The sequence below is a fragment of the Panicum virgatum genome, chromosome 2N (genome assembly GCF_016808335.1).
Source record: "Panicum virgatum strain AP13 chromosome 2N, P.virgatum_v5, whole genome shotgun sequence".
NCBI classification, from domain to species: Eukaryota; Viridiplantae; Streptophyta; class Magnoliopsida; order Poales; family Poaceae; genus Panicum; species Panicum virgatum.
Genome location: NC_053146.1, coordinates 48,474,064 through 48,538,877, shown reverse-complemented (window position 1 = coordinate 48,538,877; position 64,814 = coordinate 48,474,064). Strand labels below are relative to the sequence as shown.

General features: G+C 47.3%; 3 protein-coding genes across 9 annotated transcripts; 1 reads left to right on the top strand and 2 right to left on the bottom strand.

Moving 5' to 3' along the window:
• The first annotated feature begins 19,884 nt into the window (after positions 1 to 19,884).
• LOC120660874 (probable CCR4-associated factor 1 homolog 11) lies at positions 19,885 to 21,174 on the top strand. The gene has a single exon (XM_039939527.1). The coding sequence runs from the start codon at positions 20,115 to 20,117 to the stop codon at positions 21,015 to 21,017; it is 903 nt and encodes a 300-aa protein (XP_039795461.1). The 5' UTR covers positions 19,885 to 20,114; the 3' UTR covers positions 21,018 to 21,174.
• Positions 21,175 to 40,735: 19,561 nt separating this feature from the next.
• Positions 40,736 to 44,035, bottom strand: LOC120660873 (bZIP transcription factor TRAB1-like). Of its 2 annotated transcripts, none has more exons than XR_005669757.1 (4): positions 42,928 to 44,014; positions 42,549 to 42,665; positions 42,051 to 42,080; positions 40,736 to 41,279 (listed from the first exon to the last, which is right to left on the bottom strand). XR_005669757.1 is itself a non-coding variant. In XM_039939526.1 (4 exons), the coding sequence occupies exons 1-4, from the start codon at positions 43,813 to 43,815 to the stop codon at positions 41,202 to 41,204; spliced, it is 1,068 nt and encodes a 355-aa protein (XP_039795460.1). In that variant the 5' UTR covers positions 43,816 to 44,035; the 3' UTR covers positions 40,754 to 41,201. The 2 variants fall into 2 exon arrangements, 1 of the variants encoding a protein (XP_039795460.1); XM_039939526.1 differs by having other exon boundaries at positions 40,754 to 41,279; positions 42,594 to 42,665; positions 42,928 to 44,035.
• A 2,836-nt stretch (positions 44,036 to 46,871) lies between these two features.
• LOC120660872 lies at positions 46,872 to 64,375 on the bottom strand. Of its 6 annotated transcripts, none has more exons than XM_039939522.1 (8): positions 63,946 to 64,375; positions 57,714 to 57,795; positions 57,494 to 57,610; positions 56,624 to 57,412; positions 55,938 to 56,295; positions 55,584 to 55,665; positions 55,200 to 55,438; positions 46,872 to 47,012 (listed from the first exon to the last, which is right to left on the bottom strand). In XM_039939522.1, the coding sequence occupies exons 1-7, from the start codon at positions 64,141 to 64,143 to the stop codon at positions 55,226 to 55,228; spliced, it is 1,839 nt and encodes a 612-aa protein (XP_039795456.1). In that variant the 5' UTR covers positions 64,144 to 64,375; the 3' UTR covers positions 46,872 to 47,012; positions 55,200 to 55,225. The 6 variants fall into 6 exon arrangements, with proteins under 6 accessions (XP_039795456.1, XP_039795453.1, XP_039795458.1 ...); XM_039939519.1 differs by having other exon boundaries at positions 46,884 to 48,056; XM_039939524.1 differs by lacking the exon at positions 46,872 to 47,012 and adding an exon at positions 47,758 to 48,056 and having other exon boundaries at positions 57,494 to 57,601; positions 63,946 to 64,317.
• Between the last annotated feature and the right edge of the window lie 439 nt (positions 64,376 to 64,814).

The window sequence follows — 64,814 nt, the reverse complement described above, 5'->3', positions numbered from 1 at the left end:
CACTATGAAATGTTACAGAACTTCTTTCAGTAATTTGGAACATTAGCACATGTTTGAAACGCTAAGAAATTCAGAACTTGCTTTGCTGCACGAGTGCAGTTTCAGCCCGATGACGAAGTAACGGGCCTCGAGTTCTGGGCCATGAGTTCTCGTCCGCACGCGCCCAACGCTCAGATACTGATCAGCTTCTGCGATAGGTCAGCTGTAATTCACGCGCGTTAGGAATAGACGACGTCCCCCAGGCGGGCAGGGCAAGCAGGCCGGTGCGCGGGGCAGCCGGCGCGTCAGCCCGCCCACCAGCAGGCCATGCGCGACAGCCCAGGCAGGGCAAGCCAGCACGGCCTGCTCGGCACACGCGGCGCTCGCAGCAGCTGCGTGGTGAGGCTCGGCTCGGGTGGCTACCAGCCCAAGCGCGTGGGAGGTTCGGCCAGCAGGCCGGTGCAGGGGTGCAGCGGTGGGTGGGTGGGTGCTGCCAAGGCACGCGGCCTGGAGAGAAGGTGGACCAGGAAGGCCCAAACGTGAGCAGCCTCTGCTCAGTTCGTTTGGAGGTCGCGGCCCACGAGGAGGCATCAAGCACAGGCGCATCAGTAAGCTCTTTTTGGCTTGTTACTTTCTGCACTCATGAATTGATCCATGCTCCACTGTATAGATAAGATGATGATTAGTACTTGCTTCTACAAATATCTCTAAAGTAACTACATATTTAGTCAACTTTTTTCTCGCTAATTATTGCTAGATCTTTGCATGTTTAATTGACTGAGTTTGATTGGTTCTGGTCTTTTTGTGTGAGACTCTTGATCAGCCTTTTTATTAAGCTTTACTTCCGTTTGGTTTTGAGATTTGCTAATCATTGTTAAATCGTTGCATACTTGCTTAAGAGAAGTTTTGCTGATAGCTTTGTTCGAGTGAATCACTTCACTTTTGCTGTTGTATCGTGTCGAGCTTTCTACGTTTTAGTTAATCGTTGCTTCCGCTTTGCGTCAAACTTTTCCAATGTAGGGTGACTTATGTCATCTTGGTAGTGTGGTATTAGGGTGGCAATCGGGGTATAGATTTTGTCCTCGTTGAGAAGAATTTTTTAAATTTACTTTCTCTCTGGTCGTCTATTCTGATTCTTCACCCTATTACCCTGTCACGCTACTGAACTAAATTGGATGTGAGCTCTTGGCTTAATGCATGAAGAAACGCACCAAATCTAGTGTCTACCTGCAACCAACGCTGCAACGAGCGCGCACACACCTGCCTTGTGCACCTAGTACAGTATAATGAAACCAACAAGTAGCCTTGGAGGCTACTATCTCAAAGTCCACCGGGGACACATATTCTGCTGTATTCCGTTCTTCGGCACGATTCGACAAAATTCCTGCTCGGACAGTTCACGCCTCGCCCCCAGCGATGTCTCGAAACAGTTCGCTGTAAAATATGCTCCAGTTTGGCTCATTTGCTCCGCGAGGGAACCGGGGTTTTTATTTCCGACCGGACCGGCCAAAACGCCGGCCTCCGGTACCGGTATACCGGTCCGGTTACCGGTCGGAACCGGTGGAATTCAAATTTCGCCGTTCAACCGGTTCGTACCGGTATACCGGCCGGTTAGACCGGTATACCGGCCGGTTTGGCTGGTATACCGATGATTCGAGAATACCGGTATACCGGCCGGTTTACCGGTGATTTAAAGAAATTTTCCGACGGTTACAAAATAGATCCCCGGTGTGAAATAAAATGAAATTTCGGCATGAGCAATGCAAATATTAATATAAATGACCACACCAAATCAATAATTTATACAATAGTAATAAGCGTGCATATAAATACGGAGTCATACACTTATACACATGAAATAAAAGTTCAACGTAGGTATGGGAAGACCCCCATTTGTGACGCGGTTTGGTATTCGGCGGTGGACATCAAAGCGTTACCTCGCACTCTAAGCAGGTCAGCCTTATAGTGTTGCCAAGTTTGGCCCGTCCATGCCGATGTTGTCTGCCATTCCTGAACTAACATAGTGTAAAAATGAGGGTCTTCTCATTCGTACACCCATCTCGTCGGTGACTGCATCCTAATTCCTACACCTAAATCTTACCTAAAACCTAAAACATACCAGCCATACACCTAACTCTAACCTAAATCCTAAAACAAATCATCTAATATTCTAAATCATACACCTAACCAATCATTCTATTAAAAAAATTTCACTTCTTACCTTCTCTCCCGGTCGCACCGGCTTATCGGCGATACCGGCCGGCTAACCGCCCCTGAGCGCCGATCGGAGACCAGATCCGAGCCCGGACTGGCTTACCGGCCTAACCGGCCGGCTAGCCGGGCTCGGAGGACCGGCTGCGGGCGGCGGACAGGGAGCGGGTGGGGGGCGGACAGGGTTCGGGGGGTCGCGCGACCCCCCCTCAGGCTGTCCAGAACCCTATCTATGCATGCAGCGTGCTGTGGGTCTTAATGGGCCGTCGCTTTTTTTCTTTTTCTTTTTTTTTGATTTAACTTCTAAATTCCGCCAACTATACTAAATGAACGATTTTTTTGAGAAAATTTGACACCATTAGATTCGTCGCACCTTGAAGTATTTTTAGGATTTTTTTATTTTTTGAATTCAAATTTGAATTTTGAATTTGGGCCGGTTTGGTACCGGCCCAAACCGGAACCGGTCCGGACCGGTTTGACCGGTAACCGGTCAAACCGGACCGGTTCCCACCGGTTTTGCAAACCCTGGAGGGAACACGCGCCGAACAGAGAACAGTTGGTTATCACACCGGGCAGCGTCTCAAGCTGATAGTATTTAACCTCAATTGTTCAGGACTTCAGCTCTACTCGGTCACACGGATCGCGATTTAATCTCTCCTTCCGCAATATTTAATCTCTCCCCTTTTCAAAATGAAAAATCTCTCCCGCAAATCCGTTAAGCGGGTGCTGCTTTTATTCGAGGTGAGCTGAATGTGGTCGGCTGCCGGGTAGATCAGTTTGGTGAGGAAATTGCATGGAGCTTTCTTTCATTCTTTCATGTGGACGTTGGCGCGGCTTGGGCGCATGCATGTCCAGCTTGAGGAATTTGTGCACGCGCGGGCTGCGGCGGCTAGCCTGAGCCCAGCCGCCGGACTATTGATTGGAAGCGGAACATCGACGGCACGGCAACCTTTCTTATAGGGCCTAGTCGCTTTCTTGGTGAACACAACCGGACCAGCCGGCACCTTCGATCCGAGCTGCCCCAGTAGGCAGCGCCCCCGCCGCCCCACCTTGATGCCATCTCGACTAGCTCCATTGTCGATCCTCTTCAAAGCCAATAACCTCAAATCCGAACCACCCTAACCAGCGGCGGCGGCACGTATGCTATATCGCTGATAATAGTCGCATATGCAATGAATAGATTCCCTGACCTATGTTTGTGCCATGCCGCCACCGGACGATCAGATTTTATGTCGGAATAAGGAAAAAAAATTTGTAGTCGAAATTGTCGGAATAAGGAAAAAAAATTGTAGTCGAAATTTTGATCCGACTTTCCCTATGGTTGCCTGCCGTTGCTGCCTGGCTCACGTACCACACGGAGGAGAGGCAGGACCGGACCTGCTCTGCTCTGCTGAGGAGAGTGGCGGAGGAGACTCATCCAGTCGACGCTGACCGTCATCCGGGAGTGGAGTTGAGTACTCTCTCCGTTCTTTTTTTATATGACATTATTGATTTTTTTTAAGTTTGATCAATAATATTTAATTAATTAGTTAGTTAAATGAAGTGAAATGAGTGTCTTTACGTTTATTATCAATAGTCTCTTGAATCTAATTTGAAGATTTGGCTATTTGCATAAATATTTGTAGAAAAGATGAATAGTCAAATGAAGAAAAAAAATCAATAGTGTCATGTATCTAAAAACGGAGAGTAATTTTACTGGGTCAATTGCGGTGGCCTGCAGACTGCAGTGCGGCCCCGAGGAAGGTCTCGCTTCTCTACTCCCGCTTGTTCGTTCCGTTCCACTGACGTTGACACATACAGTAGTAGAGTTGCCGTGTTCCAAATTTCCTTGCACGTGCGACCAGACAGCAGATGGAGCTGAGGTGAGTGATAGAGATGACGAGAGAGAGAAAGAGAGAGTGAAGACTGAACGGCTGCCGACCGGGTCGTCGCCGACGACGAGTCCGCCGCGGTCTGGTCTTGCTCTGGTTTCTTTCCGTTTGCGCGTGCCGCGTTCGCCCCCCTAGGCTAAAAAATAGCTCTAGAAAATCTTGTTATCCAGAAGTGCTAAACGTAAATTACTAATAAAATCTATTCCATAATCTCTAGACTATTTTACGAGACGAATGTAATGACTCTAATTAATTCATAATTTGCTATAATAATACTACTATGGTACATAATAATTCATAATTTTCATTAGTTTCATCTTGCAAAATAACCTAAAAACTCTGCAAGTAGTTTTGAGAATAGAGTTTATTTAATATTTCTATAAATAATAAGATTTTCTAGGACTAAGAAATAACCCTCCGGATCCCAACACTGATGCACACCTTGCCCGGACCTCTTGGGGTCTTATTGGTTCGCGTATGAGGTAGCCTGCATCGCACCCGGCGAGACAGGCCCTAGCTGGCCAGGCTGCTGCCATGCAAAGGCCCAGCAATTGGTTGCCTGCGCGCGAGCAACATGGCCGAGCAGAGAAATTGATTGGTTGCCTGGGCATATGAGGGGACCTTGCACCGCTGCTCTCTACTCTCATGCAGCGTGGGCGCTCGCGCCAGCCTGGCTCGCTAGAAACGCTCGATTCCTACGTTTCTCGCGAGCCTGGCTCACTGCCTCATTTTGCATCCGAGCAGCCAGGCTCGAGACCCCGTGCAACCGTTTGGGCTCATGCAACCAACCAATCACGGCCTTGGTGTCTCGTCCAGTGCTGATGCCCACACCGCGGAGTGTCCTCTTCTTGTCGGCGGTGGGCCGTGGAACCAGACCAACTCATAAATTGCTACTCCCTCCGTTCCAAATTGTATGTCCTTTTGGCAAATCTAGATACATAATTTTTACTATGCATATAGATAGACACTATGTCTAGATACATGACAAAAATTATGTATCTAGATTTGCCAAAACGACCTATAATTTGGAACGGAGGGAGTACTACTCATATAAGCTAGCGCACCTACGATGCATACCAAGTTCCACAAAGAAGAGGCTAACAGTATCCAGAGATAACGAGCAAGTGCCTTGGCTTCGCTTTCGCTCTTTCCCCTCGCTACAGTATCCAGAGAGGCGAACAGAGGCGATTGGCTTCGTCGGCGTCGATCCAGTTCGATTAACTCCTCCGGTGGCCGCTCCGGCGGCTGAGCGGGGAGGGAATCTGGCGGATCGACATTTGGTGTAGGTTTAGCTACTAGTATTAGGCTAGGTTAGGCTAGGGTTTGCCGGTGGCGTTGGGCGTCGGCAGGTCGATTCGTCCGCGACAGCGGTGGCGGCGGCGCCGATGTTCGATCCATGGCGGCTTCTTCTCCTCCTGATGGTCTTAGTTGTTGTCGCCGGCGACGTCCGGTACGACAGCCCGTCGGTGAGGTATGTCTACCTCAACTCGATGCGTTCGGGTTGGTGGTGTTGCATCCCGTTTTGGGGTTTTGTTTCTTCCGCGTTGGTGGACTTGGGTCTCAAGACGGCGGAGCTCTTCTTCTTCTTCACCGGTGTGGACGTCGCCGATGGTCTTTCATCGAGCTCAGGTGCGTCGATCCGAGCTTCGGCGCACTGTCTCTTGCGGCACTTCCATGGGTTGGGGCCTCCTCATCGGTTGGGAAGGAGTCTTCTCTCGCTTTCTTCTGCGCTCTCTGCTTCAGGCCTCCAAGGCGGCGGCGGAAGATCGGAGCTACGGGAGACGAGGCGGAGAAGAAGAACAGGGGATTCCCCTTGTGGACCTGGTTGTAATTTCTTATATTTGCGGAGGTCTCTTTGTAAGTTGGGATGTAATATCCTGTTAATATAATCCAACCCGTTTCGCAAAAAAAAAAAGAAGAGAGTCAAAAAAAAAAAGTTCCCCAAAGAGTAGAAGCGGCTCCCATCCTTTCCCGCCGTCGGCAACGGCAAGAAACGTATCCTGCCTGCAGATTCCGCATGTCCATATTCACTCCATCTGTGTTTTTTTTGGGCACACCATGCGTGGGTTTGCACTAGACCCGGGCATCCTCCGGGTCGGGTCGGGTTCGGGTCGGGCCAAAAAAAGCCTGGTGTTTTTTCTAGCGGCCCGTGCCCGACCTGACCCGGTGGCCGGGCCGTAAAATTGAGCCCGCACCCGACCCGACAGCCAGTCGGGTCGGGTCGGGTTCGGGTCGGGCCGGGCCGGGCCTATGTAAAATGTCAGGTTCCTTCGGGTTTTTCGTGTTTCGGGTCAAAATTTTTAGCCCGTGCCCGGCCCGTCAGTCATACCGGGTCAAAAATTTTGACCCGAGCCCGCCCATCAAACTCTTCGGGTCGGGTCGGGTCGGGTCGGGCTATTTTCGGGCGGGTTGGGTCGGGTCCGTCGGGTCGGGCAGCCCATGCCCAGGTCTAATTTGCACTTGGTTTTTTTTCTCCCAATAGCTTGGTTCTCGATTGGCAGCACTATTGGCCAATATCTAGAGCAAAATTTTAGCTAATTAATCTTTGGATCAAAACAGTTCCTATATTATATGGAATCCATCCACATCAAATAGATCCTACTCCCCCATCCTAAAAAAATAAGTCATTTTATAAAATATAGGACAAATTAACAAGAAGGTATCCCTCTTTTGTTTACTACATATCTGTAACATCCCAGTTTTCATCATGATTAAGGGGGAGTGTTGAAATTTATAATGCAAACTTCTAGAAGGTTCTATAAAAATAAAGATAAACCATGGCGTAATTTTGTTCACCATGACAAGGTTCTAGAATGTTCCACAAAAATCATAAGAAGACAAGAAGCTTGGATATTTTCTTGCCATGGTAAAATTTAGAATTTTCTAGAATTAGATATTTGTAGGGAACTTAGATATTTGTAGGGAACCTCCTAGAGTGTGACATGTGTCACTCATCCAAGAGGGTATGAGTGCCTATATAAGGAGGGTGTCACCCCTTGCCATGCCATACTACTCCACTCCATCCCACACACATCCAAGGGCATGGTAGAAGTGAGCATAGGTAGAGTGTGCTAGGTGTGTGTTCCTTTGTTGCTTCATTAAGGTAAGCGTCTTTATAAGTGTTAGTCTCCCGGTTAAATTTAAGTACTTAGTGTATAAGTTGTGATCCATCGAAGGTTGGCTCTGCCACCCGGGATCACAAAAGGGTCTGGGCTTCATCGAAGGTTGGCTCTGCCACCCGGAAGCCAGCTTCATCTGTTGGTAGGCTCTGCCTCCCGGAAGCAAAAGGCGGCTCTGCCGTCAAAAGGACCCGGTACACTAATTAACTAGAAGCTGACCGACTCCGAATTGAGTTGGTGTAGGTCCTCAACTTAGTAGGGCTGCCTCAATCACTAAAATAAAACTTATGTTGCAATTAAACTAGTAACGTAAAATAATACTAACATTATACGAGGTATTACATAACTACTAGGTAAACTATTTTATACTCTTGCCTTGCGTTAGTACATTCGTTCCCTCCAGTAACCAGCATACGCATGCTTGCACCCACGACAAAAATCATCTCGTCTCTTTCCATAAAAGCCTCTCAAGTCACCGTACCATGCCATAATTCCCAGACAATCATGACAGCGCCTACCTCCTTTGCCATAACTTCATCATTCCCTGGAAGCCATAGAGTACCCACACCATTGACCTTGAAAAGACCCGTCATGGCAGCACCCACCTCGCTAAAAAAATCGGGGTCGCCACGAACAGTGCCGGCCGAGATCTTTTTTCCGCCGAACCGCCTCACCCGCTCGCCCTCGCTCGCGCACGTGCGACACGCCGGCCCCACGACGGGACCGCGCACTGCCGCCGGCACCATGCCGTGCCGCCCACCCCCACGTCCCCACCTCGCCCACGCCGCTGCAGCGCCCTCGCCGGCTTTGCCGCCTCGGCGCTCGCGCCTTCAGTGCTGCCACTGTTCACGTTGACGGCGAGCTACCGCAGCCCACGCCGTCGCCGTCCTTGCGCGACGCCGCTGCTGCTCTCCTCGCCTATAAAAGGAGCAAGGCCGTGACGAGCCCCGTCACCAGCCCAAGCGCACCGAGCCGCTTCACTCCACCAGCTGAACCACTCCTCCCGAGCCCAGCTCACTCACGAAACGAAGCTCCAATAATTGATCCTCTTCCTCGAGCTGTTCCACGCCAAGGTGAGATGGCAGGCAGCTCCCCCGACCATTAACTCCACTAATAAAGGCCCAAAACACCCCCAGGCCGTGAGCACTTAATCCAAATCATTCTACCAATCAATACTGTAAACTCAAAATCTCCTTCATATCAACTCCTTTTCACGTAACTCTTTTTCCTCCTATTTTCATCTCCATTTGAGCTTATTGCTTGCTTGTGTTTGTTTGCCGGTTGTGCCGTTCTCGCCCGTAGATCACGGAGTGACCGAGGAGGAGCCCGCCAAGGAGCCAGAAGACCCGTACCACGAGCAGGAAGCCGCCGCCGACGACGCGTACGCAAGCGAAGGCAAGTTTCATCGACCCCTACGTGAGCGGTTGCATCCATGTGAGGACGTTTAGCTGTAGCCTGGGTCTAGGATCGATTACATATACCAGTACTTGAGTGATTGAGTGTGCTCATACATGCATATGAGTAGTTATGCATATCCAGAGTTGAGACTAGGATATGAAGAGTTTTGGATGAGGCTAGGGCAGCTGGGTATGCTGGAGCCGGTGCTACCGTGGTGGTAGACTGGCAGGTGAGTGCTACCGTGGTGGTAGGCTCGAGTTGATATGTTGAGGGATGATTGCTGCCCTGGTGAACCATAAGGACCGAGTTGTTTTGACATCTCACCTAGCTTACTTTCAGTACGACCACATGAGTTTGTATGGGCAAACCCTAGCCTAATCCCACTGGCTAACCTGGTAGTCGTCCGAGGTGGATATGTTTTGGGGTGAGACCTGGATTGGTCCAGACCCGAGGGTTTGGGGGCGACTAGTCGGGGTTGAGCCACGGCTGGGTGTCGGCTATGTCGGTTGTCCGTTCGGGCAGCCGAGCGTGTGGGTACAGTGTACGACCTCTGCAGAGTGTATAATCCATTCGAATGGTCCGTGTCCACGGTATGGACAGGCTATGGTGTGGTCCTGACAACTAGTGAGCTACCTATTGTGAGTTGTGTCGGGAAGAGTTGCATACCATTAGTTGCATTGTTAGTAGAATGTGCTTATTATGTGTCGTGCATGTCAGTCCCCTCCCGTAGGGTGAGGTGGAGCTTGCTGAGTACTTTTGTACTCACCCCTGTTGATTTTTCTCCAGAGGATCCTGACTTTGTGCCAGAAGACTACGAGTAGATTGTGTCCGCACCCAAGCTGATCGAGTGGAGCCGTGATGGATGAAGAGCTAGTCCTACATGTCGCTATGCTAGTTGTTATCCTATGGTTGTTCTGTGTAGCTTTGTGTTGCCACTTTACTCCTCATGTACGTGTTAATTAAAGCTCTGTATGACTCTGGACTCCACTTGATGTAACATGTATTATGCCGGAGACTTTATTCGGTAGTTAATACATGGTTTAGCCTTGATCTTCGGGTCGGGGCGCTTCAGGTGGTATCAGAGCCATGCTTGGCTGTAGGACGCGAACCGGTAGTAAACGATGACCGTAGGAGCCGTAGGATGGTCAATCCTTGAAAATATATTACTCCTTAAACTTTGTCCTTGTTATGCTAACCCTACCCTTGAAAATCAGATGGCGGATGACTGGACCACCACCTACTGCATCAACGAAGATGGATTCCCCAGAGTGCTTTATGCTGCCACAGTGCGACTTGGTATTCCGGAACGACCGGAGTACATGGGTCGCGAGTTCATGGAGCATGGCACCGAAAGCTGTGAGGTCACCATCCATATTGGCGCCAGTGATAAGTACTTAGAGATGCAACCCTGGAGCGTCACCGCCACTGGAGCCCGTATGCCTGACACCATTCAACTTGCAGCTCGCAAGGCGCTGCGGTACCTGTGCCAGATGTTTGAATGGCACTTGGGTTCCACTCCCATGAAGTACTTTCCACCGCTGGACCGTAGCCGTCCTGCTTGGGCGGCGAGGATCCGCAATCTGGAGAGCCCCGCAGGGACAGAGAAGAACCCCACAGTTGTCGCTATGTCTGGCTATTTGCTTAGCCTCGATGATTTGTGCGACCAACTGCATCAGCGTGTGAGAGATTTAATCCAGCGTGCTGAGGAAGCGGAGTCCCGTTGGCGTAAGGCTAAACTGGCCGTAGCCCAGGCAGAAGCCCGAGCAGCCGAAGTTGAAAGCCGCTTTGCCATGGCCGAAGAGAACCTTAGGGAGCAGGCAGATCGCCACAGTCAGCTCCTTAGGGGTGTCTACCTAGTGGACCGTGCCAAGCGCAAGGAACGCCATCCCAGGACTGCCGCGGAGCTGCCAATTCTAGAGGGAATTCCGCTATGTTCCTCGTCCCAACCACGCAGGAGGATTTGTGAATCAGTGCCGCCCACGCCTCCCGCATCTCCCCGAGATCCCGGAAACAGTGACCCCGAAGACCGTGTTTTAGGGTTCAGTAGTCGAGTCGTCCCGGCCGACCCTTAAAAGTCGAGCCGCATTATTATAATCCGTCGTGTCATGTACCCCTGCTTGTTTGAATGAATGCTTGTTTGGTGCTTGAATGATTTGTTTGTGTGCATTGTGCGGTACAAAATATTTTATATATACAAATTTACCCCAGCATTATACTAGGGGAGTCACCTAATCTTGCCCTCCTTGACCGTAGATGTCTTGTCGCTTGAGCCGAGTCCAGGGACTCCATGCTCAGGAAGACGGTGATGAGGTCAACCCGAGAAACCAAGCCCCTCTGAATGTAGCCCCAGAAGCACCAGAAAATGGACAACTACCGCCGCTACCTCCCCGTGCCCCGGCACCCATTGACTTGGTAGCCATACTGCAGCAGCAGAACCAACTCCTTCAAGTTCTTGTGACCACTCTCACAGCACAAGCTCAAGGCAATCCTGGCAACAATAGACCTGCAATGCATCATAATGGCAATGGCAGTGGAATTGCAGATTTCAACCGCCTGCAGCCACCTAAGTTTGGAGGATCTGATAACCCTATTGAGGCAGATGATTGGCTGCGAGAAATTGAAATGAAGCTTGAAGTGGTCCATGCAGATGATAGAGACAAGGTTTTGCTCGCAGTACAGCAGTTAAAGGGACCAGCCCTTGCTTGGTGGCAGAGTTACCGGGAAATAAATGAAAATGCTAACGAGATGGTATGGACTGACTTTGTCAAGATCTTCAGAGAACATCACATTCCCAGTAGTGTTATGAAGCTCAAGAGGGATGAGTTCAGAAAGCTTCGTCAAGGTGGTATGACTGTGACAGAGTATCTTCATAAGTTCACAGAGTTGTCTCGTTATGCACCAGAGGATATCAATGATGACGGGAAGAAGCAAGAAGCCTTTCTTGGTGGGCTTAACCCTGAAATCAGGACCTTGGTTGAAGTCACCACCCATAGTGACTTTAATGCTATGGTCAACAGGGCCATCACCATTGAGAGAAACAGGAAGGCAGAGCTCAGTGAGCGCAAACGTCGGTTTGAAAGTAAGAAGCCCCAGCAGTTGGAGAAGTTCCAAAGGACCCAGTATCCGGCTCACTCGGGCCCAAGGAGCCAGGGTGCCTTTTCATTCAAAGCGCAGCCCGGTTCTTTCCAGAAGCCCACTCAGTCAGCTCCTGTTATGAAGACCCAGAATACCCTCCGTAACCAACCGTCTGGTGGAAGTCAAGTGACCGATGCGAAGACCTGTTTCCACTGCCGCGAAGCCGGACACTACAAGGCCAACTGTCCGTATCTTAATCAGCCCGCCCCTTCTGTTTTCTCCAACTCTGTTCAAGGACCAAAGCAGCCGACTGGAGCCAACCGTGCAACACCAGCTAAGAGCCAGCAACAGTCCTTCGGCAAGGCAAAAGTGAATCATGTGAATGCTGAAGAAGCAGAGGATGCACCAGGAGTGATTCTCGGTGAGTTTCTGGTCTAATCAGCTCTAGCCTCAGTGCTTTTTGATTCTGGAGCATCGCATTCCTTTATATCCTCCCACTTTGTGGAAAAGCATGATATACCTACTATAGCCCTTAAGAGGCCACTAATAACCCGTTCCCCTGGAGGTCATATACCTTGCCACTTAGGTGTCTTAGATATCCCGATAAACCTAAGTGGGGTAGTATTCCTTGCCGACCTAGTAGTCCTTACTTCCAAAGGGATATATGTCATACTCGGTATGGACTGACTCACCAAGCACCGCGGAAACATAGCCTGTGCTGAGAGAGCAGTGACAGTCACCAACCGCCAAGGGTTAACAGTCACATGCCAAATCCAGCCTAGCCTGTTAGACTCCATGGTGAACCACATCCAAGCAGAATCCCCCGAAGATGTGCCAGTAGTTCGGGAGTTCGCAGATGTGTTCCCAGATGAATTACCCGGTATGCCTCCAGAAAGAGATGTAGAGTTCACTATTGACTTAGTCCCTGGAACCAAGCCTATAGCAAAGAATGCCTATCGGTTAGCAGCCCCAGAGCTTGCCGAGTTGAAGAAGCAGCTTGAAGAGCTTCAACAAAAGGGATTTATTAGACCTGCTGCTTCTCCGTGGGGAGCCCCAGTGCTCTTCGTGAAGAAGAAAGATGGAAGCATGAGACTTTGTGTGGACTACCGTGACCTGAATGCAGTCACCATCAAGAACAAGTACCCTTTGCCTCGGATTGATGACCTGTTTGATCATTTGAAGGGAGCTAAGTTCTTCTCCAAGATAGATCTAAGGTCAGGTTATCATCAGCTCAGATTGCGACAAGAGGACATCTCCAAGACAGCCTTCAGGACCCGTTATGGCCAGTATGAGTTCACAGTGATGCCTTTTGGTCTGACTAATGCCCCTGCCTTTTTCATGACCCTCATGAATAAGGTGTTTATGGAAGAGTTAGATCGGTTTGTCGTGGTATTCATAGATGACATACTGGTCTACTCTAAGAGTGCTGAGGAGCATGGACAACATCTTAGAATTGTGCTGGGAAAGCTCAGAAAACACCAGTTGTATGCCAAGTTTAGCAAGTGTGAATTCTGGCTGCAGAGAGTCAGTTTTCTGGGTCATGTCTTAACAGCTGAAGGTGTTGAAGTGGACCCAGAAAAGGTCAAGGCAGTATCAGAATGGAAGCAACCAACCTCAGCCTCGGAGATTAGGAGTTTCTTGGGATTAGCCGGCTATTACCGGAGATTCATCGAAGGTTTCTCTAAGATAGCCCGGCCTATGACTGAGTTACTCCGGAAGGACACGAAGTTTGTTTGGTCTGAAGCTTGCGAGAGAAGCTTTCAAGAGTTGAAGAGGCGACTAACTTCTGCCCCAGTGCTAGTTTTGCCAGATAATCAGAAGAGCTTTGTCGTTTATTGCGACGCATCCCGACAAGGATTGGGTTGTGTGCTTATGCAAGAAGGAAGAGTTGTAGCTTATGCCTCAAGACAGTTGAGAACACATGAGCAGAACTACCCCACCCATGACTTGGAATTAGCCGCAGTTGTGCATGCCCTCAAGATTTGGAGACATTATCTGATCGGGAACAAGTGTGAAATCTACACGGATCACAAGAGCCTGAAGTACATTTTCACCCAGTCAGACCTCAACCTTAGACAGAGAAGATGGTTGGAGTTGATCAAAGACTATGATTTGAAAATTCATTACCACCCTGGAAAGGCTAATGTGGTGGCTGATGCGCTCAGTCGTAAAGCATATTGCCATCACTTAGTCACACAAGCCCCAGAGCTGAGTGAAGAAATGAGGAAGTTGAACCTAAGGGTTGTACGCCGCTCTTGCAACTATAACCTTAGTGTCCATCCCGTCCTGGATGACCAGATAAAGGAGGCTCAGATGGAGGATAAAAGATTGGTATGGATTAAAGGTCGCAATAGTGAAGGCAAAGCCCCAGATTTCAGAGTAGATAAAGACGGAGTCTTGTGGTTCAAGAAGAGATTATGTGTGCCTAAGCAAGGCCATTTCCGCAGGACCATCTTGGATGAAGCCCATAACTCAGCCTATTCCATTCACCCTGGCACTACGAAAATGTACCTGGACCTTAAGGAGAAGTATTGGTGGAATGGAATGAAGGGGGATATCGCTCGATTCGTCGCTCATTGTGATGTGTGCAAAAGAGTTAAGGCAGAGCATCAGAAGCCCAGTGGATTACTCCAGCCATTGCCGATCCCAGTATGGAAGTGGGATGAAGTTAGTATGGATTTTATCACCGGTCTACCAAGAACCCAGAGCGGTCATGACTCAGTTTGGGTGATTGTTGACCGACTCACTAAAGTGGCACACTTCATCCCAGTGCGTACCACTTATGGAGGTGATAGATTAGCCAAATTATATATTGAGCGTATTGTGAAGCTGCATGGAGTACCTAAGAGGATTGTGTCAGATAGAGGCACCCAGTTCACTTCGAGATTCTGGAGCAGGTTACATGAAGCACTTGGTACAACGTTGGACTTCAGTTCAGCCTATCATCCTCAGACTGATGGCCAGACCGAAAGAGTTAATCAGATCCTTGAAGACATGCTAAGAGCCTGTGTTCTTACTTATGGCAAAAATTGGGAAGACAGTTTGCCATATGCAGAGTTCTCTTACAACAACAGCTACTAGTCAAGCTTAAAGATGTCGCCGTTTGAAGCCCTCTACGGGAGGAAGTGTCGCACACCTCTCATGTGGACCGAAGTCGGTGACCGCATTATTGAGGGCCCAGATTTTATTAAAGAAGCAGAAGACAAGATAGCAGAAATCAGAGAGAATCTAAAGGCAGCTCAATCCCGCCAGAAAAGTTATGCCGATAAAAGAAGACGTACTCTCAGCTTCGAAGTTGGAGACTATGTGTACCTTAAAGTTTCCCCAATTCGCGGCACACGCAGATTCCAGGTACGAGGAAAGTTGGCCCCACGTTACATTGGACCTTTCCCAATTATCAAGAAAGTGGGAGCGGTAGCCTATAAACTTTAGTTGCCAGCAGAGATGTCAGATGTACACGATGTATTTCATGTGTCCCAACTCAGAAAGTGCCTTCGAGTACCAGAAGAACAAGTGGCCTCAGAGACAATCGACCTGCAGGATGATCTCAGATATCAAGAAGTACCAGTAAAAATTCTGGACACTGTGACGCGAAGGACCCGCAACTCAGAAGTCAGGATTTGTCGAGTTCAGTGGAGCAGGCATTCGGAAGCAGAAGCAACCTGGGAGAGAGAAGACGCGCTCCGAGCTGAGTTTCCCAGTCTCTTTAGTGGTGAAGCTGAATCTCGGGGACGAGATTCAACCTAAGTGGGGTAGGTTTGTAACATCCCAGTTTTCATCATGATTAAGGGGGAGTGTTGAAATTTATAATGCAAACTTCTAGAAGGTTCTATAAAAATAAGGATAAACCATGGCGTAATTTTGTTCACCATGACAAGGTTCTAGAATGTTCCACAAAAATCATAAGAAGACAAGAAGCTTGGATATTTTCTTGCCATGGTAAAATTTAGAATTTTCTAGAATTAGATATTTGTAGGGAACTTAGATATTTGTAGGGAACCTCCTAGAGTGTGACATGTGTCACTCATCCAAGAGGGTATGAGTGCCTATATAAGGAGGGTGTCACCCCTTGCCATGCCATACTACTCCACTCCATCCCACACACATCCAAGGGCATGGTAGAAGTGAGCATAGGTAGAGTGTGCTAGGTGTGTGTTCCTTTGTTGCTTCATTAAGGTAAGCGTCTTTATAAGTGTTAGTCTCCCGGTTAAATTTAAGTACTTAGTGTATAAGTTGTGATCCATCGAAGGTTGGCTCTGCCACCCGGGATCACAAAAGGGTCTGGGCTTCATCGAAGGTTGGCTCTGCCACCCGGAAGCCAGCTTCATCTGTTGGTAGGCTCTGCCTCCCGGAAGCAAAAGGCGGCTCTGCCGTCAAAAGGACCCGGTACACTAATTAACTAGAAGCTGACCGACTCCGAATTGAGTTGGTGTAGGTCCTCAACTTAGTAGGGCTGCCTCAATCACTAAAATAAAACTTATGTTGCAATTAAACTAGTAACGTAAAATAATACTAACGTTATACGAGGTATTACATAACTACTAGGTAAACTATTTTATACTCTTGCCTTGCGTTAGTACATTCGTTCCCTCCAGTAACCAGCATACGCATGCTTGCACCCACGACAAAAATCATCTCGTCTCTTTCCATAAAAGCCTCTCAAGTCACCGTACCATGCCATAATTCCCAGACAATCATGACAGCGCCTACCTCCTTTGCCATAACTTCATCATTCCCTGGAAGCCATAGAGTACCCACACCATTGACCTTGAAAAGACCCGTCATGGCAGCACCCACCTCGCTAAAAAAATCGGGGTCGCCACAAACAGTGCCGGCCGAGATCTTTTTTCCGCCGAACCGCCTCACCCGCTCGCCCTCGCTCGCGCACGTGCGACACGCCGGCCCCACGATGGGACCGCGCACTGCCGCCGGCACCATGCCGTGCCGCCCACCCCCACGTCCCCACCTCGCCCACGCCGCTGCAGCGCCCTCGCCGGCTTTGCCGCCTCGGCGCTCGCGCCTTCAGTGCTGCCACTGTTCGCGTTGACGGCGAGCTACCGCAGCCCACGCCGTCGCCGTCCTTGCGCGACGCCGCTGCTGCTCTCCTCGCCTATAAAAGGAGCAAGGCCGTGACGAGCCCCGTCACCAGCCCAAGCGCACCGAGCCGCTTCGCTCCACCAGCTGAACCACTCCTCCCGAGCCCAGCTCACTCACGAAACGAAGCTCCAATAATTGATCCTCTTCCTCGAGCTGTTCCACGCCAAGGTGAGATGGCAGGCAGCTCCCCCGACCATTAACTCCACTAATAAAGTCCCAAAACACCCCCAGGCCGTGAGCACTTAATCCAAATCATTCTACCAATCAATACTGTAAACTCAAAATCTCCTTCATATCAACTCCTTTTCACGTAACTCTTTTTCCTCCTATTTTCATCTCCATTTGAGCTTATTGCTTGCTTGTGTTTGTTTGCCGGTTGTGCCGTTCTCGCCCGTAGATCACGGAGTGACCGAGGAGGAGCCCGCCGAGGAGCCAGAAGACCCGTACCACGAGTAGGAAGCCGCCGCCGCCGACGCGTACGCAAGCGAAGGCAAGTTTCATCGACCCCTACGTGAGCGGTTGCATCCATGTGAGGACGTTTAGCTGTAGCCTGGGTCTAGGATCGATTACATATACCAGTACTTGAGTGATTGAGTGTGCTCATACATGCATATGAGTAGTTATGCATATCCAGAGTTGAGACTAGGATATGAAGGGTTTTGGATGAGGCTAGGGCAGCTGGGTATGCTGGAGCCGGCGCTACCGTGGTGGTAGACTGGCAGGTGAGTGCTACCGTGGTGGTAGGCTCGAGTTGATATGTTGAGGGATAATTGCTGCCCTGGTGAACGATAAGGACCGAGTTGTTTTGACATCTCACCTAGCTTACTTTCAGTACGCCCACATGAGTTTGTATGGGCAAACCCTAGCCTAATCCCACTGGCTAACCTGGTAGTCGTCCGAGGTGGATATGTTTTGGGGTGAGACCTGGATTGGTCCAGACCCGAGGGTTTGGGGGCGACTAGTCGGGGTTGAGCCACGGCTGGGTGTCGGCTATGTCGGTTGTCCGTTCGGGCAGCCGAGCGTGTGGGTACAGTGTACGACCTCTGCAGAGTGTATAATCCATTCGAATGGTCCGTGTCCACGGTATGGACAGGCTACGGTGTGGTCCTGATAACTAGTGAGCTACCTATTGTGAGTTGTGTCGGGAAGAGTTGCATACCATTAGTTGCATTGTTTGTAGAATGTGCTTATTATGTGTCGTGCATGTCAGTCCCCTCCCGTAGGGTGAGGTGGAGCTTGCTGAGTACTTTTGTACTCACCCCTGTTGATTTTTCTCCAGAGGATCCTGACTTTGTGCCAGAAGACTACGAGTAGATTGTGTCCGCACCCAAGCTGATCGAGTGGAGCCGTGATGGATGAAGAGCTAGTCCTACATGTCGCTATGCTAGTTGTTATCCTATGGTTGTTCTGTGTAGCTTTGTGTTGCCACTTTACTCCTCATGTACGTGTTAATTAAAGCTCTGTATGACTCTGGACTCCACTTGATGTAACATGTATTATGCCGGAGACTTTATTCGGTAGTTAATACATGGTTTAGCCTTGATCTTCGGGTCGGGGCGCTTCAATATCATATTATATTTTTCCTAAGTTAAACTTGATAAACTTCATTAAATTTATAGAAAGAAATAATAATATTTACAATATCAAACTTGTTTCATTGAATCCACCATGCATGAAGTATATGTTGATAGTGCATATGTTGGATACTATAATTGTTGCTATATATTTTCTATAGACTTAACTAAACTTAGTCAAGTTTAACTTAGAACAAACCTAATGCGACATGTAAATAAAAACAGAGAGACAAGCAACTCCAATAGTTCCCTATTTCTCTTCCCCATTCTTGTTTTTTGGGAAAAAGAAAAAAAACCTCTCTAATAGTTTTCTATTCTAATTCTCCATCTCCTAACAATTGCCTATTTCTCATCTTTGTGCTAAAAAATAGGCATCCCATTGTGACTCCCAATTCCTTTTCCAAGTGAAGTACATGAAACTCTTGGAGATGATCTATTTTCCCCCTCCCCATACTATTTTGGAAGTTGGTAAAAACCATGATTTGGGGAATAAAAAATGGGTAACTTTTGGAGATGCTCTAAAATAACCATGTTTACCCTTATTTGTTACCAATATTTAATATCAATTGAATCTTGCATGCACATACACTTTCTAAATAGGGTAAGATGTCTTATCTTTTGGACAAAATTTGAATTTTAGAGTACTCGTTTTTTTTGTTACGGAGGGAGTATATTATATGAAATCCATCCTCAGCGGCCTTGTTTAGTTGCAAAATTCAAAATTCCAAAACCATCACATCGAAAGAGAATCTTACATGCATGGAGTATTAAATCTAGATGAAATAAAAAACGAATTGCACAGTTTGCTTGTAAATTGCAAGACGAATCTAATTAACCTAATTAGACTATGATTAGACACTAAATTGCTACAGTAATTGTCACAGTAAATATGTGCTAATGATGAATTAATTAGTCTAAATTCGTCTCGTAGTTTACAGACGAGTTCTATAATTAGTTTTATGATTAGGCTATGTTAAATACTTAAAATGTGCAAAGATTCTATTTCAAAAACTTTACCGCTGCAACTAAACGAGACCTTAGAATTAGTTAGATCGCTTGCTTCTCCAAGATTCGTATGTTTTGCGTCAAAATTAAATTAATCCGAAGTTCAAACACTTTTCCAGGCGCACCTTCTTGTTGGGACGGGGAAGAAACAATAGGGTTCTAGAGCACTACTACTTGCCTCCAAAAGCAGCAACGGTCGTACTAAAAACATTGCCAAATTCCAGGGAGGGCGCACCTTTGCCTTGACAACAAATAAAATAACGGAACCCACACAAACTTGAATACAGTATTTTTTTAATGCTGACCCAGTCGACCTCCCTTGAACTCTCTCCGTTCGAGTCCACAGTCCAGGTTACGTGCTGTCCAACTAAAAGAAAAGAAGGAAATGCTAAAAAAATAAAAAGGAGACCACTTGGATTGCAAGAGGTTGGGTTTCCTGTTCGGCCGTTCTGCTGCCCCTGCTCTGCTATGCTTTGCTGAGGTCGGGTCGGTCAATCCCCCCAATCATTTAACAATCCTTCCTGGTTGCCCGCACGCCGTAAACGCGTCCTGCCCGCCGCCTTCCTTATACAATTCCCCGCACCCTCCTGCCCCGTTCCCTCCTCCCCTGCCCTCGCCGTGCATCCTATAAAACCCCGGCGACCCTGGGTACTCGCAAGTCCCTACCTCACCCAGCATCTCGAATTCTCAAGAGTTTGCAGCAGCGGAAGGAATTCAAATCTCTTTCTTTCTATATTCTATTCGGCGGCAATTGACAATTGGATCCTCCAATCAGAATTAAGAAAATGCCTTCCGAGAATTTGGCCGGCGCCGGCTGGAGGCAGAAGCAGAAGCAGAAGCGCCGCCGCCAGCAGCAGCAGCAGCAGCACCAGCACCAGCAGCAGCAGCCTGGCCTGCAGATCCGGGAGGTTTGGGCGGACAACGTGGATCGCGAGTTCAAGCTCATCCGCGCCGCCATCGAGCACTTCCCCTACGTGTCCATGGACACCGAGTTCCCGGGCGTCATCCACCGCCCCGCCAAGCACCCTGCCGCCATGACCCCCACCGAGCGCTACGCCCTCATCAAGGCCAACGTCGACGCGCTCCACCTCATCCAGGTCGGCCTCACCTTCGCCGCCTCCCCCTCCGCGCCGCCCGCGGTCGCCTTCCAGGTCAACCTCCGCGAGTTCGACCCGCGCCTCCACCGCCACGCCCCGGACTCGATCGCCCTCCTCGCCGCCAGCGGCCTCGACTTCGCCGCGCACCGCGCTAGGGGCGTCAGCGCGCGCGCCTTCGCCGCGCTGCTCATGTCCTCGGGACTCGTCTGCAACCCGGAGGTGGCGTGGGTCACCTTCCACTCCGCCTACGACTTCGCCTACCTCGTCCGGATCCTCATGGGCCGCAAGCTGCCGAGGTCGCTGCCCGAGTTCCTCAAGTACGTGCGCGTCTACTTCGGGCCCGAGGTCTACGACGTCAAGCACATGATGCGCTCCTGCGGCCTCTTCGGCGGGCTCGAGCGCGCCGCCGCCGCGCTCCAGGTGCAGCGCGCGGCGGGGCGGTGCCACCAGGCCGCCTCCGACAGCGTGCTCACCTGGGACACGTTCAGGCAGATGAAGAGACTCTACTTCGCAAAGGAAGGCAGCCTCCAGCTCTGCGCCGGCGTGCTCTTCGGACTAGAGCTCCAAGAGGACGCCTGCAACCTCAGATGATCGATCACACATTCTTGTTGTACAGAGCAGCTCATCAATTGCTCCTCTCCCGAAATGGATTCGATCGGGACAATAATTAAATTAATACGAACAGATAGAAAAAAGAATGGTTCTTTGATTGGTTATAAAAATTTGGTTGCGTCTCCGATCCGATTTATGTATGATCGATCCCTGGACCGACGGACGATTCCTCTGTTTCGCCGAAAACAGGTCCTGCACCTGCAGTAGAGACATGAAGTTGCACATGCACATGCTTTTGAAAATGGGTTTGAATTGTGAAACGATCTCCGGCGGTGATGTGACACTGAGATCTTGTTTAGATGCCAAAACACAAAATACAAAAGTTTTGTAAATCGCTTGCATAGTGTACTAAATGTAGTCAAAAAATAAATCTCATTACACAAATAGATTGTAAATCGCGAGACGAATCTAATGAGTCTAATTAGGATGTAATTAGATACTAAATTGCTACAATAATACTACAATAAGCATGCTCTAATGATGAATTAATTAGACACATTAGATTCGTCTCGTAATTTACAGACGAGATCTGTAATTAGTTTTATGATTAGTCTATATTTAATACTTCAAATATTGAAGATTACTTTTCAAAAATACAAAAATACAAAATATAAAATGAACTAAATAAGACCTAAAGCATGCAGCACTTGTTGGACTTGGACTGACAGACAGAAGACAGTGCCGTTGGCGTTTGACCGGCACGGCAGCCAGACCAGGCCAGGCCCCAGTGGAATGTTTGAACGAACCAACGCGTGGGGTGGGGGAAAAAGGCGATGCCGACGCTGATGACCAAATTCCCTTGACTGGTCTGGACTCTGGAGCGCGTACACCACCACCACTCCAGCAGCAGCAGCGTCACTTGGGGCCTGATTGGATGACCGCATAGGGCACCACTGGGCTTGGCTCCGCAGATACAGCAAAATCAACCTTTTCCGACGGGCCAGGCTCGCGAGATGCAAAACGAGCGCGCTTGGGCAAACGTGGTGAGAGAAAAAAGCAAGCAGAGAAAAAAAGCAAGCTGGCAGCTACGAGCTAGGCAACCAAATGCAGGCCCCTGTTTAGTTCCACCCTATAAATTCCGTAAACACAAAAAAATCGTCACATCAAATATTTCGACAGCATAGAGTACTAAATGAAGTTTATTTACAATTTTTTTTGCATAGATGGGCTGTAGATCGCGAGACGAATCTAATGAGCCTACTTAATCCATGATTTGCAACAGTGATGCTACAGTAACCATCCGCTAATTATTGATTAACCATGGATTAATTAGCATCATTAGATTCGTCTCGCGATTTACAACCCATCTGTGCAAAAAGTTTTATAAATAGACTTTATTTAGTACTTCAAATTAATAAGATTCCAACACAAAAAATTTTTGCGCTCCAACTAAACGTTGCCTGGATCTTTATCCGTAAACCCGTAAATGCAAAAAAAACATCACATCGAATATTTTATCACATGCATGGAGTACTAAATGAAGTCTATTTACAAAACTTTTTACATGGATGAGCTGTAAAATGCGAGACGAATTTAATGAGCCTACTTAATTCATGATTTGCAACAGTGATGCTACAGTAACCATCCGCTAATCATGGATTAATTAGCATCATTAGATTTGTTTCGCGATTTACAACCCATCTGTATAAAATTTTTTATAAATAGACTTCATTTAGTACTTCAAATTAGTAAGATTCCATCGCAAATTTTTTTTTGCGTTAGAACTAAACACGGCCTGGTACTTGCTAATCTGTCTCCGTTCAGATGCAAACCACTGTTGCATGTGGCAGACCTGGCCGACGTGAGCCTGTATGAGTGGTGCGAGCCTGGCTGAGTTCATCCGAGAACCAATCAGGCCCTTGGCCTTCCTCCGAGTCAATGGAGAAAAACCTCGCCTGCAACAGCTGTTAAACCCCGCATCCGACTGCTTTTTTTTTTTTGAACGAACGGCACTCGACGAGTGCGTTTCTATTGATATAGCAGCAAATACAAGACTACGGCCCTGGGAGGCCATAGGCAGGAAACCAAAAAAGAAAAGAAAAACAACAAAAACTCGCCCGGTTGGATTGGGACGTCAACACGGGTAACCGCTCAAATATACTCACTGGCCGGTTGGATTGGGACATCAACACAGCCCAACTCTACCCACAAGACGACAGAGAGACAAGGCTCAACCGCAGTTTCCACCCATCATCACAATCATGTGGTTATCGAACCACTGAAATGTTCCGGCATTGATAGAGGAGCAGAAGGGGCAGACACCATCGCACCAAGAGGCCACTGCCATGCAGGACCCAACGCCGCAGTGCTGCTGCACCCAACTCAGCCGCCCGACGACAAGAAAAACACCAAGTCCGGAGCAACTCAACGCGCGGGGGCCTCGCCACTTCCGCCGTTGGACGCCTCTCTCGCGTGCGCGGGGACCCGACCCGCCACTCAGCACGCCTCTCCCATGTGCGGGGACCTCCAACCCGCCACACGGCACCATGCACCGGACTCGTCTTAGGAATTGCCGTCGAGGCAGCAAGAAGAAGTGCCCCGCCCCCGGGACCTGGACCAAGCCGCCAGACCACCGCCGTGGTTCGAAATCATCTCGTTTCTTTCCCCCTCGCACGAAGACGCCGCCCGCAAGCCAGAAGACCGAAAAAGTCACCCACGCCGTCTTCCGACGTTGTACCGCACCGGTAGGCTCAGCTGCGCTGAACAAACCGCCACGATCCGCTGCGGGCCAAGCCATCACCGGCTGTAGTCGCCACAAGCGCCGTCCTTCAACGCTGTCCCACACCGCACTGAGGTTGCCACGCAACACTAGGCGCCGCGGAACGCTGCAAGCAGCCGAACAACTGCCAGAGATGACATTCGGCCACCAACAGGGGAGCAGACATCTTGGCGTGAGGTAGACAACCCCCATTTCGCACGTCCAGCGACAAAATTGTCACCGCCGATCGAGGTAGCCGCGAGCAGCAGGCCAGCCATGCCGCCGAACGAACAGTGTCTCTAGAGACGACGCCTCCAAGGAGGTCACGACGCCCGCAGGCGCCGCCGTCGCTCGTCCAGGAGCTGGACCGGGTTTTCACCCAGAGACTTGTGCAACAGGAATCTTGCTCCAGAATGACGCCCTCAACAGGGAGAGCGACGCCCGAAGGCGCCGCCGCCATTCCACCAGAAAGGATCTGGCGAGGGCTTTCGCCCGGAGCTCCGAAACCCCGCTGCACACGTTCGCCGTAGCGAGCCGACACCATTGCCACGGCCTTCCCAACCGGGGGACGCAACTGTCGCAGCACCAAACCAAGCCGCCGCCGAGCTTCGTCTCCATGCCGCTGTCCTCCGCACCCAAGGGATGCCGCACCGCCCACACCGGTGCGCCCTGACCGCGAGCCGCCCTGCCGGCGCGCGCAGCCGGCCCGGTCTCACGCCGGCCGCAGCCACCCGGCCGCAGCAGAGCACCGGCGGCGGATGCCGCACCGCCCGCACAGGCGCACTCGCGGGCGTGGGCACCGGCCACCATCACGCGCGTTCCCGCGGCCCCGACCGCCGTTGAGGAGATTCACGCGCAGGCCTTCTCCGCGCGCCGCCCGCGTCGGACTTCTCCGCATCCGCGCAGCCCCGAGCACCAGCTCCACCCCGACGGTAGATCCGCCGGCGCAGTCGCCGGATCCGGCCATTGGGGGCCCGGATCCGGCCATTGGGGGCCCGGATCCGGCCTCCCCGGCGGCGACGACGCGCAGCCCGGCGACGAGCCCCTCCGCCCTCCATGGGCGTCCGTGTCCGCCACGAGAGGGAAGGAAGGAGTCGGGGAAGCCACGCCGCCGCCATCCCGGCGGGCCGCACGGGCTTCCGGCGGCCGGCTCCGGCGGCGGCGCGGCGGGGGAGAAGGGGGGAGGGGTGGCGGCGGCGGCCGGGGTCGGAACCGCCCGAGTCGCCCTACGCGGGGGCGACGCGGGGGGCTTAGGAATGGCCCCTCGATGAATCACACATGCTTCCGCATCCGACTGCTGGTGAACACCAAACATGTCCTGTTTAATTCCCACAAGTTTTTGGAAACTAAACGCGCGGCAAGCGGGGAGTGCAAAGGGACAGATACTTCGTCCCCGCCATCACTCTAATTCCCTCGGTCAACATGACTTTGACTCCGGTTATTCACCATTTTATTCTTGCTCCGCAGCACTCGTTTTTTGTACACAAAAGAAAAATCTAACATTAATATTTGTATTATTTGCTTCGTTCAAGAAAATTGATATTATTTACTCCAACAGCCCACGGTCTTGGGCAGGCAAGCATTCCACGGAAAACAACAGGCCACGGTCAACAACCAAATAATTCTGCACTGCTTTACTACTACTAGAGTACTAGTACACGCTATCGAGCATTCGAGCTGTGAATTTCCATTTCATTCTCTCCGAGGAAAGGACTGTCGCACCGCAGCCGCCACTAGTTTTTCTCAGAACAACTGAAAACTAGTATTCTAACAAAATAAACAAAAATAAACACTAGCACCTAGCAGCAGGGTTCACCTAACCGGTGGACCTTTGACCGGTTCCGGTTTGGGCCGGTACCAAACCGGTCCAAATTTAAAATTCAAATTTGAATTCGAAAAAATGAAAAATTTCCAAAAAACTCCTAAAAATACTTCAAGGTGCGACGAACCTAATGGTGTCAAATTTTCTCAAAAATTCGTTCGTTTAACATACTTTTAGGGCATTTAAAGTTAAAACAAAAAAGAAAAGGAAAAAATGAGACAGCCCATTAAGGTCCACTTGGTAAACCGATCAAACCGGCCGGTAAACCGGTCCAAACCGGTTACACATGCGATTTTAAATTTGGATTTGACCGGTTTCTACCGGTAACCGGTCCAACCGGTCCGGTAAACCGGAACCGGAGTGCTCCGGTTTGGGGTGTCCGGTTGGGAAAAAAACCCTGACTAGCAGTGCCGGTTCCTTGAATTTTTTATTTACATGTATCTCTGCAGTCGTTCATGATTTCCACTCTTGTTCATCACATCATTGTTAATCAGTTCGTATGTGACATGATGGAGATAGGGTCAAGATGGGCGCCGGTTCAAAAACATTATAAAGGCCCTGTTTAGTCCTAAAAAATTTTGTACAGTACCCGTCACATCGAATTTTCGTACACATGCAGGGAGCATTAAATGCAGTTGAAGAAAATAAATAATTACATGTGCTCCTCACCGTCGAGGTAGGCACCGCCGACCTCTGCGCTCTGCCGGCTCGTCTACCGGCTCAAAGCCCGCTCGCGCTTTGTTGACCTGTGCGAGACCGCGGAGGAGGGGAGCGGGATCCTTCGCACGGTGTCACTGGTGCGGAGCTTGGAGGGGGATCGCGCGGGTGACCGTCCATCGCGGGAAGATCTAGGCGTGGATCGATCGTGAGACCATCCAGGGGGGTCCATACATCGCATCTGCGGTTTGGAGCCACCCCATCGCAGAAGGCAGGGTCCTTCTTCTTCCTGCCTCTGCTCCCCCGCCGCTCCCGCCTCCGCCGCCGCCCTCCACCGCCGACATCCCTAACCACTCCCGCCGCCGCGTCACCACCTTCTCCTCGCCCCCGCCGCCGCCCACCGCCCACCGTTGTCCGGCCCCGCCCGGCCGGTGGCGCTACCTCGCCGCCTCGCCCTCCGCTGGCCGAACTGCCGCCACCGCCGGGCCGCCGCCGCCCCCGAACCCCTCCTCTAGGTCCGGTGGCCATTGGAGCCCCCGGCAACCCGAAAACTAAAGACCGCCGCCGCCCTCCACCACCGACTGCTGGCGACCTCGCCGTCGGTCGCTCAATCCACCTACCACCCCTACCCGGCCCCCCTCCCCTCACCCCGCCCCGAGCACGCTGGCTGCAGCGCCACCTCCCCTGCCTCGAGGTTGAAGATGAACAGGAGCGTGGGCGAGCGCCGGCGATTGCGATGTGTCAATCAAAAATTGCGCGCGCAATGAATAGAATTAGCGCCATCATGCGCCTAGTGGCCGCGCTGCGGCGGTCCAACGGTCGCGGGGCAGATGCCGCCCGCCCGCTTCTCGGTGAGCTCTAGGCGGCCAATTCGACCCGCGCACTCCTCAAAGTGCTCGAGGCGCATGTTCTCCATTTTGGAGGCAAAGCTCGGGACCTAGACGTAGGCGCTCATGATATTTGTTTTTTATTATTTATTCTATATACTCAAATGTTCGTGATGTGTAGTATAGTATTAAAAAATATTTTAGAAAATATCATGCAAATATAGGTAAGTGTGGTCTTATTTGAAACAAGGATAAAAAAACATGGTGTATTGAACCCATCTCGGAGGATCTGTGACGTACGCGCAAATCGCAATCGGGCCTAAGGCCGCAGCAGGCAGAGCTAGCTAGCTTAGCTTTTCGGTCGCCGCCTCGTCGGAGCCTCTGCTTCGGGACAGAAAGGTGAGGTTAGCCGATGAAGATGTATCGGGGCTCCGCGGGTGTCAGCGCTCAGGCGCCGCCTCCCCCGCCACCGCGCCGGCAGGGTGCCTCTCCGGTGAGTGCTCCTCCTCCTTCTCCCTCCTCTACGGCAGACTTCCCTCCTTTGCGTGGTTGCTCTACTCCCCTGGGGAACCGCCCCCTCCCTCTATGGCATGGAGCCGTCGATTGAAACGGGAGAGCCTAGCAGGGGAGATTAAATCCCACCTGTTCTGCTCCCCGGACAGATATTGTAGGGATTTGGAGGCTGCTGCTCTAGATTTGGAGCATGCTCTCTCGAGAATTCCTAGAGAAGACGATGGTGATCAATCACGGAGGGAAAGCGCGATTCAAACCGAGAAAGCGGTGGAAGTGGATGCGATTCGGCCCGCCTGCTACAGTGTTGGGTTAATTCACGAAGGAATCCACGCCCACTCCTGGAGGCCTCCTGGACCAAACTGGTTGTGGATCTCCAAGGCTAGTGCTGCGCAAGGGCTCGGCTACCCTGCTCGTCGTTCTGAGATCCTGCGATTCGGGTGGCAGGCCAGGAGAGTTCGCCACGTGGTGGCGGCGCCGCTCACCCATTCATTTTCCCAAGCAGTTCGAGACAACAGTAGCATGGTGCGTCGGCCGCCGCCTCCCCCCTGCAAACCCGGCTAAGCGGCGGATGGAGCGGGAAGACTGGATGGATGAAGATGATTTGCTTGAGTCGGAGCAGAACTCAGAGCGGGATCTGCGATTCAAGTTGCAGCGCGGGTATGGAAACAAATCCGGTGAGTATCGCTCTGCTTCATGGGATCACCAGAGAGATGGGTTTCAATTCCGTGGGAACTTGGAACGCAGGGAGCGATTTCGTGATGATGGTGGCAGGGGTGCTACCCATCAGCGTCCCCAGGAGAAACCGAAATCCTTTCCCCCTCAGAAGAAATTCAGTGCTGGATCTGATCCCCGATTCAGTGAAGATAGGAAGGATCAGGAGAAATCTAAGGGGGTTGCGAATCCCATGCCAAGCCAGCCCAAGTCTGATGAATCTTCCAAATGTTTCAGATGAACAGAAATTGGCCACCACCAGCTTGATTGCACAAATGATCCGGTATGCTACAAATATAAACAGGTTGGGCACATGGCTACTGAGTGTGCCAGCTTTCACAAACGGGAGATCATGATGTATGGGTTCGGCATCCCTGGACAAGGATTCTACTCGATGGAGATTCCATACAAAGGAGATAAAGCTCAGCATGGCAAGCTACTAGAGTAGAATTCAGAGCTATATTCCCAAACCAAGAATCCTTAGAAACCCTCTCAAAATTATCAAAAGTTGTGCTGGCAATCCATGGCTTGAGGGTTAAGATTTCCAAATCTATTATTGACCCTGCTGCTTCTTCTGTGCTCCAGTCTGCTTGGGTTAAGATAATTGGTGTACCTAGTTTTGCCAGAGAAGAGGAGATAATTAAGGAGATCACTGCCTTAGTTGCTGAGCCAGTTAAAGTGGATGAGTTTAGCTTACTGAGAGATGAGACAGTGAGAGTTAGGGTTAACTGTAGAGATCCTTCTAAATTGAGAGGGTTTGTTGAGATCTTCTTCAATGGAGTGGGCTATGAGATAAAATTTCAGGTGGAAGGCAATCAAGGTAATATCCCCAAACTTAATGACAGTCATCTAAACCAAGGGAGGTCTGATGATAGAGAAAGGAAAAATGGTGGTCACAATCTGGGCAGGGATAGGAACATGTTCAAAGGTAGAGACTCTAACAACCATGGGAAGTCCTTGGATAGGAATGGTGATGCCAGCCAGGGAGATTCTCAAGATGATAGTATGGAAGACTTGATTAAGGATGGTTCCCCTGAGGTGGACCTAGAACCCCAGGCCTCTCTTGAGCCCATTACTGCTGATATTAGCATGGACAATGACATTCTTAACACAAGTAGTACCTAGGAACAGGGGATTGAGGGAAGTCTTCATGTTGAGGTCACTCCATCTCCTATTGTGGATACTTCTCAGGAAACTCATGAGCAGGATAGTAGAAATGGAATTGAGGAGTCATCTCAGAATGTGTTGGAGGTCCCAGTAGAATCAAATCCATCTGCCACTCCTGCTGGGAAAATCAAGGTTCATAATGAACAAGGGTCCTATCTTATGGATGCTACCAAATGGCCCAATCTCACTATAGAAGTTTCTGATGAGGAACTTGCACAGCTTACACAGGAAGAGGACCTTATGGACAGACAGGTTGTAATGTCTTATGATGAGGAGAGTTCTCAGGGTTGGGCTTCTCCTGTTAAGCAGAAGAAAAAAAGAATTGTTCAAAGAAAGAAAGTCACTGGGGCTACGAGGGCTAGCTCCAGAATCCCAAGGGATGGGATCCCCATTGCAACAAAGGCCATGCACAGAGCAAGGGACCGGGACAATGTATCTACGGGTATGTTCCCCACAAATCCTTTTGCAATACTTAATTCTGTCCCTAATGATGAACTCAGGAATGTCTTAGTTGACTTAGACATTGATGTAGAGAACTTAGATGAATAGATTAATCTGTTTAAAGCTGAGGAATTAGTCAGAGCTAATTTGGCTCAAGCCAACTATAAGGATTACTTAGACATAATTAATAAGAAGACAGCTCCCCAGGATGATGATACCATGCACGATCTGGCCATGGAGGCCATTGATAATACTTGCAGGGGGCATTTCAGGGGATGAAAATACAGTTTGTAGTAAGAACTCTAAGCCTACCCAGACTAAGCTGTTGGCTTCAGGCCCAACTACTAAAAATAAAAAGAAATAAAGATTCTTATTTGGAATGTGAGGGGGTTGGGGAAGCTGGCTAGAAGACGACAGGTTAGGGAATACATTTTTCAAGAAAAAGTAGATATTGTTGGGCTGCAAGAGACTGTCAAAGAGGAGTTTACCTCTGGCTTTCTACAAGAGCTTTCTGGGGGGTCTGAACTTCTCTTGGAATTGGCTACCTGCTAAAGGTAAGTCTGGAGGCATTCTCTTAGGAATCAAGGGGGATTTCCTGGAGATGGAAGCCTGCTCCTTGGGGGGATACTGCATTCAGATGACAGTTAGAGATAGAGCTTCCAACTTTAGGTGGGAAATGGTTTGTGTATATGGTCCTGCTCAGCATGACAAATCAGGATTTTTCATTGATGAACTGAGTGGCATCTGTCAGTGCTATGTTTTACCTTTGGTGATTGCTGGAGACTTCAATCTCATCAGAGAGCCAAGTGACAAAAGCTCCCCCATCTATAATCAGTCTCTGATAGATCTCTTCAACAACTTCATTGGGAATCATAATTTGAGAGAAATTAAAAGATCTGGCCCCAAGTTTTCTTGGACCAACAAACAAAGCCTTCCAACCTTAGTAAATCTAGATAGATTTTTGGTTTCTACTGATTGGGAGTTGAGATTCCCTCTCTGCTCAGCCTGGAGCCTTACTAGGGTAGGTTCAGACCACTCTCCTATTGTTCTTGATTCTGGTGAGCATGGAGCACCCAGATCAAATTATTTTTTCTTTGAGAACAAATGGCTGTTAGAACCAAATTTTACTAGCCTTGACTCTGAGAAATGGCAGGAAGCTAAGGGGAGGAGGCCAGAGTCTTGTTATTTAATGGATGGTTGGCATGGTAATCTCTGTATGACTAGACAGTTCCTCAAGGGCTGGGGGATTAAACAAGCTGGGGAGAAGAAAAAGTTAAGATCTAGCCTCCTTGCTCAGCTTGAGTCCATTAATAGAGAGGCTGAGGTTGGAGTGATTTCAGCTAGCTGTTGGGAAGAGAGATATGGGTTGGAAAATGCTTTGGAATAGATTTATCAGCAAGAGAAAATCCACTGGAAGCAAAGAAGTGACTTGACTTGGTTAGTAGAAGGAGACTCCAACACAAGATTTTTTCACCAATTTGCAAATGGGAGAAGAAAGAATACCATTATTTCTCTGGATACTGACCAAGGGGAGGTCAAAACCCAGGAGGAAATTATGGCTCATGCCACCAATTTCTACAAATCTCCCCTCCTCAAATTCATCTGAAACTATCTCCCAATTTTTGGAATGGAAGGGGACAACTCCTTGACTCAGACAAGTTGGAGCTGATTAAACCTTTTAGTGAGGAAGAAGTAAAATTTGCTATCTTTGATATGAGATCTGATTCTGCCCCTGGCCCAAATGGGTTTGGTGTCAAGTTCTTTCAGACTTTTTGGGGGGGCCTTAAGGATGACTATCTATCTCTTTTCCCGGACCTTTATCTAGACAAGCTGGATATTCAAAGGTTAAACTATGGGGTCATAACTTTAGTGCAAAAAGTTGTGGATGCAAATACCATCAAAAACTTTAAGCCTATCTGTTTACTCAATGTGGATTACAAGGGCATCACCAAAGTGCTCACGAATAGATTTACTCCTGTGGCTCCTAAGTTGATTGGGGGTAATCAAACTGGCTTTATTAAAGGAAGAAATATCCTGGAGGGTGTCCTCATTTTACATGAAGTTGTACATGAGCTCAGAACCAAAGGCAAGAGAGGCCTTATTCTCAAGATTGACTTTGAAAAAGCCTATGACAAGGTCAGCTGGAGGTTTTTGGAGAAAGTCATGAAGGGCAAAGGGCTGCCTGACACCTGGATAAACTGGGTTATGCAAACTGTCCAAGGTGGCAGAGTCTGTGTCAACATTAATGGACAGAGAGGTGGATATTTCAGAACCTACCAAGGGCTGCGTCAAGGGGACCCTCCCTCTCCCCTCTTGTTCAACATTGTGGCTGATGCTTTAAGTGCTCTCCTGGACAAGGCTGTCTTCAAGCACCACATTATTGGCGTTCTAGCTGATCTAATTCTAGGGGGAATCTCCCATATACAATATGCAGACGATACCGTGATCATGATAGATGGTTCAATACAATCGGTGGTGAATCTCAAATTAATCCTGTACTGTTTTGAATGGTTGTCGGGCCTCAAAATTAACTATCACAAGAGTGATGTTTATGGTTTTGGCATGGATCAAGGGGAGGAGTGCCTGGCAAACATGCTAAACTACAAGTTAGGGGCCTGGCCTCTGAAATACTTAGGCATTCCTATTGCTGAGTCCAGGTTGGGCTCCTCAGCCTTCAACCACATCAAGCAAAAAATGGTCAAGAAGCTTGATCCTTGGAAGGGTAAACACTTATCAGCTGGTGGCAAACTAGTTCTTACCAATTTTTGTTTATCCAGCTTGCCAATCTATACCATGGGTTTCTATCTTTTACCAAAAGGCTTTCACCATGAGATGGACTCAGTGAGAGGCAACTTTTTCTGGCAAGGTGCCCAAGATGTCTTCAAGTACCATATGGCCAGCTAGATTACTTTAAGCAGACCAAAGGACCAAGGAGGTCTGGGAATCATCAATACCCAAATCATGAATGAGTGTCTGTTGACTAAGTGGATTTGGAAGATCCACCAACAGCCTGATGAAGTATGGTACAAACTCCTGAAAGCAAAATATATGAGACATAAATCCTTCTTTAAGTCACACTCTCGTGGTGCTTCCCAGTTTTGCCAGGGCTTACACAAGGTGAAGCATCGCTTCAAATGGGGTGCCATCCACAAAGTCAAGGATGGGTCCCAGACTCTTTTTTGGATTGACACCTGGTTGGGCGACTCACCTCTCAAAATTCAATACCCTACCTTGTTCTCCATGTGCAGAGACCCCAATGCCTTGGTGGCTGACCTCCACTCTGCTGGAGACTGGATGATTGAGTTTAGAAGAAGCCTGTCGGGTGATGAAGCTCTGGAGTTGGATCATTTGATGTCCCTCTTACATTCTTTCCATCTCAACAATTTTGAATGTGACAAGGTTGAGTGGGTCCTTGATAGTTGAAAATGCTTTTCTACTAGGAACCTCTATAGATTCATCACACACAGGGGTGTTTGTGAGAGGAATTTTGAAAATTTCTGGCGAACTAAATTACATCTCAAGATAAAAGTCTTCATTTGGCAGCTTTCTCATAATAAGTTGCAATCGGGCGTGGCTCTTAAGCATAGGGGTTGGAAAGGTGACCCTGCGTGTAGTTGGTGTGGTCGGCATGAAACTACCACGCACATCTTTTTTTCCTGTTCGCTGGCTCGTTTCATTTTGTCGGGGCTGGGTAATGCTTTCGGCTGGGACAAGATCCCGTCTTCTATGGGCGACTTGCAAGGGAGCAGGCTCTCCCAAATGTTTGGCACAAATATGCGCCTCAGCTTCTTCTTTTTTGCAGGCTTCGCATGGGCCATCTGGAAAGCTCGCAATAAAATGGCGATCGAGAAGTCCTTCCCCAATAATCCAAGTGATATTGTTTGCTCTGGACTCTCTTTCGTGCAGAGCTAGTGCCGTTTGCTGAAGCCAACTGATCAAGACAAGTTGATGAAGAGTGTGGAAGTTCTGAAGCGCTGGTTGAATAGCTACCTCCCTACTGCAACGACAATCTCAGACATTTCCTATCTTTGATTTAGCTTTCTTATTCCTTGTGGTCGCTTTGTTTTGGTTAAACTGGAGTCCCCAGTATGATGTACCAGACTTTATGGCTTTCAATATAAGCAGAGTTTTTCTCCGAAAAAAAGTGTGGTCTTATTTTGAAGATCTTACTCAAATTTTATTTAGATATTTGGTTTAATAGTTATAGTTTTTTTGTTGGTATTTGAATGCATGTGGGTGATATCATTATCATTGTCCTCTTCTGCATGTATGCAGATTTCTCCTCTTTCGAAATGCAACGTGCTCATTAGCTAGCCTCTTTCCATTAACAAAAGCATGTGTGTTATTCATTGATTTGTGTTGGGGATCGCTACCTCCGGAGATGTCGTACCCGAAGGTTACAGGCAGAATAGTAATCGCTACTAATCCTCTACCGTAAGCTTCGGTGCATTCGCCGCTTTTCCTTTCTTGTAGATCGGAGGATTTTTCGGTGCTTCGCTCCCGTGCAGGACCAACGATGCCAGACCTTCGGAGGCAATCAAAGATTCCCTCGCCATCTATGAGCAGATGCCAAGGACGCTGAAGACCTTCGATATCGAATCGGAGGGGGCGTAAGCCTAAGGACGGAACGCCCCCGGGTCTCCAGGAACCTCCGAAGACGCGGCGGAAGCGTGAAGATCACGACTTGAGCGGGCTTGCGTGCCGTAACCGGCACTTCAATTGATAAGCAAGTACATGGACCAAACAAGACCCTCGAAAGTGCTGACATAAGGGGAATTGGCGTGGGCAAAGGTGTAATTGTACCGGTGGTCGTCGAGGAAAGACTGATTAGGGGCTTCGATAATGCTGATGTAAGGTGAAAATGTATGGGCAAGAGTATAAATGTACCTCGGAACCTGGGAGTATAAATACCCCTAGGTTTCTCCACTGTAATAACTTTTTAATCATTGGAAAAAGCTCGCTCTGAGTGATTATCCGAAGGTCTTTGAGTGCCTTGTTTTTCCTTGCCTGTTTGGTATCCCTAATGCGAAGGATCCAACAATTTGTAATATTCAAAATTAATTGATTCATATTAAAAATATTTATAAAAAATTATCAAAATATAATTAAATGAGATCTCAATGTAAGAAACTCAAATGGTTTTGTTAAAATTTAATTTTGATTATCAATTTAGAATCTATTATGTTTTTTATGTTCATATGTATGTATGTATGTATGTATGTATGTATGTATGTATGTATGTATGTATGTATGTATGTATGATGATATCATCAATTATGTCTTTATCTTCCATGCAATCTCTCTTCTTTCCGTTAAAAAATTAGTTGCGCAAAAAAAGCACACGATTCGTCCTACTAATCCTTCCAATAATTATTAGAGGAACCAAGTACGTCTTATATACATACAAACAATCTTCAAAGTAGAAATAGTTAATTAGGCTGAAAAACAGCCTATTACCCCGCTCCTTCAAGCGATAGCGACGGAATCTAGCGATCGGTGCTGTTTGGGATCACGCGCGGAACTCTAAGTGGACCTGTCACAAGCAGCCCACCTTCAAAGATTTCATATTTTGGACCTAAAATCGGCCCAAGAAATCGGCCCACATGTGATTCTGTTAAATTTGTTGCTGCAACAATATTTTTTTTATGGAAATTGTTTCAGCTATAAAAAATTATTTCGCAACAAAAAAGTTTATTTTGTAATAAACAATTGTTCTACCTTATGTGATGATTTGAATGTCAATTACATGTGTAACTTCTAATATTTGCCATCCCTAACCATGTCCGTGTAGCGTAGCGTGTAGGGTTAATTGGGCTGAGATAAGATGGTCCGCACGAGAGCGGGAGAGGACAAAACAATCGCGCTTTTTTCTTTTTTATATTTAAAAAAATCAAAATTTAAAAAATATATGTCCGTTTTGAAAAATTTCAAAAATACCCCCCGGTCGCCCCCCCATAGGGCGACAGGCCCTAAGTGTAATTTTTTTTCTTCAAATTTGCAACGAGGTCCCTGGCCAAAAAAAGGGGCATGTCGCCCCCCCAACGGGCGACAGGGGCCCTCCCCCCTATATATATGCGCTGGCCGCCATTCTCTTGTCATTTGAGCCTAAAAATTCAGGAAAAAAGAGAGAGGCGAGGAGAAGAAAAGCGGTGAAGCTCTACCGAATTCCGCACTTGTGATCTACCGGTAACTTCCGTATGAATCCGTTGATATTGTATAACAATTTTATTTAATTAGCAGATTAGCTGAATTAGATTTGGTGCTTTAGAACACTCGTTTAGTATTACAATTTGAGTACTATTACAGACTTGTTTTTAAATTAATTATGCATTAGAATAGAATTATGACAGTACCTTATTGATATTACAGCATAAGACAATAGAAATATGACAGTACCTATATTTTCACGCATCGATTTGGTATACGATATGTGCATTATTTAAATCATTGTTCGTTATTTGGCGCACCACACTATAGCGCCAATGTCTTCGTCAGGATCAACCTACATTCCGTGGAGCAAGTGTGTAGCCACCGTACCTGAAGGAATTGATGTGCCAATGTGCTTCTGCGGTTCGTTATGCAAGTTCATGCAATCTGAGGTTTTAGGAGATGGCTACGGCATGAGGTTCTTTATGTGTGAGAACTACGAATATGATCCACCTAAGCGATACGGCAAAGACTGGGCCAAGGTAGCAGGACAAGATACACTATTTTTCTTTGTGACCTAACAATGAGTTATGATTCTAATTTTTGTTGGACAAAGTCTCCTCCGCCTCTTTGTGATTTTATGCAGTGGTTCGACACCGTGAAGTCGCAGCAGGCAAATGACTTTGTGGAACAACAAGCAAGGTGGGCTGCAGAATGTTGGCGCCGAATGAAGCACGAGGAACAGCAAGAGGAGAAGCGCAAGAAAGAGCAAGAAGATATCCGCAAGAGGATGGAGGAGGTGGATCGTAAGGCGGCGGCCGAACGTGAAGCTGACAGGGAGAGAAAGCGAGAGAGGGCACGCCGTGCGAAGGAAGCCGGCCCCGAAGCAATTAGGAAGGGCAAATATCCTCGGTGCACTCAGTAGAGTAGTACCATGTAATCCCGGCATTTTACATTCCATAAGGCATGGTAGGTTTAGATGCAACAAGAAATTACCTTGTCGCGTGCACATGCCACTGCAATTAGTTGTTTATGTTTTCAGTTGAGAGCTTGACTCTGTGTGTTGTAACTTGTACCATTAATTTGCAGTTGTAGCCGGGAATCTATGAAATGTTTGAACTTGTCCTTAATATTTTCGGAGCTTTTCATGTCACTAGAATACTAAAAAGCACACATTTAATTAATATAATGATAAGAAATAAGAACTAAGAACTAAGAAATACATTACATAATGTGAACCATCAAATTTTACATCATAATACAACGATAATGAAACACACATCACACATGCAGTGGCATGGCAGAACCCGTTGCAAACTACGGTAAACAGAAGTTCTTGAAGTGGTCATAGATGTTTGCACCGCCTAATGCACCACCTATTTTGGACATCGGGCCACAATGGAGGCGTTGTCGCAGTTCCACGTTGCAATTTCAGAATTGATTGCAGCAGACCTGCATGCCTATCACTAATAAGGCACACATCTGGACGTGCAGCAACAACATGAACCTTCACTCGTTCAAGGAACCAATACCAACTGTCTAAGTTTTCATTCTCAACAAATGCAAATGCGAGCGGAACTATTTGGTTGTTGCAATCTACCCCGATTGCGGTGAGTATCTGACCTTTATACCTTCCAGTCAGAAATGTGCCATCAATGCAGATCACCGGAAGACAACACTGAAATGCTCTAACACAAACACCTATGCAAAAGAAGGCTCGTTGCATAATTCTTTGCCCCCTAGTCACGGCTGGTACGAGGTATGTGTCATAAAAGCTTCCAGGATTTCTAGCAGCAACCTGGGATAACATACGAGGTAGGTTATCATATGATGTCTCGTATGTGCCGAACCGCATCTCGAACACCATTTGTTAAGCTCGCCATGCCTTCAAATAACTAATGGTGTACTGGTAAGTCTGCTCAATGTGTCGAACAATCATTTTTGGCTCATAATTTAGGTTGTCCATAATCAACCCATACATTTGCTTTGCAACAAAGTCGCATGATATATTGCGATGCGAGGGAAGAACTTCTGACATCAAACAAGTGTGCTCTGTCACAATGGAACATTTCCAGTTCGACTTCCATTTTCCCTTGAATGCATGTACTCGACATGGACATCCATCATTCACACACTTCACCTCATATTCTTTACTGCCAGACTTTACGACTCTGAATTCTCGTTTCAATGATATTGCCCATAGTCTCACAGTATCTTTTACGGCTTCAATGTTTGGATATGTTGCACCTTGCACTACCTCATTCCCTCTGTACTCCCACTCCTGATTTCGTACGTCTTCTGCGACATGACTGCCAAAACCATGCTCCTTCCACTCTTTTGGCAATGAGTACTGCTCGTCATCAGATGAGCCCTCATATTCTTCCATCTCTATTGTGTTTTGGTCTTCTGCCTCCATCTCGTCCACAATGCTATGTATCCTCTCTCCCTCATCAGCAAGGCCCTGTGGTCTCATGTTTTGGTTCTCTATCTCTTCTGACTCATCTTGCTCAACATAATTGGTCTCTCTTCGAATACTCGGAGTTGATTGATCTGCACCATGTTGGATTTAATTTTGTGTCTTCTCCCGGATTTGAACAAGAATGGCCAGAGGCCACCCACGCTCTAGAGCTGCTTGCATGTACTTCTGCCAGTCATCAGTGCTGTATATCATCATCAATTCCCATAAATCACTTTCTACCTCCCAATTAACAAGAGATTGGACAGTCATCACATGTGTCAACGGATCAACACGGAACCCACGCTGCAGCCACTTACATATGGAACCAAAACTCCTTTCCAGAGGTTTATCTATGGCGCTAGATGTGCACTTAAAGGCAGAAAGATCTACTCCATTTGGCTCATACAAAATATTGTAGTCATCATAAAATACTTGAAACTGCATCTTGCTCGACATATCTGTATATCATAGAATACTTATCGAGTTATACTCTTTACTTCACTACCTTATTCAATAATCCGTAAAAACTAAGTATGGAATTCAACTACAACGTATAAGTATTCATAACTACGTGATGACACTCAAATTCTATACTGCATATGCTAAATTCTATTCTAAATCATAATTAATTTATAAACACATCTCTAATAGTACTGCAATTGTAATAATAAATGCGTAGTACTAATTTTCTAAACTAATTTACTACTACATAACTACAAACTAAAGTATCATTAAACTCCTACTTAAATAGTTCTACTATAGCATTAATTAAATTAAATTACTCTACAATACCAATGGAAAAATACATAAACTAAATGTAATAACCTGCAGATCACAAGTGCTGAATCCGGCAGGGCTTCGCCGCTTCCCTTCTCCTCACCCCTCTCTTTTTTTCTAGATTTTTGGTGGAATTTTCGGACTCAAATGAGAAGGGAATGGGGTCGGATGCTTATATAGGGGAGGGTACCCCGGTCGCCCAAGGGGTGGGGGCGATAGGCCCCCCGTCGCCGGGGGGCGACAGGCCTCTTTTTTTGCCAGGGACCTCGTTGCAAATTTGAAGAAAAAAAATTACATTTAGGGCCTGTCGCCCTATGGGGGGCGACCGGGGGTATTTTTGAAATTTTTCAAAATGGACATATATTTTTGAAATTTTGATTTTTTTTAAATATAAAAAAGAAAAAAGCGCCAAAACAATCTGTCGAATCAGCTTATCAGCCCAATGAAGTGCATGTGGCCATTGCTTCCCGAACAGAGGGGTTAGCTGTGGGTGGTCATGCAGTTGGTTGGACTCGACTATGGGCTCAACCCATCTCGACTATGGGCTTTCAGAAGCTTGCGGTCCGAGAGTCTCCGACCTGGAGGGTCCAAGTCGCGGACGGACGCGCGCCGAATTTGCACATCTATATTACTACCGTCAAATGAAATGACTGCAGCCGTATCTGGCGGAATTTTCTTGATCTGGACAACTCATTTTGAAAAAAAAATCATAACTAATTTATATAAATTTGTATGGAGATAAATTTTATATGAAAGTTGAAGATCTCAATGAGGTCTACAATTTTGTTGTTCAAACTTTTTTCATTCGGAGCCATCTTGAGATGAAAAGAGTTTGAACTACAAACTCGTAGATCATATCAAGATATACAATTTTTACATAAACATTATCTCCATTCGAGTTTATATAAATTAGTTAGCACTTTTGAAAGTGAACTGTTCAGACCAGGAAAATTCCGCTGGATAAATTGGCTGTAAAGGTTGCTATAGTGTACCTACTGCCGATTCATCCGGTTGCCATTTCATTCAACAGTGGCATAGATTTATAATTTTGTAATTGGATGTGTTTTATAAAAAAATTCGTAAAACAAAAATAAAAAATTCGACGCACACCTGTCAGATTGGTCCAGTTCATCGCCGGCCCATACTCATGAGTTTCAACATGTCTAACAGGATATAACATTCCAAAAACAGATCACGGTGTAGAGAGGCTGCTACTGATACAATTACGCACATCCTAATAAACTTCTACTATTCTCACTCAACATGCAATCGACACCGGTAACATCAAGAGGGTAGGGAAAGAGGATTGGGATCGGAGGTGAGCTTTGGGGGTCAGGAATTGTTGCTGGGTTTGGGGAGGTGGCCGGACCGGACAGGAGGAGGAGGCAGTGGAGCGGCAACGCCGGCGATGTCGGTTCGTCGCCTGCTGGATGGTAAGAGGACAGCCGGAGCCACGGGGAGGCAAAATACAGACGACTGTACATCAAGCATCACCAATACAATTAGCGCCATCTGATTCTGTTATACACACGCAAGCAGCAACAGATAGTTCATACTAAATCCATCAGATATACATACAGATAATCATCGAGACGGCTGCTCTCCCTAGTTGGATCCCACTAACCTACTTCTACTTGCATCGATCTTTCGAAATCATCCACATCTCTTCTACAACGACGAACCGGCAAGACGCAAACCTAGGCAAATCTACACAAGCTCTGACGGATGGCTGCAGCCGGTTCCTACTGCCGGCTTCACTCCACTTGCTTCTCTACCAAGTACCACATAATCTACAGGGAGGGAGCAAGCAGTACAACCGATTCTGACAATGCTCATCCCTAGCTAGTCTAATGGAGAGAGATTATGTACAGATCGCAATGCAAGCACCACTACTGTCGGTATGCAGCTAGTCATCATCTACTGTTCGAGGCAAGGCAACCACGCATCACCAGGGGCCTGTCAGTGTTCTTCGCAAGCACGCCCGTTTCTTCCGTCCGAATGGATCCTTCAACATTTCCGGTACCTGTCAGCAGGATTTGCGACCACCATTAGCAAATATCAATATGTGCCATTCGTATTCTTAGAAGAATTAGCAGAGGAACTTGCGTTTGCGTCGTCCTTCATATTGTACAATACAGGTGGTTCATTTATGAAATTAAAATTACACGTACTGGTACAGTGGCGTGTATTTGTAAGCTGCTCCAAATATCTGACAGTTAAATGTTGAGAGAGGAAATAAAGGAAGACTCCAAAAACCAAATAGTAAGGTTAATCTGACTGATCGGTTGGTTACTCGAGCTAGCCAATCATATTGTCATGGAGCCCTCATAATAGTGCGATGAAATATGAAATATCATGCATCAGAATATTTAGATCTACATTGATGCGCATGTACCAAAGCAGCTGATCTTCAAAGCGTAATGTTTTTATTTAGACTATGAAAAGTGTAATTTGGTGAGTAATGCACAATCCTCATAATCAGTATGAATTCAAAGGCTGAGCAGCCTAGAAGGACAATGCCACAATGGAGCATATATATTTCAAGTTATGTTGGTGCTGGAAAGAAAGAAACTCTGCAAGAGTAAAAGGTTTGAGTCCCTAAGTAAATTCTACAACCAATTCTGCAACAGGTTGCTCAACTAGCCACTCACAGGGTGAAAAGTAATAGAATGATTATAGGCTGAATAATGTCGATATCTTTTCTGAAGTTTTATCAAATTAGAAAGAACACCAAGATAATATATAGGTCAAACATAGGAAAGTTTGGCATTCACAATTGAAAAAAAGCAATTACCTCGTTCTTCTGCATTTCCATAATCTCTGCCTGCATGATAAAGAAGTGAATTATCAGTACACTGAGCACATGCAAAGAACACTATTCGATGCATGCATGTGTGCCTATTCTTTAAAATGTTTAGCATAACCCATCAATACAGTATCACTAGAACTACAGGAAATGTGATTCGGATGTCAAGCATGTTTATACGCTGATATACTGTTCCGTCTTTGGCAATGTTCACTTAAAAAATGGTCCATGATGGACAGGCACATGCTCAGATTAGTGATACCCAGAAATACACAGGGTGCAACTTTCTGTTTTTGGAGAAGCAAAGGTTGGTACGCTATAACACATGAATACTCTGTACTTGTAGCACCACCCTGCAGAATAGATACTCATTCACCGGAACTATAGAGATGCCAGCAACATAGACATGAAACTGAAACCACCAATTCCATTATGAAAGAATAAATCATAAATGCTCTCAAGAGTCAATGCACTAAAGTAGCACATCTAACACCTGCAGTTGCAGCGTTTTTAGAGAACTAGAGAAGACACCTGTTTCCTTTCCAGTTCCTGATTTAGCTCCTTGAGTTTCTGAACTTCAGCTTCCAACTCCATTGTATATGCCTGTGCAATAAATAAGAAACTTTTAACGAAACAGGAAAGTCCAAAAACCGTCTGCTTTAAAGAAGCAGCACAGTAGCAAGGAAGCTCATGTTGCACTGGACCCATGACACTGATTACACTCACAATTGTCAAAATTCACCATGTCACAATTTTCGAATATTTTATTTTCAGCTCAATAACAATAAGATTGCAGTCTTGCACGCAAATGAATTCAGTACAAAGTTTTTTTTATGAAATAATTCACCAGTACAAAGGTTGCAACCTGTTTGCGCGCCCGAGACCTCGCCGCAGACTCCCTGTTCTTGATCATCCTCCTCTGCCTCCTCTCCACCACTTTCTCCACTCCGGCGCCATTCCTTCTCCCCCGGATCATCCCCTCAAACGAATAGGGCAGAGGCTCCGTCGGCGACGACAGGTCGCTGTACCCCTTCCCGCCAGAATCGATCTGGTTCACCGCTGTTTGAACAGCCATGGCGGCGCTGCCTCCCATGCCGCCCGTCGCCCTCGGCGGCATCAGCCCATTGCCAAGGGCCAGATCCCCCATGCGGACCGGCGCAAACCCCAGAGCTGCCGCAGTGGCGGCATCGTCGGCACCCTGGAAATTCCCGAAAAGGGCGGAGCTTGTAGGGGCAACAGGGACCGGCCGCGGCGGCAGCATAGGCGGTGGCGCTGGGGCGGGGGCGGGGTTCTCCCTGACCACGCCGGCTCTGACCAAGAACTCCTCCAGAGTCATCTCCCCGAGCGTCGACTGGCGGTGGGCCTGCTCCTGTCCGTTGCCGTCCGCCCCCTGCGGCGGCTCGTCGCGCACGAGGTTGCGCCACACCTCGTCGACCGTCTTGGCGCTGAGCGTGCGGGGAAGCGTGAGCGACGAGCCCTGGCGCTGCAGCATCGTGGGCGGCACCCCCGCGCCGGAGGCGGAGGCCATGGCCTGGGTCTCCTCCGCGTTCCAGATGTTCCGGAGCAGCTCGTCCATGTTCATAGAGCCGAAGTCCTTCCCGGTGCCGCCGCCGCCTCCGGCGGCGGCCCGGCCGAGCGCGCTCTGGAACTCGTCGAACGTCAGCGAGTAGACCGACCCCTGCCTCGGCAGCGGCGCCCCCTCCTCCCTCGCCGGGCGGCGCTGCTTCGACGACCCGCCGTTCATGAACTCCATCCTTCTCTCCCTCCTCCTCACCAGCCTCTCAGCTCAGCATCGAACTGGCACGGACGCCAGGAGAGCTCGGAGCAAAGGAGCTCAAAGCCTCGCCGCGAGTCACATGCGCCTCTCGGAAAGGCTCGAGCTGCTGCTCTTGGTGGCGACGAGTGAGTAGAGTGCCGTGACTGCCCTGAGATTGCGAATGATGCAGCAGAGCAGAGAAAGGCAGCGCAGGGGATCCAGGTCTTGGGGGCGCAGCGCAGCGGAGCGGGGGACGTGTCGCGCTCGCAGGTAGTGGTCTCCGAGCAGCCAACCAGCGGCGGGCACGTGGAGGACCTGCCTCCGTCAGTTGTTGGGATGGCGGCATACTGACAAAAAATATCCTCGACGCCGGGAGGCCTGCAGCGGGTGCTGGGTGGTTGCCATGTGGGGCCTCTGTCGGCTTATCCGATTGTAGGACCTCGGTGTCAGTTCCCCTGGCGCCTGACGGGAGCAGGGGTGGTAGGTTTCCCCGTCCATGATGGGTACTGCAAAAAGGAAATGCAGGGCCTTTTATCAGCGGATTGTTATAATTTTTTTTTTGAAGAAGGTCATGAACAATTGACCATCAGTTGCAAGCCAGGTGGAGGAGAAAGAAAAGGACCCATGTTGGATCACCATCGTCAAATAAAATACTGAATTCCCTCGGTACCACTAAAATTTATAGCAATTCTTTTATTGCCATCTAAATTTTAAAGCTCCGTTCATTGCCACACTTCCAAATTTTCTTTCTTGATTGCCGTTTCCGTCAGTAGACCATTAAACTGCTGTTATTTTGTTAGGAAAATACGATTATAACCCTCCAAATAGAATGGAGTGAATTTTAGCACACATCGCACCGTATAGTTCAATATTAATTTTCTGTGCCCGGTGGCATGGCAGGCAGTCGGACGCAATCAACTGTGACAAAACCACTCATCCCGTATCTTCAGTATCAGTAACACTCATCGTCGGCAGAAGACCCGACCGGGGTGGGTGGGTGGGGGTCTCCATAAAACCTGCAACCCATCCGGCCATCCCAACGGCCTCCCACCACCCTCTCACTACTCTCTCCAATCCCCCCGGCTTCTCTACAGCCTGCACTGCCCCCGCTGTTCGTTCGCTCACCAGATTGGATCAGGCTGGCTGCTTGGCTTGGCTTGGTCGACCATTGTTTAGTCGCCGGTTACCTGACCAGGTGTTGAATATTGCTGGCAGCACGGATTCCGGTTCCGGCGCGGCCCCCCGGAGGAGCTGCTGCTGCTGCTGGTCCTGCAGCGGAGGTTATCTAATGGAGCAGCGAGGCTGGTATTATGTCATACCATTTAAGTTGGACATGATTTGATTTGATTTGATTTGATCAATCTAATCTTTGTGAGTCCATGATGGTGTAGGTGGCCAAAATAGTTAGTTACGGTAACACTTAAGGTTTCGCGTGCACCGGGTTGTTAATTGTGGTTGACGCAATGCCCCATGTTGCAGCCATGGTGGTTGTTGATTGCATGACATCGCCGTTGGGCCCTTTGTGTTTTTCAGGTGAAACAAAATCTGAATCGCATATTTGCATCCTATTCTGATGTATATGTCTACGGATGATTGGGCTTACACGATACAGCAAAAATGACAAACCTTACGCCCGCCTCCTCTTAATGAAACGAAAAAAACATGCTCGGGCATGGTCGCCAGAAAGAAGACAACCCTTACATCTGCACCTTCAATTTTAAGTGTACAGGTTAATCGCCAAAAGAATAATTCTAAAAGTAATAAATTATGTAAGAAGACAATAAGATATAGCTCAGTTTTATTCATTGAACCATTGCTCCACGTAGGAATGATGCCATTTTAACTATTCTTAACAATTCACTTTCTCTAATTGAATTCACATAAAAGTTTCAACTGCTTTGCTCCCCTCTAACTAATTAACCTAGCCAAATTCACCCGTCATGAATTCCTATGTTTTGTTTCTCTCCGTACCAATTGGATTTTAGGTTCCAAAATTGTGGGTGATAGATGACATCATAACCTATGATAGCAACAAACCTTTAAGAATTTTCATGATCATTATTCATGCATCTAATATCTTGAAAGTGAAATTAGTATTAGATACTCTGTTGTAGGAACGAAAATAAAAAGTTTTGACACTTTTTTATATAGTGCAGGCAGCTGTTAACCCTCACAAAAATTGAACCTATCGTGCAATGTGCACAAGAAGATATATGATATAAAGTGTTATTAAGGGATGGATAGACCCATCTAATGATTAATTAAGTAAAACGAGTTGAATAGTTTGTATTCGGCCAAGCCGACAAAGTAAATTGTCTCTTCCTTCCATAAAATAACAAAAAAATTATTACCTTATTAAAACATTATATTGTTTAAGTCTTAAAGATTTAGTGCATCTCAAACCGAACGTTGACTGTAATGCATCACCCAAATAGCTGAAAAACTGACATGTTTCCAAATATAAGTTATTTTAGTTTTATCCAAGTCAAAACTTTGTTTAAGTTCAACCAAGTCGCTAACATCTACAACATCAAAATCAGTTTCGTTAAATTCACCATGGTATGTCTTAGTGTATTTATTTAGTACTATATATGTTAATATACTTTTCTACAAACTTATCGAGTTAGAGAAATATACTTAGAAAAATTTAAAAGTCCTACGTTTTAGAACAAAGAGTGTAATTGTTAAAAACTCCACCTGAGATTTCCTAGACAAGGATATTACATGGCTGTGATTGCTCCGGGTTTGTTAGTTAAGACGAAGTTGGCTTGGGTTTCTAAAGCCGTATTTTCTCGGTCTCCATGTTTTTTCAGACTGCCACGTCTCATTCAGGCCAGTAAGTTTCCCTCAAAAGTCTGTCAATGTTGATTATGGGACTTGCGTCCGGTCTAGAACTCTAGATGCGTCAGGTGACATGGATTGTTGCGATCATATCACAGTCCGGCAGCAGTGAACAAAAGAAACACACATTAGTGATTCTATATATGCACACATCAAGGGAGGGAACACCAGCAGTCAACCACGGACTGACGGACAGATGCAATCACCACAAGTGCACAACAAACTAGCCTGTCAAAAGTTATCTTATCCTGTCCGACCAAATGGCCCACTGAAAGATGATGTAAAATATGCCACCCAAGCGTGTGAAGAATATGCTGAAGAAACCGCTACCATTCCAGATGAATGTAGTGCTGCTGTAAAACGACACCCACAACAAATCAGCATACAAGAAAATGAAAATTGCTGTAACGCAAAGGCATATATGTACATGTACAAAGATATTCCATAGTAGGCCAAGCCAATATCTCAGATTCCCAAAAGAGCATACACATCGACGCTGCAGAAAAGCAGATGCAAGAAGCCACCACCATCGCATGCTCGTAAAGCACTGTTCCAAACAAAAGCAGCAAAGCAGCTTGGTTCCGTTCCAACACCCAGCAGGGTACTCTACTCACCACCAGCACAAGCAGGCCCTGCTTTCTCCTCATACCTGAAGATTCTGTTGTCTGTTGATCTGGAATTGCACTTCCTATTATCCATATCGGCTTTGGCAAGCACATCTCCATCACAGGCTCACAGTGCCTAGCTACAGCACACAAGGCTGGCTAGGTAATGGAACAATGATAAAGGCGGCCTTTATCGTTATGCCGAGGCATCAACCAGGCACATGGGGTGTTTGCAGAACCCTTCCCCCTTTCGTTCGTGGCACCATTTTCTTTTGTCCCCTTGGCAGAACCAAAACTAAGGGTGTGTTTAGATCACTTTGCATTTTGCATTTTTACATTTTTAGAAGGGAATCTTCAACATTTGAAGTATTAAATGTAGTCTAATCACATATCTCGCCTAATTAATCCATCATTAGAGTATGTTTACTGTAGCATTACTGTATCAATTTAGTGTCTAATCACATCCTAATTAGGCTCATTAGATTCGTCTCGCGATTTACAATCCATTTGTATCATGCGATTTATTTTTCGACTACATTTAGCACCATGCAAGCGATTTACAAAAAAATTGCATTTTCCGTTTTGGATCTAAATAGGGGCCTAACACAGAGCAGAACTGTAGATATTGCCTGGTCCCTATCATAGCAGCTGCAGCTAGCATCTTCTGAAGATTTGAGTACGTAAGCTCCACATGCAGATATATCGCTATTTTGTACTGAAATGTGATGGATCTATGAACTTCACCCTGGTTTTGTTGGAGAGAATAGGAAGGAATTCCTCAGGTTCCAACTCCTGAGCATAACAAGTCCTGATGTTAAAAGCATATAGATTTGTAGTTGTAGGAAAAGGAAATTGGTGCTGAAAATACTTGGCATCCGACAAAGATGATCATAGCAGACTTAATAATCTGTCTTTGTATCTATGGAGAAGTTACTATAATAAATAAATTACCGAATTATTATTTGGGGCGATTTTACAACCTGAAGAACTGAACTTGCCTCAAGACTGTTAATCACAAGACTTGCATTACAAAGACTCTCAACAATTTATATGTATATATATCCTGAAACGAACCTATAAATCTGAAGGAGGTGATCAATGGAATGTCTAATAAAGGAAGTTCTGTGAATGTGAAATTTAGGGTGATTTATTTGGGTAAACATTAGGATGTCTCTTTTAGCACAATCTGCCAGAGAAGTGAAAATAACTATAATGATTTGGCTGGTACGATTTTGCAAACATCAAGTCAACTAAAGTGGTCGCCATACTATAGGCACACGGTTGGCTAGCGATTTCCTTGTTGTCAACAAACTACTGTCTTGCCTGATGCAATAGAAAGTTCAGAACAGATGCTTTTGCAAGGGCAGCTAATACTCTTCACTGAGAAACAGAACATCAAGCTACTTGAAAATTCAATACCCAAACAAGATGCACAGTAATAGTTGAAAGTGATCGGGTGCTCTAGCCTAAGAGGGGGAGGGGGTGAATTAGGCACTAATAAAAACTTAGACCTATGGCTCCAACTAGTTTGCACAAAGCTTAAACTAAAACAAGCTATCTAGATGTGCAACTAGGTTGTTCTAGTGTAAAACCCCTATCCCAAAAGAGTTTAGCAACCTATAGCCTTTTCTATCAAGAAACTATTCTATAAAAGTAAAGGCATACAAATTACTAGAAAGAAATGCGGAAGCTTAAAGAGCGGGATAGGAGATAGCAAACTCTTGACGCGGGTGTTTATCCCGTGGTTCGGTTAGCCACAAAGGCACACCTACATCCACGTTGTTGTAGCACTCACTAAGAGTATTGCTACTCGGCCACCAAGTCTCTTCCGTGAACACAATCACGGTCACCTTGGCCCCGGGTTCCACTAAGGAGCTTCTCCACAAAGGATGGGGGTCTCCACGTCCCCCGCACAAAGGTGTCGTCGCCGCTCCACACCAAGTCGGAGGGTCGATGACGTTGCCGGCGAGCTCCACGCTCCAAGGTGCCGGCGCACCAAGCTCTTGTTTTGGTTCACGAATGAACCACAGCACAAAGGCTCTAAGCCTTGCAAACTCACTCACTAAGAGCTAATCCTTTACACAACACTCTCAAAGTGTGCTAAGGGCTAAGGATATGATCTTGATGCTTTTGTATGGCTTGGAGATGTTCTTGGGTGTGTGTGGGATGTCCAGCAACTCCAGCAATCTTCAAATGGCCGGGGTGAGGCGTATATATAGGCCACCAAGTCTTGTAGCCGTTGCTCCAACGGTTAGCTGAAAATCTGCGTACCACCGGAAGAACCGATGCCTCTTGGCAGGGTAGCGTCGGTTCATCCGGTCACTCATAACACGAAGTAGCCGTTGGACTCCTGATGGCTGTCGCAGAGACCACCGGTTGAACCGATGCTTTGCACCGATGCCTCACCGGTTCAACCGGTGCTGAAGGAATCTTCTCCTGGACGCTGACGTCATTACACCGGTGGTATGCACCGATGCCCCATCGGTTGAACCGGTGCTGAAGACACTTCTTCTGGGCACTTGACATCGTCTCTGGTACAAAGGACGGCCATTGCACCGATGCCCTATTTTAGACCGTCGGTTCAACCGGTGCCTATAGGCTGACTTGGCTTCGATTCCCTTCTGCACCAAAGTATCAAGGCGTCGGTTCTTCCGACTACCATCGGATGCTCCGATGCCCTGTCGTCGGTTCTTCCGGTGCTCCTGAATCGAAGAGCTTTCAGGGCGCTGCCCTGAGACCCGCGAGGGGCGGCTCCCCCTCAACCCCCGTCCGCTAACCGGGTAGCGGAACCCCCGTAGGGGCTGCCCTTCGGGCCTTGCTACGCCTATTTTCTCTTTCTCTTTGTCATCACTTGAACCTAAAAGTCTGAGAATGATCATCTTAACAATCATATTAGTCCAAGTGTTGTGTTGTCATTCGATCACCAAAATCACTCGAAATGGCATAAATGGTGCCATGTTCGTTACAATCTCCCCCTTTTTGGTGATTGATGACAACACAATCAAAGCAAGCATAGATTTGCAAAAATTGACAAAATTAACCACTAGATACCAATTGAAATCAATTGAGAACCGCTTACGCTTGCTTGGATGTTTACCATCATCCAATAATGACTTGGCCTCCCCCTAAAACCATGATTCCCCCTTTGAACCTCCCCTTATGTTGATACTTCTCCATCATGACTTGATTCACTTAGGTATTTCTCCCCCTTTGGGATATACTTCTTTTCCTTGAGAAAAATACCTTGCTTTGATCCACATTTCTCCCCCTTTGGAATCAAATCACCTAAAAGGTCTTGTTCCTAAAAACAAGGTCTTGCAAAACAATATAGCTCAAGAGAAGATTAGTAGCCTAGGGAGTTAGTTCATGATTCATGATCCAATTGTATGATATCAATGAAGATACCAATTGAAAACTATACTATGGTGGATCACAAAATCACGAAACTAGCATGACATGAGCTAAGCTTTCCATAAGTATGTGCACAAAATGATAATGTGAAAATCAAGTGCACAACTAGAAGTAATAATTAGAAAGCTTAGATCATATCATGCACGGAGGTAGCTCTAAAGTAAATAGGATATGACAAAGATACCAATTTAATTAGTTTAGAACCTTACATACCTCCGGGGGTTCCTTTGTTTACCTTGCATGTACTAAAAGAAAGTGACTTGCAATCAATTGAAAGTCTTTAAACAAGAAGCACTTGGTACACCAAGGTTAAGCAAATGTATGAGTACATAGCCTATGAACTTAGATATGAGCATTTAAGTTCAATAGAGCATGACTCAATATGCATGAAGCACAATTTATCTAATCACTCTTGTAGAGTTGTTTATTCACATTGATCGTGAGAAACATTCTCTTAGAGTGTTAACTCCACGTGAGACTACAAAAGATAAGCTAGAAAACATGTTAGTCTCAAAAATCACAACCTATAGGATGAACTCCCCCTAAAAGTGTGCATTTAGTGTTTGAATCACCAAGCAAATGTATGCACATTAATTTTGACACAATTAGGAAGTTTACCCTATAGCTTGTGTTCATGGTACACATATGAAATACATACCTTATGAGATGCATGTACCATGAAGGGTAACCTTGTGTAGCTTTCTACACACTTATCAAACCATGTAGGTTGCTCATGGGTTAGAGTCATGACACAAGCAACCCACCATATATAACACTAGGTGATGCAATGCAAACAACCTAGCAAGAGCAATGGAGCTACATGATGCTTGAATTGAAACTTTTAGCTACCATTACCTTATGGGGGACTTGGGCAATCAAATGTCCAAGTTGTGAGCTTAGCTTCTTTGGTTTGAACCTTCACTTCAACTTGTGAGCTAAGCCTCCAAATCCCCCGAAGCTATTCCATGGGCTTCAAATCTCCTTTGGAACCCACACCATTTGAGGCCCCTTCATATTGATGATGACATCCTTGGGCACCCAAATGGGGCGGTTCCAACTCCTTTCTTGCTTCCCAACCTTGTGGGCAACCACCTTGCCATTTGTTTTCTTCTTGATCACATAGGAGGTGCTATTGCTTTTGTTCCTCCGGTTGGGCTTGGTGTAGATGAGAGAACTCTTGATTGTTAGCTTCTTCTTGTTCTTCTCATCCGAAAGCTTCTTTCTTGGTTGAGGACACTTGTTGGACTTGTGGCCTTCTTTGTGGCACTTAGAGCAAGTCACGGTGGACCCCTTCTCAAGCTTCTTCACCATGTTCTCACGGTTATCTTGAGAAGGTTGGACATTGCTCTTCATGCTTTTGCCCTTCAATCTATACAAGTCCTTCATGAGCCTTTCCACTTCTTGCTTGAGCTCATCATTCTCCTTGGCAATGAGATCATCACATGATTCTACAACAACATTCTCATTGCATTTCTCATTGCAAGGGTTAGAGCAAGAATTATCAATTAAATCAATGCAAGAAGTTGAAGCATCTACCCTAGAGATAGGAATTGCACAAGGGATAGTTTGCTTCATTTCCAAAGAGTCATTAGTATCATTAATGCTCTCAAATTTTAGTTTGAGCTCTTCATGCTCCTTGCTAAGCAAATTGAATTTGCACCTCAAATTTTCAAAGTTTGTAGCAAGAGAAGCATTTAGATCTTTGAGAGCACTAAGGTTTTTAATTTCTTTTGATTGTTTCTTAATGACTTTTTGATGCTCATGAACAAGGTCAAGAAGTTCATCAATTGAAGGAGAATCGGAGTCATCATCACTTACATCGCTATCCATACCTTTGGCCATAAGGCAAGTGTTTGATGATGATCCGAAGTTGGTGCGGGTGGTGAATCTCTTGCTTGATTCATCGCTTGAGCTAGCACTTGATTCTTCACCACCACTAACCCATTCACCAAATATGGCAAATGATTCATGCTTGAGCTTCTTCTCCTTCATTTGCTTGTTCTTCTTGAACTTCTTCTCAACCTTCATAAGTTGATGGTGAGGCCCATCTTTGAGGAAGACCAAATACCCCATTGAGTTGATTTTCTTTAAGCACTTGTTCATCTTCTTTACATGCTTGTAGAGGTTGGGGTGCATTGGCTCTTGATCATCACTTGAGGAACTTCTTGCTTCATCTTCTTCCTCATCACTTGAGCTACCTTTGATGGCCATCTTCTTCAACTTTTGGACTTGCTTGCATGCAAGTGCACTTTGTGTTGGTGAAGAAGGTGGCGCTCTTGGCTTGATATCATGGCGTAGCTCATGGGCGATCACCTTGTTTAGGACTTTGTTTGGTGTCATTGTGATGAGATCTTTCTCATAAAGAATTGTTGTCACCAAATCATAGTCCGGCCTTCTAAGTGAGTGAAGGATCTTGCGAATGAGTTCCAAATCTTCAATTTTCTTCACATCTAAAGAATTAATCTCATTCACAAGAATATTCAACCGTGAGTACATAGTTTCGGCATTTTCATGATCAAGTTGCTTGAAACTATTAAGTTTATCAATGAGAACATGATATTTTTCATTTGCAACATCTTTTGTGCCTTCATGGTTCTCATTAATAGTTTTCCATAAAACATTAGCATTTTCACAAGCGAACACACGGTTGAACACATTTTCACCAAGAGAGTTTAAAATAGCACACTTGGCTATAGCATCATATTGCCTCTCTTGTTGATTAGTGCTTTTGGTTCCTTCACTAGTAACTCTCCAAACATTTAGGCCCTTTGCTTGGAGGTGTGATTGCATTAGAATCTTCCATCGTTGGAAGCCCGTGCCATCGAAACGTGGAGGAGGTCCTAGAGAATCCATCCCTTCCCTTAAAAGAGCTAACTCACTAGGCGGTGAAGCCTACCGATCTAATGAGCCGGTAAACACAAATTTACCAATAGAATTGGCTTTGTTTGTGAGACAAGTGAGTCCCGGCTCTGATACCAATTGAAAGTGATCGGGTGCTCTAGCCTAAGAGGGGGAGGGGGTGAATTAGGCACTAATAAAAACTTAGACCTATGGCTCCAACTAGTTTGCACAAAGCTTAAACTAAAACAAGCTATCTAGATGTGCAACTAGGTTGTTCTAGTGTAAAACCCCTATCCCAAAAGAGTTTAGCAACCTATAGCCTTTTCTATCAAGAAACTATTCTATAAAAGTAAAGGCATACAAATTACTAGAAAGAAATGCGGAAGCTTAAAGAGCGGGATAGGAGATAGCAAACTCTTGACGCGGGTGTTTATCCCGTGGTTCGGTTAGCCACAAAGGCACACCTACATCCACGTTGTTGTAGCACTCACTAAGAGTATTGCTACTCGGCCACCAAGTCTCTTCCGTGAACACAATCACGGTCACCTTGGCCCCGGGTTCCACTAAGGAGCTTCTCCACAAAGGATGGGGGTCTCCACGTCCCCCGCACAAAGGTGTCGTCGCCGCTCCACACCAAGTCGGAGGGTCGATGACGTTGCCGGCGAGCTCCACGCTCCAAGGTGCCGGCGCACCAAGCTCTTGTTTTGGTTCACGAATGAACCACAGCACAAAGGCTCTAAGCCTTGCAAACTCACTCACTAAGAGCTAATCCTTTACACAACACTCTCAAAGTGTGCTAAGGGCTAAGGATATGATCTTGATGCTTTTGTATGGCTTGGAGATGTTCTTGGGTGTGTGTGGGATGTCCAGCAACTCCAGCAATCTTCAAATGGCCGGGGTGAGGCGTATATATAGGCCACCAAGTCTTGTAGCCGTTGCTCCAACGGTTAGCTGAAAATCTGCGTACCACCGGAAGAACCGATGCCTCTTGGCAGGGTAGCGTCGGTTCATCCGGTCACTCATAACACGAAGTAGCCGTTGGACTCCTGATGGCTGTCGCAGAGACCACCGGTTGAACCGATGCTTTGCACCGATGCCTCACCGGTTCAACCGGTGCTGAAGGAATCTTCTCCTGGACGCTGACGTCATTACACCGGTGGTATGCACCGATGCCCCATCGGTTGAACCGGTGCTGAAGACACTTCTTCTGGGCACTTGACATCGTCTCTGGTACAAAGGACGGCCATTGCACCGATGCCCTATTTTAGACCGTCGGTTCAACCGGTGCCTATAGGCTGACTTGGCTTCGATTCCCTTCTGCACCAAAGTATCAAGGCGTCGGTTCTTCCGACTACCATCGGATGCTCCGATGCCCTGTCGTCGGTTCTTCCGGTGCTCCTGAATCGAAGAGCTTTCAGGGCGCTGCCCTGAGACCCGCGAGGGGCGGCTCCCCCTCAACCCCCGTCCGCTAACCGGGTAGCGGAACCCCCGTAGGGGCTGCCCTTCGGGCCTTGCTACGCCTATTTTCTCTTTCTCTTTGTCATCACTTGAACCTAAAAGTCTGAGAATGATCATCTTAACAATCATATTAGTCCAAGTGTTGTGTTGTCATTCGATCACCAAAATCACTCGAAATGGCATAAATGGTGCCATGTTCGTTACAATAGTCTGAATGCAACTTACTCTATTATGGGGTGGAAGCACATGTATCAGAAAGCATGGCAAGTGAAACAGCCACTCAGTGAACTGATTTGGCCATTCTTGCTAAGCTGTGCTGCCTTTTTTCCCTTCCTAGAGCCTTTTTCATCTTGGTTTGCTGTTGCTGCATCACGCTCACGCATCACCTGCGCTTTTCTTTGAGCAGACTTGAGGGTGTTCAAAATCTTGTCCAGCGAAGACGATCTTTTCTTCTCGAGCTTAATCTGATATTATTATAGAAGTGTGGGTACAAAGGAGGGTCAACTAGATAGCATTAGAAAATAGATCAAATGTTGTAGTAAAAATTATACTAATATCAATTTAGTTAAAAATAGCACATTACAATTAGAAATAGAGCAAAGAACATACCACTAACTTCTGAATTGCTGCCTCAGCTTTTGCTTTTTGAATATTCTCCCATGCGGTAATTTTTGCATCCTCTCTCTCAATCCTTATAATATTGTAGGGAGTTATCAGCTTTCATGATTTGTGCGCAAAAATATACATTGAGAAAATAAAAAAAAAAGCTATTGAGAAATGGTAAAGACTTGGACACATATTATAACAGATAAGCAGGACAGGAGACTTCAGGACACATAATAATATTTGAAAATTAGGCTTCAAGTACTACGTTAGTAAACTAGTGACTCAAAAGAATACATATGCGCCCAACAAAAATGTTCATCAAGCAGAAAAATAGCTGAATATGTAATGATCCCTTACTTAGATATGCACTTTGCTTCGGCAAAGCCCCAGGACGAAGATTTTGATTCAACTGTCTTTTCCTTCCACTCTATTATGTTTGTTGAATTCTTGTTAGATGATCGTGTTACATTTTTCTTTGACCACCTAGTCAGAGTCACTCGATCATCCATCTGAACATCCCTGATCTCAAGATCTGAGAAACAGCTCTCGCTCTCTTTGACTTGTTGCGTCGACCGCGAACGGGTAAATGTTGGTCTAGTGTTGTTGGGCGAAGAGGACCTACTTAGCTCTGGGCTAGTTTGAGTTGCAGCATCTTTCCTGGAAATCATCGAGGCGAAAGTAGTAGCCGAATCTTCTGTGATTTCAACCTGCTCACCTGAAAAGAGATTGAACAAAAAGGTAGCAGATGAAGATTTACCCTCTTTTCAGTATACAACACACGCATGTAACTTTCTATGAAGATAAGCTGTGCAAAATAGGATAAAAGGACCCTCAACATATTATTGACAAAAGCCACTTTTTTATCATGAAATTCACGCGGGATTTCACATTGTCGTCAGCAAACATGACGATAACCCATTCAAAGTGTTTTTTTTGGGTCAACTTACTACCAAACCATATTTTGACACTGAACAGTAAGTAAAATGGAATTAAAAAACAATGAAGCATATGTACTCTGTGCACAGGAAATAATTTCTAAATACCTTGGATAGATTCTCTGGTGCTAGGCAATGAAGAAGATGATTCAATGGCAGCATCTAATCGACGACGAACTCTGGAAGATCGAATAGCATGAGATCCACCATTCGGTGGACAAAACCTGACATTGCTTCCAATAGTGGTTTCATCACCAGCTGGTCTACCCGAATATGTTCCATTTGCATTCTTCCCTCCACAAACATGTTCTGGCATTAGTACTCCTGCCACAAAAGGTGAATTTGATGTAATAGGTCCAGCTCTCCCACTGTCAAGCAGTGACACTGAAGAAACAGATGAATACTGTCCGCCAAGTCTTCCCGGAGGTCCCAGAGGGCCACTTTTAGACTTTGGTTGCCGAGCATGAGCAACCGTGCTTCTTCCGAGAGCTTCACTGGAATTAGGACTGAATATCCACCTCTCTGCGTCCTCCCATTTCGAGGGCAATGTCCTCCCACTGCTGTAAGGAAATGCCATGCTGCTCCCAGGGTACCTTCTACTTCCTTTGGAAGGATGCGGCACTCTCTCAGAGCACCACCCTTTCTGGAACCCCAACACTGATGCACGGTGCCGCGAATAGTTCGGTGTTCCAGGACTATGAAACACGTCTGACCTGATGTGTGATGCTACAAGTCCCTTATTCATCAAACCCACACCACCAACCACGAAATTCGGTGAAAATGTGGCTCCATGGAACCCAGGGCTACCGAAGTCGAGCGAGGCTGGCCGCTGTTTCGATCCCTTCCTACTGTGCAAAAGAACAGTAGCCTCCGTTCGGTGCTGCTGGTTGTGGCATTCTGTCGAACAGCATACAAGCATACAAAAAATGACAACTTCGCACAACCCAGCCAATTGAGGACTGAAAACTAACACAGTACCTGGGGTGGAACGGCCTGCCGGATTTTTGGCCGGTTCTTGTACCTTCGCCCACTCCTCTTCCTTCACCCCGCATAGCACCTCCTCGTCGTCCTGCCGCTCCGTGAAGGCTGCAGAAGCTTATGAACCCAACTCGTTTTAAAGGGCTATCAGGTTGCTCTCAGGCCGATTGAGACACTAGTAAGAATCCAAAGTGTGAGCTGGTTACAGCGTTGTCCTTACCACTGGAGGAGGAAGTGGCCAACCCATCTGTCTCCAGATCTGTGTCTGGGTCACCATCTGGGCGCACGAACCCAGCCAAAGGCTGCACAGCCAACCATCATCATAACTTCAGTGATTAAAAGTAAATCTCAAGAAAAGGAGAAAAGGGTGAAGAGAATCCAGTGGCGCCCATTTTATCATGTCAGAAAAGGCACCACAACTTTTTCTGCTGCTAAACAGACTATTGCTAAGGATCCAGGATGGTGGTGATGATGTCTATCGCTCAAGTCAAAAATATTTGGGCCCTCCTGCTTTGTCGATTCCGCTGCTAATCTATTCGTTTAATACCAGTTGTTTCTTGCTCTCTTTCTGAAAGTGTTGCGGTCACCGGAGACAGGCTATGGGCGACCTAGATCTGCATGGCGCCATGATGCCACAAGCCACGAGCTAGTTAAAGAACTAAAGCTTCCCATTGGTGATCACATCTAAGTGTTGAAGATTTAGCCTTTTCATTCTAAAAGGTGAATGCCAGCTCAAAATTTGTGAATGCTCATGGCGCTCAGTGCCAGCATCATTTTGGCACGAGAAAATAAAGAAGAAGAATTTGTCATGGCACAGCCGTGAGACGCGGGACGGCGTGGTGATCACGTTGGTGGCGATTGCGTTTGGAATTTTACTTGTAGCTGTCATTAGTTGTGTGGGCCCGAGGCCGTTGTGTAATGGGCTTATAAGCCAAACCTGTGAACAGGAAAAGGTAACAAACAAATGATCTAGTAAAATTGGAAGGGGAATCATTCCTCGTTCCGTCCTGAACTCCGGTGTCTCTGTGTCTCTCACGCCTCGGCACCTCGCCGGCGGCCACGGGTTACTACAGTGGTATCAGATTCAGGCCTCCTCGGCGCGCTACCATTCCTACCTCGTCGGCGTTTCCCACCCCTGTCTGGTTGCCTTCTCGGCGTACCAGACCTGCTCCGCCGGGCTCGCACGAGTTCGGCGTCCACGCCCCGTCCTCGGCTTCCAACTGGCGACGGCCACCGCAAAACGCCGGTTAGCCAGTCCGGCGCCGTCGTCCATCTCCTCCTTATCGCGCCGCTTAGGTGTAGTTGGGGTGTGGTGCTCGCTCTGCTGGATTCCTCGTTCTTCAGGAATTTCCGGCGGCGCGTGGTGGTGATTGTTGGTAGCGTCCCAGCGTTCTGCATCCAGGGCGCGGCGGCGAACGATTCGTCGCTGTTCGCGGGTGTGGTGTGCGATTGCTGTAATCCTTCGACTTGGATTGACGCTGTTCGAGCCTCACGTGGAGGTTTTCCCAAATCGAGCAGTGTCTCCTTGTTTGAGGTGCAGTCGACACGGCGCCCCCTAAGCCTTCCGTGCAGACGCAGTTCATCCTGGAGGCGATGGCGTCTTCGGATGAGCGCGACTCGTCGCGTTTCGACCAGGTGTTGGAGTCGCTGGACTTGCTGTTCGTGAAGGTTGGCCAGCTTGACACCACGCAGCAGCGTATGGCGACGCAGACGGATCTCGGCAATCAGGTTATGGAGCAGATGCTCAAGGATCAACAATCTCTCGCTACACAGATGGAAGTCGCGGGTCAAGCTATTGCTCGGTTTTCTTCCTCAGATTTCCACCCGCCGCACCGTCAAGTTCCTTCGTCTTCTTCAGGTGCTGTTCCAGCCCACCGCCCTTTTCAGAGTTCGTTTGGGACTGGGGGTGATCATTCGGGTGTTAGACATGTTGTCCCTAAGATGTCGTTTCCCAAATTTACTGGTGTGAATCCCCGTATTTGGAAGGATAAGTGTCTCAATTACTTCCATCTGTTCAATGTTCCTGAGAGCTTCTGGACCACATTGGCTTCTCTGAATATGGATGGTCAGGCGGCTAAGTGGTTACAGGTGTATAAGTTGCAGGTTGGTTTGGGTTCATGGCAGGATCTTATTGCTGCAGTTGAAACTCAGTTTGGGTCCTTTGATTATCGTGATGCTATCGCTGAACTCATTGCTTTGGAACAAACGGGTTCGCTGGAGGATTATATTGTCGCTTTTCAGGATCTTCGCTATAGTGTCTCAATGCATAATCCTGGTTTGGGGGAACTTTATTTCACCACTCAGTTTGTTAAAGGTTTGAAGTCTGACATCAGAGGGGGAGTGCAGTGCCAAGTGCCTGATTCAGTCAATCGCGCTATTTTGTTGGCCAGAGTGCAGCAGCAAGTCCTGGATAACACCAAATTCAGATACTCCAAATCATCGGTTACGGGTAAAGCAGCTGTTGTTACAGCAAAATCTGACAGTAAGACTACTCCTGCTACTAGTTCTCTGTGGAAAGAACGTCAACTGCGTAATTTCAGGAAAGCCAATGGCCTCTGTATGTATTGTGGGGATAAATATGATGCTGCCCACGCTGCCTCGTGTACTCTACGTCCTCAGCCTCAGGTGCATGCTCTGGCTATCAATGACCTCGACCAACCATTGACTGAAGACATTCTTAATCAATTGGCTGTGGAGGACACTCTATCTGAAGATTTTGAGCAACTGTCTTTGAATGCTTTGGCTGGCACTGCTCATGGAGATGCTTTGCAGTTAAGGTCTCGAGTGGCCAACAAAGTAATGTTAGTGCTGGTGGATAGTAGGAGTTCTCATAGCTTTGTCAGCTCATCTTTTCTGAAAACAGTGGGCATTCAACCTGTTGATGCGCCACCTAAGAAAGTCAAGATGGCCAATGGTCAACTGATCCTTAGCAACAAGGTCGTGCCTCACATGAAGTGGTGGTGCCAAGGGCACACTCTCACAGCTGACATGCGTGTGCTGGATTTAGGAGCCTATGATGCCATTTTGGGCTATGACTGGTTGAAGACTCGCAGTCCTATGCTCTGTCAGTGGGACAAGAAAATTATTGAGTTTCAGGAAAATGGACACACTGTCACCTTGCAGGGTATTCAGTCAGTTCCACAAACCATATCTGGTATTTCTGCTGCTAGTTTAGTCAAGAGCTGTCAAGGGAATGACATTTGGGCTTTTGCTGTGATTTCTGCTGACACTTCTTCTTCTTCAGCCCCTCCACCTGCAATTGCTACACTTCTTCAGGAGTATGCTGATGTGTTTGCCAAACCGACTACTTTACCTCCATCACGGGTATATGATCACACCATTCCTCTTTTGCCCAATACTACTCCTGTCAATGCCAGACCATACCGGTATTCTCCCCTTCACAAGACTGAAATTGAAAGGCAGGTCAAGGATCTTCTAGCAGCAGGCTTGATCACCCAAAGTACTAGTCCCTTTGCTTCTCCTGTTCTACTTGTTTTGAAGAAAGATGGTACTTGGCGCTTTTGTGTGGATTATAGGAAACTGAATGAATTGACAATCAAGAATAGATTTCCCTTGCCAGTTATTGAGGAGATCTTAGATGAGTTAGCTGGTACTCAATTCTTTACCAAGCTGGATATGACTGCAGGATATCACCAAATACGAATGTGTCCTGCAGATGAGCACAAAACGGCCTTCAAAACCCATCATGGTCATTTTCAGTTTCGAGTTATGCCCTTTGGTCTCACCAACGCACCTGCTACTTTTCAGTGTATGATGAATGACATTCTACAACCATTCCTTCGAAAGTTTGTGCTGGTATTTTTGGACGACATTCTCATTTATAGTCCCACTTGGGAAACTCACCTAGATCACCTGCGAAAGGTTCTGGAGCAGTTGAGGGCTCACCAGTTTTACTTGAAAACCAGCAAATGCTCCTTTGCCCAAACTGAAATTGAGTATCTGGGACATGTGATCTCCCAGCAAGGTGTTGCCACAGATCCTACTAAGACCTCTGCTATGCTGAATTGGCCTACTCCAACAACAGTGACAGAATTGAGAGGGTTTTTGGGTCTTACCGGCTACTATCGACGTTTTGTGCAGCATTATGGGTTATTAGCTCGTCCTCTTACCCAATTATTGAAGAAGAAGCAGTTTGCCTGGTCTCCTGCAGCAGAGTCGGCTTTCCGTGCTCTTAAACATGCTATGACTCAAACTCCGGTCCTCATTCTTCCCAATTTTGATGCTCCTTTCGTGGTGGAAACTGATGCTTGTGCCACAGGAATTGGAGCAGTGTTGATGCAGGATCAGCGACCAGTGGCTTTTCTCAGCAAAGCATTAGGCCCCACCCACCAACACTTGTCCATCTATGAGAAGGAATTTCTTGCCTTGATCATGGCCATCGAGAAGTGGAGATCCTATCTGCAGCGCCAAGAATTCACTATTCTTACAGACCATAAGAGTCTTTCCTACTTGACTGAACAAAATTTGCAGTCTGACTTACAGCGCAAAGCAATGACAAGGTTGATGGGCCTTCAATTCAAAGTGTTGTACCGAAAAGGCAAAGAGAACTTGGCAGCTGATGCTTTATCTCGTGTAGGACATCTCATGGCTCTGCAGGCAATATCTTCTACCACTCCAGTTTGGCTGCAGGCAGTCCTTAATTCCTATCATACTGATGAGGAAGCACGACAACTTTTACAGTCATTGTCTGTTAATTCTCCTAATGAGCAGGGTTTCTCACTGACAGATGGTTTGATCAGATATAAGGATCACATCTGGATTGGCCATAATTCTGCTCTTCGCACCAAAGTAATTGCAGCTCTCCACTCTACCCCCATTGGTGGTCATTCCGGCATTCAGGCCACTTATTACCGAGTGAAGAAGCTGTTTCATTGGAAGGGTCTCAGGCGAGATGTAGAGGACTTTGTCAGGCAGTGCAGTATTTGTCAGCATTCCAAACATGAGCATTCTGCACCCGGGGGTTTGTTACAGCCTCTGCCCATCCCAGCGGGTGCTTGGCAAGATATTTCTTTGGATTTTATTGAAGGCCTACCCCTTTCTCAGCATGCCAATGTCATTCTGGTGGTAGTTGATCGGTTCACCAAGTATAGTCACTTTTTACCCCTCAAACACCCCTTCACTGCTCATCAGGTGGCCCTTACCTTACTGGATTCAGTGGTGAAGTTACATGGCCTCCCAAAAACAATGGTGTCTGATCGTGATAAGATTTTTCTGAGCAAAGTTTGGCAGGATCTATTCACTGCTTTGGGCACTAAACTCTTACATAGTACAGCTTACCATCCACAAACCGACGGGCAAACCGAAAGAGTGAACCAATGCCTCGAGATGTATTTGCGCTGTGCTGTTCATAACTCTCCCAAATTGTGGCGACAGTGGCTTCCACTTGCTGAGTTGTGGTACAACTCTTCTCTTCACACATCCTTGGGTTGTTCTCCCTTCAAAGCTCTATATGGCTACGATCCCGACTTAGGTGTTCTGTCCGCTTCCTTCTTGTCTCCAAACACTGAGGCCGCTGTGGTGGACTTGATTCAAGACAGGGAACAACACTTGGACATGCTCAAGGACCAATTACAAATTGCTCAGAATCGAATGAAGATGCAAGCTGATCGTCATCGTACTGATCGTGTCTTTCAGGTTGGGGAGCAGGTTTTGCTTAAGCTTCAACCCTATGCTCAACATTCGGTGGTTAATCGGCCATTTCCCAAATTGGCTTTCAAGTTCTTTGGACCCTACACCATTACTGAACGCCTTGGATCTGCTGCTTACCGGCTGGACCTTCCAGAGGACAGCAAGGTCCATAATGTGTTTCATGTTTCTCAGCTGAAGGCTTTTACTCCCGACCACACTCCAGTCTTTTCGGATGTTCTGAAACTGGTGGACCTCTCGGCATCATCCACTGAACCTGAGTGCATTCTGGATCGTCGTTTGGTCAAGAAAGGTAACACGGCCATTCCACAGGTGCTGATCAAATGGTCTCATTTCCCAGCTGAAGCTGCTACTTGGGAGGACCTATATGTGGTTCAGCAGCGTTTTCCTGCGTCAAGTGCTTGGGGACAAGTCACTCCTGAAGGGGGGGAAGATGTCATGGCACAGCCGTGAGACGCGGGACGGCGTGGTGATCACGTTGGTGGCGATTGCGTTTGGAATTTTACTTGTAGCTGTCATTAGTTGTGTGGGCCCGAGGCCGTTGTGTAATGGGCTTATAAGCCAAACCTGTGAACAGGAAAAGGTAACAAACAAATGATCTAGTAAAATTGGAAGGGGAATCATTCCTCGTTCCGTCCTGAACTCCGGTGTCTCTGTGTCTCTCACGCCTCGGCACCTCGCCGGCGGCCACGGGTTACTACAGAATTGTCCACGGCCCATGGATATCCTAAACGAAAGAACCAGAAAGGCAAAGGCTAGCTTAGCAAAGAAGAACAAGGACCAACCGAATCGCAGCCGAAGGAGTCGCAGCAGCTGCTTCCACCGCCGCCCGTGGAGCTCGGCGAGTAGCCGTCGTCCACCTCGACTCCCCACCGCCGGCGCCACATTGGCCTCTCCGGCGCCGAGACCACCTCCTCCCCTTCCTCCTCCACCAGCACGCCGCCGGGAAACCCAAGCCCGGAACCGCCGCCGCCGCCCCGCATTCTCTCCGGAAGCAAAAGAAATTCTTCTAGCCGCTGAACTCGCTCAATCGCCGTCGGCAGCCCATTGATAAGCGGCGGGTGTGGCAGCGTGAGGTGTCGACGTTTAATAGAGGTCGCTGGGGCGGACTGCGACGTGGAGGCAGGAATGGCATCCCGAGGAGGGGGGCTGACACGAGGTGAGGTGAGGGCGAGGGCGAGGGCGAGGGAGAGGTGAGCTGAGCTTCAGGAATGTCGCGTGATGACGCGGTTGACTGACAGCTTCCGGATTAATTTTTGGGGGTGGGTACGCCCACGGTGCCTGTGCACAGCGTCGTGGCAACGGCGCTGGATGGACTGCTGCCTGGGCTCGCGGCGCGGGTACAGCTGCAACGGTGAACTGTACAGCGGGTGTAGCAGAGCTTAACGGCAGTCTTGGATCTGGTACAGAATGTAACAATGTCCCCCGTCCTCTACGCCATCTTCACTACCCTGCTCAGCTGCTGTACAAGGAGAAGGAGGCAACCGTATTGGTAGTTGACAATTTGTTTCTGGTAAAACTTCGTGTCGAATCCGACGCTAACAGTTGGTACAAGTACTAGAAAAATTCAGGCATCAGATTTTGACGTTTTGGTGCTTACGAAGTCAATCCCTAACCATCAGTCCATCAGCATCGAGTGTTTAATCGCCGCGAC

What these genes read in the sequence shown, in the direction of transcription:
- LOC120660874 (XM_039939527.1), top strand. Translation starts at nt 20,115, where the DNA reads ATGCCTTCCGAGAATTTGGCCGGCGCCGGCTGGAGGCAGAAGCAGAAG.
- LOC120660873 (XM_039939526.1), bottom strand. Translation starts at nt 43,815, where the DNA reads ATGGAGTTCATGAACGGCGGGTCGTCGAAGCAGCGCCGCCCGGCGAGG. An exon ending in GGTCTCGGGCGCGCAAACAG is followed by an intron (nt 42,666 to 42,927) that starts GTTGCAACCTTT and finishes TTTATTGCACAG; the next exon opens with GCATATACAATGGAGTTGGA. An exon ending in AGGAACTGGAAAGGAAACAG is followed by an intron (nt 42,081 to 42,593) that starts GTGTCTTCTCTA and finishes TTTATCATGCAG; the next exon opens with GCAGAGATTATGGAAATGCA.
- LOC120660872 (XM_039939522.1), bottom strand. Translation starts at nt 64,143, where the DNA reads ATGCGGGGCGGCGGCGGCGGTTCCGGGCTTGGGTTTCCCGGCGGCGTG. An exon ending in CACCAGAGAATCTATCCAAG is followed by an intron (nt 56,296 to 56,623) that starts GTATTTAGAAAT and finishes ATCTCTTTTCAG; the next exon opens with GTGAGCAGGTTGAAATCACA. An exon ending in CAGCAATTCAGAAGTTAGTG is followed by an intron (nt 55,439 to 55,583) that starts GTATGTTCTTTG and finishes TAATAATATCAG; the next exon opens with ATTAAGCTCGAGAAGAAAAG.